Below are 72,089 nucleotides of genomic sequence, written 5' to 3' on the forward strand. Positions count from 1 at the left end.
AGAAGGGAGAATGGAGGTCAAGAAGAAAGCCTGAGCCTGGAATGAGGTCAAGTCCATGAAGGGGACGGGGCGGGAAGAGGAGGAAGGAGGCAGAGAAGGCTTTGCTCGCTGCTGTCAGTTGGACATTCCACTCAACTGCCCCTGGCAGGGATTCCAGTCCACTGAGCATGCCCAGTAGGTGTGAGTGACTCACCAAGTAGAACCATCACCATGATCACCACACAGGCTTTACCAACACCAGGCCTGTAAAGTGACCACTGAGAACCGTTCCCGAATTTGTGACCCATGGACCCAAGCTTAGGGAGAGGAGCTCCTTTGGTCTACAAACATGGTTTGAGTTCCAGCTTCTAATTTCTTCCTTCTCAGACACTGGTCTCCACCAAAGGCTCACCATTCGGGGAGATGCTGCCATCTTGTTGGTCAGCAGGAGATCAGAAGCAAGAAAATGTCATGGTGGTAGAACACAGCATCCTCCTCCACAGCAGCCCATCACTGGAAGCTTCCAGATCAGTTTGCCAGTCAAGTCAAGGAGGGACTTGCATTTAGGGAACCCGATGTGAACCTTATATGAGAAACCTGCCGATCTGCTTCTTGGACCTTTTAGCCTCACTGTTTCTGATACTTAGGTGCTATCTCTTAGCCTGAAATAGCGGCAATATGTCTCAGGGCCCGGAGGAAACTGTAGGTAAGTTAGGGGTGTTGTGTCTGTGTGACCATGTGCATAAGTGGGGCTGGGGGTGGAATGTGTCATGGTGGGAGGTTATATACATTAGAGATTTTCTGAAAGACTATGCTGAAGTAAGATTGCTTCTCTCTACTCTCCCTTAATTCCAAAATAATAAAACTGCATTCATTGTAAACCACCAATGATAGGCCCGGAGCCTGAGCGATGACTGTGGCTTATCTTCTTTGAAAATGCATGGTCTACCTGAGGAGAAAGTGGCTACAATACAAAGAAAGACAATTGCTTTTTGTCGCTGTAAGAAACATCCAAACATGTACCTAAATTTTATAAAAGTTCACTTGAGACAAACTGATGCCATATGCTGGGAGCAAGCTCTCAAATGCTCAGCGGAATAAGTTTTACAGCGGCTTTTCTGCTTTTGAGATTAAGGAGGAAACATAAGATTACTTGGAGGTGGGAGGAAGCAAGGCGGGGTTGGATTGCAGGATAAAGATTGTGTGCTCTCTTGAGGGTGGTTATGCCTATTAAAAAAAATCTTTATTGTTGAAAGTATTACAAATGTCCCCCTCTCACCCCATTGAACCCTTCTAAGCTCACCCCCAGCCTCCACCCTAGGCCTTCACCACCCTATTGCCTGTGTCCACGGGGTATGCATATGTGCACACAGGTTCTGCAGTTGATCATCTTCCACCCACCCCCACCTTCCCTCTGAGATTCGACAGTCTGTTCCATGCTGAGGGTGGTTATGTCATATTTCAAAGGTGTGTTAACCTGGATGCACAGAAACAATGAACAGGGCTTGCTTAAAGCAAAGACCTTTTACTAAAGAAAAAAAAAACCTTTTACTAAAATGTTATAGGCTTGAGATGTGACCTGCCCGTTTAAAATTGTATGATCAGGTGACCCTGCGAGGTTACTTTCCCTGAACACCGCCTCCCCACCCCCCGCCTTTTTATTTTGCTCCACCCCATTGGATTTTAAATACTGGAAGAATCCTGTGGAAGTATTTTCCCCAATTTTCAAGTATGGCTGCCTTTCTGCGTTGCCAAAAGAGACTGTGCTGAGGGGCTCTGTCGTCGGAGTTGGAGGCTTGTGGGGACTCACCACCTCCAAAAGCATCTCTTCTACCAACTTGTGCTGTGGCCTAAAATAGTTTGTTTTCTTTGACTCATGTTTGTTTTGTTTTGTTTTAGTTTTCCAGAGAGCTTTCTTCAAATACAAATATTGCTGGAGAGTGCAAGTCAAAAACTTTTAGATTATTATCAGAAAAGAGTGAGGTTCCATGAGCATGGGACCATAAGCAGACCTAATAGGGCCCAGAGGGGAGAGGGTGTGGAAAGGGAGAGAGAAGATGGGCTGAGGGAAGAGAACTGCATCACGGCATTGCCTTCTCATGCTCACATCAGCTGTAAGGGATTCAGCTTATGCACTCCAAGAGCTGAGCCTTGCGAGAGGGGATACAGGTGATGCCTATAGGACTGGAGGGATACATAGGAACTTAGCGTCTTTGATCTTTCCCTCCACATTTAATTTAGGTTTTAGAGGGGAAATACTTAGCATCAGCTAGTTTCAAGTTTGTCAAGTACAAGAAATATGGATAATAAGACATAGTTTCTGCCAACCAAGAGCTGACAGTTAAGGAGAAGAGGAGGAGAGCGAGAGAGGGGGTGGGGAGAGAAAGACAGAGGAAGAGAGAGAAGAGAGAAAGTGAGAAAGTGGAATCTTTTGGGGACTATTGATTGTAATTAGCAGGAGGGCATGTTAGCACACACTTAATTCTTTCTCCATGCATTGTAGAGACTTTTGGATATATTAATCTCACTATCGGCATGCTGAGCAAGGATGATAATATCAGCAAGGTAAGGAGAAGAGAGAAAAATCTCTTTCCCATTGACTTTTTGTAGCCTGGTTTTTGCAACATTTCATATATGCCCTTCTTTGCCTAGACCTCCCCTTTTCTCTCGGGCTTCTTATGTGGTAATCAATTTTTCAGAAAATACACTTACAATGACAGTTATTACAATGTCTAACCAATTCTATTTGGCATTTAAGGAATCAGAGTATCCAGTTCTAGAAGTTTGCCAAAGAATGCCCCTTTGTATCCTTTTGCAGGAAGATGTGGAAAGAGGGGGATGTTGTACTCACAGCCGTGTGGATTACAGCTGTAGGATTTGAGGCGCCTCTGAAAATCCCAAAACACCTCCCCTAATCATCTGTAACGCTAATTCACAATTAGAGGTTCTTTCCTCTGAAGGCTATTCTGGCTTCATTAACCTTTTATAAAATAACCGTAGCTGCTCTTTGTTGAACACGTATTGTTTGCTTTCCAAACAATAGTGCATCATATTATATTCCCTCTTCACAGCTTTATAAGGTCTTTATTGTGATTTTCATTTGACAACTGAGAAAAGGGAAGCACAGAGAAGTTACATGAGTTGCCTGAGAACAGAAGGACGACATCCAAACACAAGCCTGTCTGACTCCAAAGTAATGCCCCTAGTGATTATTCAATGCAGCCTCCCTGGGAAGGGCAATGCCCAGTTCTTCACCTCTTAATCCAGTGGTTCTGAGCCCTGACAATGTGTTAGAGTCTGTATGCAAAGAGGGGTCCTTCACGTGTAAATGTGGGGGCAGTACCTCCAGGTACATGCTTGAGGCTGTGGAAGATTTCAGAACACCAGGCTTCCATCTTCCAGAGGCCCTGGGGCCAGCCAGGGGGTGTGGAAGAGCCTTCACACGCTGCATCTGGTCAAGCCATACAATTCCCAGAGTCTGTAGCTCTATTTAAAAAGAAAATCACAACTTTCTCCCCACAGAGACATGCGTGAAGCAAGGGCCTAGCAAAGACATGAATGAAGCAAGGGCCTAGCAAAGACATGAGTGAAGCAAGGGCCTAGCAAAGACATGAGTGAAGCAAGGGCCTAGAAATCTCCCTTAGGAACAAGTTTTGTAGCCTAGTGGCCTCTTTGGGAATCACATTTGTTCCTTAATACTAGTCACTCCCTGGTAATAAGAGCAACAACGAGGTTGATGGGCATTTCCATTCCCCTGAGTGCCCTACAGGGAAGATTTCCAAGAGACTTTGGTTGTCAGGCAGCCGACCCCTGCCTTCAGTTAGATTTTGCCATAGAAATGTAGTCATGTTAATTAAAACAGTTTTTAGAATGAACTTGGGTCTACCTAGAAGCCTTTGATTCCTGAAGATGGGTATCATGTTCAGGAAGCCCCAATGAAGATACATAACATCTCTGGTGCAGTAGTGATGCATTGCATAGTGTAATTTGCATTTCATGAGATTCCTTTAGTTCTGCAACTCAAATTTCTGTGTATCCCTTGTACGTTCACAGGAAGACATTTATAGTCATCTCACTTCCGTCATTCAGAATACTGACATCTTGGATAATGCCATTGTCCAAAAGTTGATTTATTATGCTTCTAAGGACATGAGAGACAACAACGTAAGTTTGATTGTTGATGATGAGTCCGTGTCGCCGCCAGCAACAGGTCTCTTAAGTGGCCTCGCTGCACCCATGTAGACATCCATAAGCTTTTCGTACATCACTGCCAGGACTGCAAATCCCTTTTATTTGTTCTTCATGGTAACCTGTCTACAGTAACAGTGTCTGTTATTTGCCCTTTCACAGATGAGGAAAGTGAGGCAAAGCTAAGAAAGACTTTAGAGGTAATATTACCCAACCCACTTTTATATGAGGTAGTTGATGTTTAGAGAGGTGTTTTTTCCAAAGTGACAAACTATGTATTGATAGAACAAATGACTAGAATCCAGTGTCTTTGGGCTCCCGTATAAATTTTTATTTCTTTGTGTGCCTACTTATCTACGTACATAAGCATTGAATCTGAAAATTATTTGCAGAAATTATGTTGAGTCATAGAATAATGGTATTTTCTTCCAGAAAGGATTTTTACTTGTTTACCTGCCAAGGGAAATAACAATCTATGATTAATTTCAGAGCTTGAGATTTTTTTAAGGCAACTTCTCAGTAGTAGGGGTGATAAAATTTACCTAGGTCATATAGAGATGATAAATGGCAATGAAAGGAGACTTGGCTTGATCAGTAAACACACAATACGGTGTACAGATGATGTACTGTAGAATTATGCACCTGAAATCGGTATAATTTTGTTAACCAGTGTCACCCCAATAAATTCAATAAAAAGGGAAAAAATGGCCTAGTTCACCATTGTCAAAAGCAGAAGTCCCTCCAAATATCTCCAATATCAAAGATATTATTAGATCAGGACAGTACTAAAACACAAAGCTCTGGACTCTTAGTCCCAGTGTCCTCTCCTCGTGGCCTTTCCATCACAGTAATTCAACCACAATAATTCATATCACTTGGACATACAACGTAAGTCCTATGTTTATGGTGCTTGATCCACCAGCAAGAAAATATGTATTGACCTCAAGTTTACAAGATTCCTGTTAAAACCTAGTTTGAAAGTGAACTAAAATCACCTCCTCTTTCCCAGCTACTGGCACCTACCCTGTGGCTTTCACCCTGGGTTTATAAACAACCTCTTCTCCCTCTATCCCAAAGCCAGGGGCACTTACAAATATTATGTATTCTATTTCCCCTCTGCAGATTCACTCTGCTCTTCCTCTACTCATTGTTGTTGCTTTCCTTTTCTTCCTCAGGTCCCCAGAGAAATCAGAATGCTAGCTGGCGAGGTTTTGGTGTCTCTTGCTGCCCATGATTTCAACTCTGTAATGTATGAAATACAAAGTAACTTCCGGATTCTGGAGCTGCCAAATGAATTCGTTGTGCTTGCTCTGGCCGAACTGGCAACCAGCTATGGTAAGGAGGGAATAGTCTCCTCATTTTTCTGGGAAAAAGCCCCCCTGACTAACTGTTGAAAACCCCAGTGGGAGCAAACAGCAGAAGGGAGCACATCTCTACCTTGTGCTGAGCCAAACATTATTGACAGAGGGATTTGGGCAGCTGTGTACGTTACAGGCAGCGATGGGCCTGCTGACTGCCATTGGTCGGTCCATGCTGCTCTGAATGTGGCTGGATTATCACCCACCCTCACCTTCATCCAGGGTTGTGTTTGCAGAAGCACATTTTCCACATGACGTATTCTGCAAACCAATGAACACTTATAGGCAGTATGGGTTTCTACACCACTTTATTTAAGAGATATTTATTGAGCACCTATTATCTGTGCTAGGCCCTGGGGATAGAGGCCAGTTCGGATGGAAGGGATGAACATTAATGAAATCATTATCCAAATAAGTAATTGCTACTAAACATAGGTGGCCAGATAGCTAGTACCTTATGCTAAGCCAACCATTCCTTAATCCTCTAACTACGACCTGGATGGTGGTGGGGCGGGATGGAGAACATCCTCCTACAGCCTCCTCCACCTGCCTGTGGCAGCCTGGAAATGCTTGTTGTGGATGGTGTTGATATGAGGAGGGAGGAGTGGAGGGACTCCCCAGTGTGAGAAGATAATGCCTTTCTCCTCTTGCCCCACGGCAGCGTCCCAGAGCATTCCCTTCATGATGATGACCCTGCTCACCATGCAAACCATGCTCAGGCTGGCTGAGGAGGAAAGCATGAAGGGAGCGTTCTGCACCGGTGAGTACCCTGTGCTTTCCGCTTTAAGACTGGTCTGGTCCTCTCCAACATCTACCATTTATCGAGTGTCTACCATAGGGAGGCCCTCGACAGAGAGTTCTCTCTCTCAATCCTCATGACAGTTCTGCAAAATAATTGCTTATTAGACCATTTTACAGACAAGAATCTGAGAGCCATGGAAGTTAGGCAATTATCCCAAGGTGGTGACCCAGTTGATGAGATGCAGAGGTGGCATTCAAGCCCATGTCTATGTAACCACCCAATCTATACTCTTTCCACTGGGCTGTATGGTCTCCATTTCTACTAGTCTCTTTAATTGGATCACAATTTCTCTACAAGGATGAGGGCTTACCTTCTCTTAACAGTTGGCTGAATTTTAGCATGTCTTTGTAATGCAATCCTATCTAATAAAGAGGGAATATGCTAATTGACCCTCACACCATCGCAAAGATGGCAGTGCCCATAGCCAATAAGGAAGGAATATTCTAATTGACTGCCATGCCCTCAAAGATGGCGACGCCCACAGCCACAAGATGGCAGCACCCAGTCCCCTCAGCCCTGCTGGGTGGCAGGCTCATGGCAAGGCCAGGCAGCCCCAGCTGCTCCACACACCTGCCTCTGGAGTACCCCCCAGCCACCCAGGGCTGGCCCGAGGCGCAGGCAAGCTTTGGATGACAGCTGCCCAGCAGACGTCCAAGGCACAGGCAAGCCTCAGATGGCAGCTGCCCAGCTGCCCAGGGCTGCCCGAGGCTCAGGTAACCAGGGCTGGCCGAGGCTTGCGCTGCCGGCAGTGGCAGCAGCAGAGGTGTGATGGGGTGTCGCCTTCCCCTGATCGCCAGGTCGCCTCCTACCCCTGAGGGCTCCTGGACTGTGAGAGGGGGCAGGCCGGCTGAGGGACCCCCCTCTAGTGCATGAATTTTCATGCACTGGGCCTCTAGTATCATAATAATGATAAATAAATAATCTAATCAAATACAAGCAATCACAAAATCAAGGAAAATAGGTAGACAAATTATGGTCATAAATCCCCCCCACCCCACTTTCAAGTTGAAATACACCTACAGTAATCAAGGGTCTACAGAGAACAATATGCCCCAGAATTCCTAGGGGAAAGCACTTACAGCACAGTGAGAGGTTTTCTGGATGGCTCTAGAGGCCTAGACTCTTAACTCTCATCTGCCACAGAGCCATCAGGAGCCTCTGCCCTTCACTCAATCTCAGTTTCACCCCAAAAAACATCAAATAAAGTGAGTGCTAAGATTCCTTCCACCCTTAACATCCCTAATATTATTATGTTGTATTATTTAAAAGCCAATACTGTCAGGAATGTCTTCTTTACCTATCAGGCAAGACTATTTTACTCTATTTTGCCTTTTTCCTCTTGTTCTGTCTTCAATGAAGATAATTTTTGTCATTATTTTTATTTATTTTAATATTTATTTATTAAATTAATTGGGGTGACATTGGTCAACATGAACATATAGGTCTCAGGTGTGGGAGAAGGTAATATTTATATCTGACATATACTGAAAATTGACTATGTGCCTGGGCACTGCCTTGGGTATTTCATTTAACCTTCACAGTAATCCCATTAAGTAGATAATATTTTCCTCCATTTTGAAGATGAGAAAATTACAGTTTTAAGAGGGTAGACAGCTTGCCTGAGGTCGCACAGTTAGTATGTGGCAGAGCCATGATTTGAATTATAACAGCCTGACTCAAGGACTTGAACAACTGTACTAGATTAGCACACTTCTCAATACTTTTTGTTATTCCTACCTATTATGACAGCTAATACTGTGTTCTGCAAATAAACTTTGGCACCTCTACTTGCAAAATTAGCAACCAAGAAAGTAAGAGAAACTAAAATCAGAAATCATAATGACAATGAATAAGGGAATTCTCTGTCTTTGTGTTATCGAGTCATTTAGTGCTCTTTGGTCCTAGAGCAACTTCTGCCTGACTGCCACTAAAGAAAAGGTATAAAGTTCAACAGCCATCCATCCACCCATCTATTCACTCAGTCAATCAGCAAATAAGTAGACCCTGTATCCATTGTGTCTAATACCATCCACAGACAGAACATCAGGCATTCTTTCATGTTACTTATAGGCCAGTGTGAGACACACACACACACAAGCACAAACACCTGCATGCACAAAAGATTATGATAAAGGGTAGTAGGAGATTATAAGAAAGAGTTCAGAGGGAATGAATGAGCCAGTAAGTGGCCAGCTGTAAAGCTAAGATACTTGGCATCTTTACTATAGTTTTCTTTGCCTAGGAAACACCCTTGAGAGAGTAAACTATGAATTTTCTTTATCATCAATGAAAGGGGTAGAATGAGGGCTGAAGGAAAAAATAATATTATTTCATGCACTTGATACAAATTCATATGGGTTAGTGGCCCAAATGGACATTTTTGTAGGCCCAAGGTCTTTTTAAAATTTTATTCAGGTAAAACAGACACATAGGAAGGCATACAAATCAGAAGTCGATGAGCTGTATGTAACAAAATGACCTTATCCATTTGACCACCACTCAAGTCAAGAAGTAGGACATTACTAACACCCAGATGTCCTCTTTGTCTTTTTTCCCAATCATCTCCCTCTCCATTCTTTCATAATCTTGACTTCTAATATCATAAATTATTTTTGACCATTTGTGAGATTCATACATGTCATTTTGTGTAGCTGTAGTCTATTTTTATCTCTATATACAATTACATATCTATACTACAATTTAATTTTCCATTTTATCTGTTGGCAGATATTTGGACTGTTTTCTGTTTGAGGCTCTGACCACCCCCTCCAAAAAAAAGAAAACACATAAAAAAAACACCCTCATATGAACATTCTTGTACAAGTTTCTAGTGCCCATATGTATGCATATCTAATTATTACATACCTAGGAGTAGAATTTCTGGGTCACCAAGATCACATAGTCAACCTTGGTAGATAGTGTCAAATAGTTTTTCAAAGTATTTGTATCAGTTCATACTCCCAACAGCAGTATGTGAAAATACCAGTGGTACCTTAGTCTTGTCAACACTGGATATTGTCTTAGATTTTAGCCATTCTGTGTGGTATATAATAGTATCTCATTATGGTTTTAACTCACATTTCACCAGTGTGGCTGGACACTTTTTATATGTTTATTTGGTATAGTCATAAGATTTTATAGAAACTATTACACCATATTTTCTAATCACCAGTACTCTCTTCTCCAATTATTTTGTGGTCCTTCCCACTGTTATATTTTTCTCAGTCTGTGGTTATTTTTAAAATGCAGCCCTTGAGAAGTTCAGCAAAGCCATTTACAAATACGTCAACCACTGGAGAGATTTCCCCTATCCTAGACTGGACGCCAACCGACTATCTGACAAGATCTTCATGCTGTTCCGGTTTATCATGGAGAAGTGGGTGCCCATGACCTCGCCCATGCAAGTGAGTGGAGCCCCAGATTGGCTCTCCTCCATGCTGATTGAACTTCCTCTTTTCACATGATTGCTCATCTCAATTTTTTTTTAAGCTATGGGTTGTGTGCCCCAAATGTGTTTGTTATTCACTTGATTTTCTTATCTTGATTAATCGCCCCATTATCAGCTTATAAAACCTTTTGTTTTTCCTATTTCAAATCCATATTTATTCATTCTGACTTTCAACTAATATATATTTAGTCTGAAGGACACACCAGACACTGTTCTGCATGCTGGAGATACAGAGATATTAAACAGACCAGACTCCCCAAAGACAAGATAAAATGAAAAGAATATACAGAATGTTAGCTATTTCATGTCTTAGATACCATAACCCATATTTGGGCTGAGTCCCTGGTTAGGAAAACCAATAGTCCCCAGAAATTTCCTGTGTATGTGGATATCACATTGAAATAACATCTAAAGAATTAGCCTGGCTGCTTCAAAATGCTGTAATTCTTTATAGAGAATAGATCACACAGTGCATATATATAATCCCATTCTTATCTTGCTTAATTGCTATAATTTTTTTAAAGTGGGCTAAATTATATGCTAGTTAATCTCCTATTGCTCTATTATAAAAGATTTAACATGTAGCTACCTTCTGGAGTTTAGTTCCTTTTCTGTACTTTGAGCTATGAAAGCATTTATTTTTTAACATGCTGGGTTAGTTAAATCATTAGCAAACATGGAATTGTTAAAAATATCCTACAGAAGTTTTTTCTTTAAGACCCCTGGAAAACAAAATTCAATACAAATTTGATGACTACTTTCCTAACTTCCTGTAAGAAGAGTTAGGCAAGTGACAAGAAGGTTCATAAAGTAATAAGGAAGCATAGAGAGAGAAGCGCTTAACTCCGATGATGAGCACTGGAAAGGCTATGGCATTAGGATTGAACTTTTAACCCCTGAAGTTATTTAACACAGGGAAGGTACATGCCCTAAAGAGGGAATAAAACCTACTGAAGCATAGGTCGGGGATGGGATTACATGCATACGTGAGAGAATCTGGTGGGAGAAGGCAAAAAAGGGAAATGGGGTAGAGAAGCAGGAAAAAATAAAGCTGGAAAGGTCTTAGCCACATAATGAAGAGCCTTGAATATGGATGGGGTATAGGGATGGAATAGGACAAGACTATCGGGAGGCTGTGGAAACATTCCAGGCCATGAATGCTAATGGGTCGGTACATGTAGTATCGGTAGTACAGATCTAAGGAGTCACATGCTGAAAAATAGGGTCTAGAGGACTTGGCATCAATTAGGTGTTTACAATGAGGGAAATGGAGGCATCTGGGATGGTTCTTACATTTCCAACTTGAATGATCTTGGGCCATTCATCAAGATGAGAAAAACAAGAAAAATAACAAACACATTTGGGGCAGTAAGAAAAATGTGTTTAATTTTAGACATTTTGACTTGAATGCCTATGGGACATCCAAGTGGAGATATTAATAGGTTTGGGGATATTCAGGGTTGGTGTTAAGATGAAAAGCAAAAACTAGATACACAGATTTAGATATCAGCTTTATATACGTGACAATTGAATAAATGGTTGTGGATAGAAGAGTACATATTGCATTATCAGAGGGAACACTTTAGAACCTAGAATGAATATCTATCCACTGTGCTGTACACCTGAAACTGATACAAAATAGTGTTGAATTCAAACTATAATTTAAAAATAAATTTTTTAAAAATAGTATCTAGAGTGGCAAAGTGCAAAAAATAGAGTTTGGGGTTGGGGAGATAGATTTTTAAGAGAAAGCAAAGGAAGAAGAACTCACAATGAAGAACTGAGAATGTGCTGCTGAAGACGTGGGAGAACCAAGTGGAATGAGATCTTACAATCTGAGAAAGAAGGATTGAAGCAAAGAGAAATCTAGAGTCCATTGGCATAGTGCCCAAGCAAAAAAAAAAAAAACAACTCTTGAAAGGGATTCATTTCACAGAAATCTGCTGGAAGAAGCAGCTTAGCTGACACAGTCTTGAGTGAAAATAATGGTGGTTGTTATTAGACATTAAGTTTTGAAGTGGTTTTCATTCAGAAAAAAAATAGCTAATAGAAAACAGTTCATCATATAATGGTATGTAGAAAAGGCAGAATGTAACACTATATATTTAAAAAATGTCAATTTTTTAAAAATTTGAATCCATAGGAAAAAGATTTTTTAAAGGTCAAATAAAGACCATATTAAAAATACACCAAGCTGTGATTATCTATGAGTATTGTGGGTACAATGTTTTCTTCATCATAACCTAGGGAATTTCTGAACTTTTATAATCAATACATATTACATTTATATTTTATATTTGTTCATTTTTTATGTCAATGGAAACCAGATTATAGTGGATGAGGGATAAATGGGAGGAGGGAAGAGGAAATCGAAAATATAAACTCCTTCAAAATGCTTTGCTCTAAGTGTAAGAAAAGAAAAAGAACTGGATGAGAATGATAGTTGGTCAAAGTAATGTGGAATCAAAGAACTTTTTAATATGAGGGAAATTTTAAACTTATTAACATAGTGAAAGAAAGTGACTATTAGAGAGAGGTTAAAGAAATAAGAGGGGTCAGGTATTGAAATGAGAATCAATATAGATACAGGTATAGATATAAATACAAATACAAATATAACTGCCTCATACAATGCTCTTAACCTAAATATATTTTGAAGTTTTTAAGAAATAAGTCTTGGTTGAAAGCAGTGAGGAAGTTTCGGGGCAGGAGATCTAAGTCTCCTGGTGTTCTGAGACATGTACAAAAAGCATAATGAAGAACTATCAGTGCTATTTCTTTGCTGCCTCTGCAGACTTTGTCCATCGTTAAGGCCCATGGCCCCTCAGTGAGCCTGCTGCTCCATCGGGAAGACCTCTGTGAATATGCCCTGGGCCAGGTACCCTGGCTCCTGAACCAGTACAGTGACAAAGATATTGATTTCCATGTCACCCAGGTAAGAACCACACCCTGAAAAGCTGATTCAGACAGTCCACTGGCAACCATCCTAGAGCATACAAGGCTCAGGAGGCCCCAGGGAACTTGAATACCTGTTCTGGCAGCTGAACTTAAATACCTCTTGAGAAATATGATAGCAAGAAGTTGGCATAGCTGGATGTGGAAACTCCAGAAAGGGATTATGATTTTTTTCTTTCAAGCTGATGAAGCAGTGAACAAGGTAAAAGGGCCAGAATCACCAAAAAAAACACACACACACACAAAAAACACACACATGCACACAAAAAACCTGGTAACAGCAGGAAAGTTATGGGTTCGTTCTCATAAAACATGATTTGCCTTGCATATCCTGTGTTTGTTGCTTCATGGGCAGCCTCCAACCAACCTTTGATTCTAGAGCCTGAAGCAAATACTGACTGCCGCCGCCCTTTATGAGGTTGCCCTTCCGAAGGACTTGAAGAGAAGCATCTTCGTCAATCTACTCCACCAGGTAAGAAGAGCATGCTCAGAGGGAAGGTAGGGGAGGATGGGGGTAAGGGGGAGAGATCAACCAAAGGACTTGTATGCGTGCATATAAGCCTAACCAATGGACACAGACACCAGGGGGGTGAGGGCATGAGGGGGGGTAGGGGGAGTAATGGGGGAATAAGGACACATATGTAACACTGTAATCAATAAATAAATTTAAAAAAAAAAGAAGAGCATGCTGTCCAGAAGGATTGTTTTGTTTGCACCAGTTTTCTGTTTTTAACATCTACCACCTGCTTCTCCCCCCTTGTTCAGGTGTGCAGAGTTCCAGAGCCTCCAGAGAAGGAAAATGAAATGGAAGCTTCAAGCTGTTTCCTCATTCTAGGTAGGACCAAGCATCCAGAGGGTTTTTAATAAAAATGTCTCCAAGTGATGATGATGGCGAATATGAAGGGTATGCCAACTATCGCATTAGTTACTTTCACACATACAACACACAAAATGTTTCTTCAACTCACAGTATTCTGGGCCTTTCCCTATCTTACCTGTTCCCCAAAAAAGCATAATATACAGAGTGACAAATCCTCCCAAGAGATAAAACGGTCAGTTCTAAAACCAGAAAAGTCCCAGGTATATTTTGGATCTTAATCCCTTATTGAATATATCATTGGCAATTGTTGTTTTTCTTCCCCATTTCACACATGGCCTTTTCATTTTATTGATGGTTTCCTATGCTGAGCTGAAGCTTTTTAGCTTAATGTAGTCCTGTTTGTTTGTTGTTTTGTTGCCTCTGTCTTTGGTGTCAAATCTAAAAATTCATTGCCAAGCTCTGGCCAGGTAGTTCAGTTGGTTGGAGCATCATCCCATGCACTGAAGGGTCATGGGTTTGATTCCTTTCAGGGTACATACCCAGGTTTCAGGTTCGATCCCCAATCAGGGCATGTGTGGGAGCAACTGACTGAATGATGATTCTCCCTCTCCCTCTCTCTCTCCCTTTCCCTCTCCCTTTCCCGCTTTATCTAAATAAATGATGATGACCATAATAATAGAGTTTACTGCTTAAAAATTAATAAAATAAAATAAATAAAAACTTATTGCCAAGACCCATGTCTAGGAGCTTGCTCCCTATGTTTTCTTCAAGGAGTTTCATGGTTTCAGATATTACCTTCAAATCTTCATTCCATTTCTATTTTATTTTGTATGGTGAAGGTAGAGATCCAGTTCCATTTTTTTGCATGTGGCTGTCCCGTTTTCCCAGCACCATTTAGTGACAAGACTATCCTTTTCCGACTGAATACTCTTGGCTACTTTGTCAAAAATTAATTGACCATATATGCATGGGTTTATTTATAGGCAAACCAGGGTGAGTTGGTAACCTCTTGATATTTGAGATTATTTCAAACTGTGTCAGACCCAAAGTCATGCTTGTTTCCCGCTGGTCATCTCTTAATATCTATTCCTGTCTCTCTCCCTCCTTCACTCTCCTTTTCTTCTTTTTTTTTAAAAAAATTTTTTAATTGATTTTAGAGAGGAAGGGAAAGGGAGAGGGAGACAGAAACATCCATGAGGAGAGAGAATCATGGGTCGGCTGCCTCCTGCATGCCCCCTACGGGGGATCCAGCCCAAAACCTTGGCATGTTCCCTGGCCAGGAATTGAACCCTGACCTCCTGGTTTGTAGGCCGATGCACAGCCACTGAGCCACACAGGCCGGGCTCTCCTTTTCTTCTTGCTCTCACATCACGATCTCAGCCATCTCCTGGTTAGAGGAGGCACCAAGGTCTCAGGGTCAGGATACAAAACTGTGTTCCTTCCAACATAGTCCCTGAGGACAAAAGACAAGAATAACCTATACCTCCCATACCTCCACCCTTCCCAAAACATGTCAAGTCTACTACTTCATTGACACCTTTTTATTATGTTCGAGTTTTCTTCTGATTTTCTCTTTCTATACTTCTCTCTGCTCTATGCACCAACCTAATTAACTTTCCCTTTATCTCTGACAATTTCGAACCCAAACTATTTTACCCTAACCAGTTCTTTCCTCACTGTTCCCTGCTTCCTGCCCTACCCATGTTTCTCTTCATCTCCAAAGCTGGTGAGCATCACTCCAACCTCTGCCTCTGTGTTCACAAGGTGTTCTTGTAGTCTCCGTGTCTCCTCTCCTTTTCTTATAAAGGCATCAGCCATATTCAATTAGGGCCCACCCTAATGACTTCTGCCAATTAAGCTTAGCTTGATTTCATCTGCAAAGAACCTATTTTTCAAAATAAAATCACATTCACAGATCTGAACAGGAGTGGGCCCAGGTCAAGACAGTTCTCTTAGTAATCAAGCTGCTTCATTATTTCTGTGATACCATAGAAGCAAGAACATCATAAAATCTAACTACCAACCTAACAGTGACTTTGACAATCCTCACATAATTCCCCTATTCCCAATCATAAATATTTTACTTGTGCCTGGATGGCGTGGCTCAGTGGTTGAGCATTTACCTATGAGCCAGGAAATCATGGTTCGATTCCCTGTCAGGGCACATGTCTGGGTTGTGGGATCAACCCTCAGTATGGGGTGTGCAGGAGGCAGCCAGTCAATGATTCTCTCTCATCACTGATGTGTCTGTCTCTCTCTCCCTCTCCCTTCTTCTCTGAAATCAATAAAAAATATTTTTTTTAAAAAGAAAGAAAATGAGTTCTTGTGATGCCAGTATTTCTTAAACCTGCAGCCCATTCCAATCCTGCAGACCTGATGGAATTTTTTGATGAACAAATAAGAAGTAATAATGAAGTCACTCGAAGGGGGATCTTGACTTTGTTACGATTGGTTGTCAACGCTGAAGGTAAGTAATAGGGATGAAGCCAGAGTAGTTTATTTTGTACCAGGAAGAAAATTGAACCCGATGCATGCTCTAATCCTATCCTATGTCTTTGGGATATTTATAGAACATTATATTCAAGTGAAACTCTGTCTTCCTCAATGTCTACAATCTATTATTTTTAAACAGGCATTTTCAGTTACCTCTCGTCTTTTATTATATTTATCTAATGAGTTGAGAAGGCTTAGTAGAATACTTGAGAATTTAATTTAGAAGACCTGGTAAGCTGGTTAAGTCACCCAATAAACAAGCGTGGGTAAGAAGAATGCATAATATTCTAGAGATTAGTCCATTTAGAAAAGAGCAGAATTTAATAAATTATCATATTTTTAATTCCAAGAAGCACATATTTTCATGATATTGGAACATCTATACTAATAAAAAGGTAATATGCTAATTAGACTGGACATCCTTCCGGACAAAGCCACGGTGGCAGGAGCTGAAGCAGAGATGGTTAGGGTCAATCAGGCCAGCAAGGGGAGGGCAGTTAGGGGCGATTAGGCTGGCAGGGGAGGGCAGTTAGAGTCAATCAGGCTGGCAGGGGAGAGTAGTTAGGGGCTTAGGGGGCAATCAGGCCAGCAGGCAGAGGTGGTTAGAGGTGATCAGGCTGGCAGGGGAGTGGTTAGGGGTGATCAGGCAGGCAGGCAGGCAGGCGAGTGGTTAGGAGCCAGCAGTCCCGGATTGTGAGAGGAATGTCCAATGGCCAATTTAGGCCCGATCCCACAGGGTGCACGAATTTTGTGCACCAGGCCTCTAGTATCTTATAATTGACAACATTTTAAATGATAACCAGCCACTATAGTTTTTTTTTATGCAATATAAAATAATGGTGCCTCATAAAGTTAATGATATCTTGGATTTATAAAATACAATAATTATTTCTGCACTACATCATAGTAGTTTTTAAAATTCGGTTATCATTGGTATTTATTGAAAAATCAAACAAGAAAAATGAAATAGTTTCACAAAATTTAAAGCTGATCCATTGGGTGTGATGGATTGAATTCACTTTGGACTCTAACTTAATTTTAAATAAGATGAAACCAAATATAATAGGGAGCAAAGAAAGCAATCAACATCTTTAAAGAGTTGGAAGAGAAAAGATAGGAGGGAAGTGAATAACATAACATGTTAAGGACAAGAGACTTTACAAATACGTTCCATAGTGGGTTTTCATCAATCCTAGAACATACTATACACCTACTAAATCATGCCCTCAATTTCACCTCTGTCTTTCAGAGCCCAACTTGAGGGGTCAGATCACTTCAATCGAAAGAACAGTCAAAGTTGTCATGGGTGACCTCAGTATAAAAGTAAGAGAATTAATGGGGACTTTTATTCAGTTGGTGGTAGTTTTAGGAGTAAACAAAACTGTGTTGCCTATTTAAGGTTTTACTTATGAGATTGCTTTATAAAGAACTTTGATCAATTCTATTTTTCAACGAACTCTGTTTTTCCTCCAAAATATAAACCAAATCAAGATACAGTTCTAAAAATAGTTAGTTACAATGTATCTTCCTCCAAAAAGTAATAACCCCTGAGCATTGTTCTGTGCATAGACATCCTGTTTTCCAAGCAGGGAGTACCTAGAGCGAGTCTTGCACTAAATAGATTGCTCAATATTTCCAGATTATTTGATCAAAGTCGTTCATGTTAGGAAAGACGTAGAACTTATGCTGACACGAATGTTTAAAAATTAGCAATTGTAATTTTTGTATGAAAATCATATTTCATTTGGATTAGAGCCCTACATAGAAACCAATGAAGAAAATTCCCCTAAGAAGCTTTGATTGTGACTGTGTTCAAAATAAAAGTTATGCAAAAATGGAGTGGTTAGATGAAAAAACCTGACCTAGTAATTGGCCAGGCCAATTAAAGAATTGCTAGATTTTAGAGTAAAAGAGCACAGAAACTTTAAGGAAGGCCAGCTCCTCAGGCAAAAACAGAAAGACGGTGAACCTCTTTTGTCTTCACTTGGGGAGACTAGTGGGTGACGGTTTTGCTAATTGCCACCATGTAGCTCTGCCTCCCTGTTCCAAATCATTCTTTTCTTCCTACCCTCCATTAAAAGACCCATTCACTAAGGAATTAGATCTGAGCTCTCCATCCTCCAGGTAAGCGATCCAATAAACTAAGGGAGCCAAATTACTGAAAACTTGTAACACGGGTTCATAATCCCCTATTCCCTTCCCTGGGGCCAGACATATTTCAGGATTCAGAATATTCAGATTTTAGAAAAACATTACCGTGACAATAGCCCATTCAGTCAAACCCATTAATATTTCTGCAGGGAAATGTGTAGACAGCCACACTACATAAAGTAAGTAAAGCCGAAACCGGTTTGGCTCAGTGGGTAGAGTGTTGGCCTGCGGACTGAAAGGTCCTAGGTTCGATTCCGGTCAAGGGCATGTACCTTGGTTGCGGGCACATCCCCAGTAGGGGTTGTGCAAGAGACAGCTGATCGATGTTTCTCTTTCATCGATGTTTCCAACTCTCTATCCCACTCTCTTCCTCCCTGTAAAAAATCAAAAAGAAAGAAAGAAAGAAAGAAAGAAAGAAAGAAAGAAAGAAAGAAAGAAAGAAAGAAAGAAAGAAAGAAAGAAAAGACTACAAATAGCTTTAAAACAGTTCAGTTTGGGGTTTGCTGCTACTGAGTTGGCACCCAATTAAAAAAAACAAAATCTCACTTTTCCGAGTTTATTGGATTTTCAATTGGTGGATGAGGGATTGTGGAACTTGACTTCAATGTGCTATCTTTCATTGAGGATTTTAAAAGTGAGGCAGTGTTTTAGCCCAAAGTTACCTATATTCTATAATATATCAAAAGATATGCCTTGAGAGCTAGGAAGAACAGATTTTGGTTAAATTATAGTAGCATTGTTCATTTTATACCCCCTTTAAAAAAAAGATTTCCACTAAATGATCCATGAAGTTTAAAGAATAAGAGAAGTTAAATTTCCATTCTGCCCAACATAGTAAATTGTTGCAAATGCATTTGTCTGACTCTAGGTAAGAAATTCCACCCTCCTCCTCATCCAAAGCATGTGTGAGAAAAGCTACATTGAAGCCCAGGAAGGCTGGCCACTCATCGACTACGTCTTCTCCCAGTTTGTGACATGCAACAGGAATCTGGTAGGGAGAGGGTGCAGTTTTGAGCGCTGCCTTGTAACAAGTTCTGTTGACTCGACTGGGTTTTAGAAGAAATGCCTGGGGTGTGACTCAATGCCTGATTTAGAAGCTAAGTTTCACTCTCATCGCTTATAGTGATACTTTATTCAGCCTCTAAGGTTATCAGTTCCCTTTCACTGATATCACTTCTGGCCTATCTGAAACCAAGTAATGAAATCACAGTGTTCCCTAAGGAGGGGCAACCTGGCCTCCGAGGCCTGGGGGTGGTGTGGAGAGAGGCAGAGCAAGGAGTTGTTTAGAGAACGTAAGACATGAAGATTCTTGCTGCCCTGGAGTTGCCTTCTTCCGCATGAGCAGCGGGGAAAGCACATGTGTAAGGTCCCAGAGATCTTAGCAAGTTCGTCACAACTGAAACTGGAGTCCACTCGGAAGCACTGTCTTTGAAATTTTTTGTTCCAGGGAAAATGGCAAAGGCCTGAGAGAGAGAGAGGCGGGTCGGGGGGTTGGGGGCGGATATCTGCAACTCAGGGGTCCTCACAATTTTTGCTTTTCTGCTTCAGTCAGGGGTGTTTTTCCCAACCCATTCCTCCAAGAAGCATTTTAAAACAGGGATCAGATGCTGAAGACCGAGCCGGCCAGGCTCCATGAGCCCCTTAGGTTGAGTGGCTGCGTCCTGTCCTCCACCTCAGAGTCTGAGCACTCCACAGGTGCAGTCGGAGGAGCCCACGGCAGGGATTCTGAACAGGTCGCCTGTTTCATGTTTCTTGAAGGAGAAACCAGCGAAACCTAACTCCCATGAGGACGAAGCGGGAGAGAAATCTGTCCGAGCAACAAGCCTCGAGGTCTTAAAAAGGCTGGACCCGCTGGTCATTGGGATGCCTCAGGTAAGGGGTCTTTGTCGCCACCAACAGTTACTTCGATTGCCCTTCTAAAGCTCTGCCCGCTTCAAAGTAAAGACACAGGTGTCATCAGCTTTCTGATGCTCTGACGAGAGCAAGGTGATTGTGATGCCCAGTGCCCAGCACATAGTAGTTCCTCAAAGACAGATATCCAATTCATTAATTAAATAATGTCTTCTATCTGGATAGCAATTGGCCATTTATCAGCACCTTTATATATCATTTCTCTTCTTCCCCTAACATTCCTAGATAAGCTGTTAAGTAGTGAACGGTGGTGGTTCAATGCAATGACTGCCAAACATCCCCATTCCTCTGGGGAGGTAGTCAAAGCACACATTCTCCGGCCTCCCTTGAAGCCTAATAGAATCTGAACCTCGGGGCAGGCGCCTTGGAATCTGTATTTTCCGTAAGCTAAATAATCACAAAAGTCAGGATCTAGTGGCCAGAAATACCTGGTGCATCCAGGAGTCCATCAAAGACCCGTTCAATCGGGTCAGGGGCTATTCCCAGATGGGAGCACTTGAGTGGGGAGCCCAGGGATGCAGTGCCTACAACACTTCCTCACATTGAAGAATCCACCGACCTCCCCCAATTCCAGCTACAACCCCATGGAGAGACGCCGACCAACACTCACTGCAACTAGCAGCTGAAGGTGGATGTGCTGTGCAGAGATCTTGTTCAATGATTTCATTTCGATTTGGCCTGTAGAGCAAAATAACAGGTGGGGGGAAATTTTTCTAAATCAGTGAGGACCAAGGAGAAGTTATGGAAAAGCATTAGCCATCCTGCATCTTGGCCTGTTTCCCGCAGGTGCTATGGCCACGAATCCTGACTTTTGTGATACCTGCCGAATACACGGGGACTCTGGACTGCCTGTTCAACATCATCCGGAGCCTGATTATGGCAGAGGAGAGAAAGAAGAAGAATGCCTCGGAGTCAACAGCCCTTGTCATTTCTACAGGAGTTGGTTTGTACATTCAAAAACAAAGCAAGCCCTGCCTGGTGTGGCTCAGTTGGTTGGTTGAGCATCGTCCCATGCACCAAAAGGTTGCTGGCTCCATTCCCAGTCAGGGCACATGCCTGGGTTGCAGGCTGGATCCCCAATAGTGAGTGTGCAGGGGGCAGACAATCAATGTTTCTCTCTCACATTAATATTTCTCTCTCTTTCTCTCAAAATCTTCCTCTCTGTCTCTATAAAAATCTTCCTCTCTCTCTAAAAATCATTAAAAACATATTTTCTAAAAGGTAAAACATTTCTCTTATCTGAAACTCATTTCCAGAAGGCCTTAGGGCTTTGATAATATACCCAACCCAAATCTGAAATTTGCTAGCCTCTACAGCAATAATGAACCTTGCTTTCTCTTTCTAGTGAAACTTCCTTCACCGCAACAGCTCCTGGCCAGACTTCTGGTGAGTGAGTTATGAAAAACCAATGTGGGATAAGTGGAAGCCAATATCTGCGACTCGGGTCCAAGCAAATGCTGATAAACATTACATAGATTCCAAACCAAAGGAAACACTAAAGGCATAATAAATGTTCTGCTGTACTAATGACACTCGTGAAACTTTATAATTGGCTAGATTATCTTCTCACTCCGAAATGCTTGTTAAACTTTTTGATTTTAAAATAATCATAGAGTGAATCTGATCCATAAGTGCCATTGGAACGACTTCCACATCTATTAGACTGCATTCTCTTGTTTGCCCCACATGTATCATTTACTCAATCATTCGTTCCACATGCCCTTATTTAATTAATATATCTACAGTGTTGGCACCTTTCATTGATTTCTGCTCTGGAATAGGTGAGAACAGACTGGTATGATTTATTAAAAGATTAGCTAATGTAGGAATCAAGGGAATCCAGGACAATTGTAAAAAAAATTAAAATAAAAAATACCCCTGAGTTGACCAGCATTTTCTCTTCTATCTCACAGGTAATATCTATGCTCGCCAGTCTAGGGAAATTAAGTGGGGTTGGTGCAATAGGACTTCTGAAGCTAATGCCTGAAATAATTCACCCCAAATTGGTAAACCTGTGGAAAGCACGCCTACCTGAGCTCCTGCAGCCTCTGGAAGGTATAGGGAGGGGGACCCGAGGAGGCAAAAACACAGAGAAATTAGGCACCACTTCTCTGTCTAAAGCCATTGTTGTTCACTTTAGGCAGTAAAAGCAATGAACTTGATATACAAGGTGGACACCTATTTTTTTTTTCTTGATTGCTCATGTTCTATTTCTCTACAAAACACTTATGCTAGAAAGAGACCAAGTGGGCAACATCCTTTGCAGGAACTTTTACTTCCACCCTGGTCTTCCTCTGGTCTTAGAGAAACTCTCTTTTGGCACTGTTCTAAAAAGTTATTATTCCTCCATGTTAAAATATTGAAATCTGCTCATTGCAGTAGTTACTGTTGAAATTGGCAAAAAGTTGCCAAAGCCGGTTTGGCTCAGTGGATAGAGCGTCGGTCTGCGGACTGAAAGGTTCCAGGTTTGATTCCGGTCAAGGGCATGTACATTGGTTGCAGGCACATCCCCGGTGGGGGGTATGCAGAAGGCAGCTGGTCGATGTTTCTAGCTCTCTATCCCTCTCCCTTCCTCTCTGTAAAAAATCAATAAAATATATATATATATATAAAAAGAAATCGGCAAAAAGCCTAGATTTCGTCATGGATTGAAGACCCTCTGCCCACCTGACTAGCACTTGAAAGTTAGCAGTATGTTAAATTTCATCTGAAATAATCCTCCTGTGTAAAGACAAAGCTTGATATGGAACTACAGCATCCATCGGGAACCTTGCAAGGGAGAAACTTAGTCTTCATTTCTGGGGCAGTTATTGAATCTTTTCTTTTTTAGGAAAGAATGCTAGCATCGCGCTATGGGAAGCCATGCTGCTTCAGGTAAGGGTGACAGCTAGGTTAATTGTTGATGATGGGGTGAAAAAATCAGCTGAAGTTACCCATCTTAACCAAAAAGAACTGGATTCCACAAGGCAGTAATCAGCATTTTCTTTTCTTAGGAAAAGGACTATAATCTTAGAAGTAATCACTTAAGAATTATGGTCTTTAAATCACCATAATCTGAGCAACAATCTTTAGTCTCCAATTTGATTAAGAGTTTAAGACAGTTTTGAATATTGTACTTAGTAATATTTTTCTCTGGGTCTTTCTTAAATCTTCTCCAATTTTCAGGGTGTTCATTCTCTCTCTCTCTCTCTCTCTCTCTCTCTCTCTCTCTCTCTCTCTCCTTGCAATTGCATTCTGATCAATGTTTCTCATCATGGATGTTTCTATCTCTCTCTCCTTCTCCCTTCCTCTCTCTGAAATCAATAAAAATATATTTTTTAAAAGAAACTGAGACTAGCATAATTTCCACTTCTAAATACAATTCCATTTTCTTCTCTATCTGCTTCTCACTGTCTTTTTCCTGATTTCTAACAACCAAAGAGCCACATTATGCCCCCTTTTCAGAAAAAATCCTCTTCTTTCACGCCCCAAATGATGCCAAATTCCTAGATTGCAAATTTCAGCCAAGAGTTGTGCATTGGCTTTCCAGGGAGGGTTTTGGTTTCAGGACCCTGCAGAAGGTCAAGGCCACAATGAGCAGGGAGCTTTGAATCTAGCAGGATATCAATTTATAAAGCACCTACACAGAATTACATACAGTTTCCTTTATTTTTTATTTTTGGAATATTCTTTCAATTACAGTTTACTTTCAGTATTCTTTTGTGTTGTTTCAGGTGTTCAGCACAGTGGTTAGACAATCATGTACTTTACAGAGTGTCCCTCCTGATATTTCAAGTACCCACCTGATACCATACATAGTTATTACAATTCTAGAGGCCCAGTGCATGAAATTTGTGCACGAGGGGGGAGGGGGGGCAGTCCCTCAGCCAGGCCTGCAATGACGCCAGCATCCCGCACCCCAGCCAGCCTCTGGCCAGAGGCCCACCTGCCTGCCCGCCCTCCCTCCCTCTGCGGGCTGGGGCATGCGGGATGCTGGGGCTCATGGCCAGGGCAACGCCACCAGTGTCCAGCGCCCCGGCCACTATGGGTGCCGCCATCTTTGTGACAGAGTGATGGCTAATTTGCATATTACCCTTTTATTAGATAGAATTATTGACCAAATTCCCTATGCTGGACTTTACATGCCATGGCTATTTGGTAACTGACATATGGCTTCTTTTAAAATGTCAGTTTTCAGTGACTTCTCCTCAGCACCTCCACCTCCCATCACCACCCCTTCCAGAATCAGAATCAGGGGGAGGGGGAGGGGAGTTTTTGAGAATTGATACCTTTTAAAGACTCCCACAGTGATTCTTACCCAATATGAGATGTGAGAGCCACTGTCTATTCTCCTGGTCCTTAATTCTAGCATCCACCTCCCTTATTCCTGTTTCTTTTATCCCCCCCATCCCATCAAAATTCCTACCTTATGTTCTCTTGCTACCATTTTACAGTAACTGTTCTTACCAGGAAGGAAGATTTTCTCTCTAGAGAGAAGCCTTGAGGCAGTTTCTTTCCCTCTTGCAGTCTTGAGTATGCTTCTAGCCTTCTTCCAAAACTGTTTGCATGTGCCTTCCTCCCTCAAACTCCCAAGGCTGTTTCATTTTTCCGTCAAAGGACCCACTCACTGAATGAGTTCATATTAAGAAAATGCATACAGAGTTTTTCATTGGCTTTGACATTGTGTCCTTCTCTAGGCTTAAAGTAGAGAATAATGGTTTGTAGAAAATGCAATGGATGCTGTCCTCCAAAAAGACAAAAACACCTTTGTATGCATTGTTCAATGAAGAAGAACATGTGTTCAGATGGCTGGTCGTGGCCTTGGCTCAGAACAATTGGTGAAGCTAGGAATGTTTAGTTACTAGAGTTGAAGTTAGCAAAAAGTGCCTGTATATGTAATTGGTTCTTAAAGACATTCATTTCTTTGCTCCAAAAATGTCCTCTTTTTTTAGTATATAATAAAGCAAACTAACATTGTGGAGTTTTTATAAATCTATTCACACCTTGAAAAACATTAACTTCAATTAAGTTTCAGAATAGATTACTTTCTTTTAAGTCTTTAAGCAATTTTTACTTACAAAAAAAAAAAAAAAAGAAAGGAAAAGGCACTTACCTGTAGTGAATACCACATTCTGTGTGATTTATTCCTAATGGAAATTCAGAACATAAAAGAATATGGCTTTTAAAATAAAACAAGATACAAAATCCCAAAGTAACTCATTTTTATATGGGAAATGGAATAATCCCATTTAATATATATTTATACTTTTAAAAAATAAGGTACTAAGTATCAAGAAAGCACACTAAACAGTCACATCTATATCTGACTTCCACTTCCTTCCACAGTTGCTCAAAGAGTCTTTATGGGAGATCAGTGACATAGCCTGGACCATTCAGCTGAGTCGGGATTTCAACCAGCAAATGGGCAGTTATAGTAACACCTCCATTGAGAAGGTTGGTGTCCAGTTAAGGGGCCTTAGCTCTACCTTATAATGTGAAATGGCTGCTCAAGTTCCAATTCATCTATACTGCAACCACAAAGAGGGAGGAGCCCGGCCTATGTGTTTCAGTGGTTGAGCGACCTAAGAACCAGGAGGTCATGGTATGATTCCCAGTCAGGGCACATGCCCGGGTGGCAGGCTTGATCCTCAGTAGGGGGCATGCAGGAGGCAGCCAACCAAGGATTCTCTCTCACCATTGATGTTTCCATCTTTCCCTCTCCCTTCCTCTCTGAAATCAATGTTAAAAAAAAAAAGAGGGATGTGGAATATAATGAACAACATAAACTAATGAACTAAAATAGATCCAGAGACATAGAAGCATTGAACAGACTATCCAACCTCAGAGGGAAGGCAAGCGGTGGGGTGGGGGGGAAACGGGTGAGGAGGGGGATGTGTATGAGAGATCAACCAAAGGACTTGTATACATGTATATAAGCCTAACCCATGGACACAGTCAGTACGGGGTTGGGGGGGGGGGGGGAAGGGGGGGAGTGAGGGCATGTGTTAAGGGGTAGGAACGAGCAGGGAGAGGTCAATGAGGGGGAAAGGATTCATATGTAATACTTTAAAAAATAAAGAATTTTAAAAAGTAAAATAAATAGAGAAGTACAGAGGGGGAAAATAAAATAAAATAAGGGAGGACTTGTTAGAGAAATGCTACCTTCTCTTCACCTTGCATTTGACCACATGTTACAGGGCCACAGCTGTCTGAGAGGAACACTGAGGAGCATAGTGTCTTCAAGATAGACATGCTCCTGACTGAAATCCAGAGGTTCTGTTCTAGAGAAGGGAGATGAATGACTACTGGAAGTTCGATAGCCGTCTTGCCCTAGCACTTAGCACACAGCTTGGTTCTTAGTTTCCACTGGGCCAGATGTGTGAGGCTGGCTGTCAGAAAAGAATCTACTACAGTTTAAAAAACTTGGAGCTAAAAGAATGCTCAAAGGCCTATTCTTTTCATTCCTCTGTCTCCAACTGGCCTCTACTTAACCCTCCTCGTTGTATGAAGCCACTTTCTGCTACTTGCTACTTATGCAGCTTTAGGTAAATTACTAAACCTGCCTGGAGTCCCAGTACACTGACTGATGAAACAGAGTTGATACCCACCTCTGAGGGTTGTGGGGTTATGAGGGCTCCATGGGATCAAGTATATTAAGTCATCCGAGTCTTGCTTAACATTCTGTGGCTTGTCCTTTGTTTTACAGAAATTCCTTTGGAAAGCCTTGGGAACCACCTTAGCATCCTGCCAAGATACAAACTTCGTAAGCTCACAGATTAAGGAATTTCTGACTGCTCCCAACCAACTTGGGGATCAGCGACAGGTGGAGCCTTTTCTCTCTGTTTCCTCTTATGACAATGATAAGTAATTCCAGCTGACAGTCTTACTTATGATAATGTCTTACTTATCCAGAATTGTCCAGGAATACAGTCAAAGTAGCCCAACAGAATTTTTCAGAAAAAAAGTGGCACAACCGTGTTTAAATATCAGTGTTTCATTATTTAACCAACTTTGTAAGAATATTGAAAAATGAATTTTAATCCTTCTTACTTAACAAGAGTATCTTCGATATATTTTGACATTGGCTTTATAACTTGAGTATGATCATAAACATCAAAACCATTGAGTTTACAAGCTGAAAGTAATGTTATATACCAATGGTTTTCAACTTAGAGAAAATAGAAGTATAACCTGGAGAGCTTCTGCAAAGCACTTTGACCTATTGCCTACAGAGGATGTGTATTAAAAAAAAAAACACAAAAAAACTCCCCAGGTTAATAAGACCACCTAAATATAAAATAATTATTGGGTTGTGTTATATAGTCTCCTCGCAGAAATTCCATGGTGTTTAGGTTTCTTTCTCCCATATTAAATGTCCAGATACCACCAGGTCAGGGCACATACCAAGGGTGTGGGTTAAGTCCCCAGTTGGGATGAGTATGAGAGGCAACTGATTGATGTTTCTCTCTCTTCTCTCTCTCTCTCTCTCTCTCTCTCTCTCTCTCTCTCTCTCCCTCTCTAAAGTCAATGAACATATCCTTGGGTGAGGATTTTAAAAATAATAAACAAATTACAAACTCCCCCCAACCTGCAGCCCTTTTTCTGTTTCTCTTTTCTCTGTAGCATTTATTGCCATCAAAATACTATATATTTACATTAACCGAACTTGTGTTTATCTAATAACACTTCACCTGGTTGTAAAATCCACAAGGACAAGGAGTTTGGTGTGTATCCTTTTACTTTTACATGCCCAGGACCTAGAAAAGTGCCTGACACATAATCGATGCTCAATAAATATTTATTGAGTAAGTGAATGGTTAAACTCCAAATATCATATCTTTTCTGATTTTAGGGAATAACATCTATTTTAGGATACTGTGCCGAGAACCACTTGGATATTGTCTTAAAAGTTCTGAAAACATTCCAAGATCGGGAGAAGCGTTTCATGAATCGATGTAAGGTAAAAGGAACACACACAGCCTTCTCCAAAGCCTTTGGTCATATGATACTTACTCCTATCCCCAAGTCTTTAGCCCGGGTCAGGACTGCGGGACAGCAGGCCCTATAGAATGACCAGCTAGATAACAACACTACTCTATTTTCTGTCACGAATGCTGACCCACAAGGCCCCAAGGAGCTTTGTGTGTGCCTAGGTTTGTCCCTGCCAGCTGTTCAGGCCTCATAGACAGTTTCCATTGTGAATGCCCTGCTTCCCCTGACAGAGATAAATTTAATAAGTAAAAATTAACACAAACTTCTCACAGGTAGCTCTATTAAAGCCTGATATAGCCACAACACAATCCAGGGTGTTTAAATTTGGACAAACAAGAGTACCCATTTTAGATAGATTTGAATCATCCCAGGCTCGTTTCTTAGGCCCTATAGTCATCCGTAGGATCAGGAAAAGACATGAGAGAAAGGAAACTCCTTCAGTGAGATTTTTCATATTTCTCCTTGTCTTCAGGGTCTTTTTTGTGGGAAAAAGAGCCTGAGCAAGACTGATGTCATGGTGGTCTATGGGGCCGTGGCCCTCCATGCTCCCAAGGGTCAGCTCCTCACCAGGCTTGATCAAGACATCGTGTCCCAAGTCCTGTTTCTCTATGGCCAGTGCTGTCAGGTAACGACCCTGACAGGCTGCCTCGATTTCCAGGCTGGGGTTCCCTGGGAATCTTCATGCTCAAAGGAACAGGCCAAACCAAGGTAGGATCTGGTATGTTTGGAAGATGAGAACATGTGGGAACAGAAAAGTTTATCATGAAACAGGGCCAGGTAAATTACCTCTTTCCTATGATCTTGGGACATTCATGTCATACCACTCCCATGATGCCTCCCAGATCAATTATACCCATAGTGGTCTCACCTATTTTTGAACTTCAAACAATTCCTCCCATTCTACTTCAGGGCATCTGGCTTACTAGTTCCGTCTAATAGCCTCTGAAGTGTTACTAATAATCGTTGTTTAAACTTTTATATGGGAATATTTGTAGACCACATAAAATGGTGCTTCACAAATAAGTGCCATTTGTGTATGTTTAAGTGAATAAAATATGTCACTCATCAACTACCCAATCCACCTCATGTTGTACTGTTTTCCCCTCCACATTCATCCCAGCCACCCAGCCATCCCTGGCGCTCCTCAAACATGCCAAGAGTGTTCTACTTCTAATGCAGAGCCACCGAACTGAGTTAGAATTCGTCCCATTATGTCTGCCCCCGTAGCACTTTTTGTATCTTTCATAAAGTGCGTTCTGCATATTGTCAATTCAGTCCTTTTGCTGACTAGTCCCAAGCTGCCACCTAACAGTCACCTAGGGATCAAGTTTAAAGCGGCTTCCCAGACCCATTTTCCAGGCAGGTTGGTTCAGTCAGTCTGGGTAGAGTTTGGCATCTGTATTTTTTAAAGTTGTATGAATGATTCTTATCCACAGCCAGATTTAGGGAGCTTTCATTGACTCTGTATCCATCTGCTTCTCCCATTAGATTGTTAGTACCTTGATGTTAGGGATTGTACCTTATGCTCCTTTATCTCCTCTCCTGTGCCCTCGACAAACCATCTGGCTGAGAAATCTGTGCCCTTGACATTTATGCATGCGTGAATGTGATAAGCATGGAACCATGGGGAGCTCATGATACATAGATTTAGTAAGCAGATGCCAGCGGAAGGGCATACAGGGTCGAGATTCTCACACCTCAGTTGCATGAGAACAGAGAACCTGTTGTAAATAAAGATCCCTAGTGGACCAGGGTCTTCTGGGATGGATCACTGAACCTGTATGTGTAACATGATCCTCAAAAGATGGTTCTGATGGACCCAAAATTTGATACACAATGACAAGAACAGAAAACAACTAAAAAAACCCCAAAACATTTTATGTTACATTCGTTTTTAGTCCAGCAGTGAGGAAAATTTTGATAAAACTGAAAGAGAAAAAGAGTTAAAGATGTTTTAGATAATGATGACTAGACATTTTCAAGGTACAATCAATTTTGCTATAACACACCATACGCACTGAATAGTACAAGAAAAACCTCAGGGATGATGAGGAAAATGGGCTGAGGGGCACAACATTCAAAAAACTCCATCAATGACATATTTTTAAAAAAACAGGAACTATTTTTTAATATATTTTTAAATAAAATTTTTCCTTGAAAAACACCTAAAGTCAAGTGTGACAGTTACTAGTATAAAATATTATGACATGGTGGCAAAGAAAGGTTATCTGAAATCTGATGGACAGTTGCAATGCCAGATTTGGATGGGGAGTGCTCATAACACAATAAACCGAGGAAGCAAACACAAAGCCCAACACCGCTACAACTACTCCCTCACATACCAATCGCATTGGAACCAATGTGCATTTTCAACGCAAGCATTAGAGCAGGACTGACTGTATCCGGCTCCAAGGTGAGCTGCCCCATTGCCTATACCTGTCCTTTCAGGAGTTTTCACTGCTCTTTCTGCCAAGTGCCTGCCCCCTTTTTCCTACCCAAGTCTAGGAGAGCCTCCTCCAGTTGAGAAGCCTGAAACCTCTGTAGCATAGTCCCAGCTCACCCACCGAGGGACAGCTCCCGCCAGTGTACCAGGCCTCGCTTTGGAAAACGGGGGAGGAAGGGGGCGCTTTGGCAAGACCGGGGGTCCGGCTTCACTGTGTCCTTCAGGTTGAGGGGTGGGGCTTCTTGTTGGGGCGCCGGAACTCTCTCACTGCTGCTCCAGTATCTGCTTTTGCCTTTGAATTTTCAGGTTCTGGGCATGTCTGTGATGAACAAGGTATGTGATATATTTGAACTTACATATTTGAACGCAAATCATGCTCCCTGGAAGTGCAGTAAGCATAGGTGTCCTCTGGATTTGTTTCCAGAGGAAAGGATCCCGATATCTAACTAATTAACCCAGTTCTGAAGCCAGGATCCCAGAGCCTAATCTAGGACAGAGCAAGTTGCTGTATTTGGTTACAAAAGGTTTGGAAGTTAGGCTGCAAACTACAGCCGGGTCATTAGAACTGTGGGTTGTGACCCACCAGTAGATCATGAAATTCATTTAATAAATCACAACCAGCAACATTTTTGTACTTAAATAGATGAGAAACACATTGCATATAGTAATAACCATCCTAAAACTTTTATTTCAGATTGATGATGATAGATAGATAGATAGATAGATAGATAGATAGATAGATTTGTGTATGTAAATATTGGGTGGAATTGTAAACTGTTTCCTACTGTGATTTATGGTCAAAGAAGTTTGAAAGCCACTACTCTAGAGGAACTTCAATCTATGGGTCAGGTGGAGGTCGGGGCGGGGGGGGGGGGGGGAAGGGGGTTGGAGTGGAAATTGACCTGTTTTTCAATTTCCCTGCCTGTCCTAAGGTAGACATGGCAAAAGGAGCCGAGAATCTCGCTCCTTCTGGGCACACATTTCAACCCCAGGTCACACGTTTATAGAACCAGGAGAGCTGCCTGACAAGAACAGAAAACAACCCAAAAAAACAAAACAAAAACATTTTATGTTACATTCATTTTCTCTACCTGAGGTATCTGTTGGCTCCTGCTTATACCTTGAATTGTTTTGCTTTAGGACATGGATCTGCAAATGAGTTTCACAAGAAGTATCACTGAGATTGGCATTGCTGTCCAAGATGCTGAGGTCCAGGGGTTCAAGTTTTCCTACAAGGAGTTGCTGCTCGGTTACATGCTGGTGAGCGAGCAGAGAGGACTTAGGCAAGGCCCTGAGAAGTCCGTTGTGGGGCTGCCTTTCTAAAAGTGGGTAAAACTGGCCAGTCCCGAGGAGCGGATCTCAGCTGTATTTCTGCCCGAGGGCACCCACGGGTCCAGTGAGGTTGCAGCTTTGTCCTTGCTGAAGGGAAACCCCCTTGATTCTTTCTGAGAACTCTCACCTCCTTGTCTGTGGCAGGATTTCATCAGGGACGAGCCCCTGGATTCCTTAGCTACCCCTGTTCGGTGGAAAGCCTTAATCGCCATCAGATACCTCAGGTAGAGAAATTTTTGCTGTTCTCATTGAAAAAAATAGTTCCTCCCCCATGTCCTCCTTCTGACTAATAGATCAGTGCAGACTCCAGGGCACCCTCCCCAAAAGGAACACAGTTCCTCAGTGAGTTATTTCAAACAGGGGCCTTTTCTCTTTCCAGAGTTGCAAAACTGACAGATTGGTCACTTGATGCCTGACAGAAAGAAGGGTTGCTTAGAGGAGTCGGATGTATTGATATATGAAGACTGAAATTTTGTGCAAAATGACATTTTTCTTAATCTTCCCATTAAAAAATTGTAAAAGCCCTAATCAGTTCTAGTTGGTTAGTAACAATAAGCCTGAAGAAGAAAATAATGTTAAGCAAGTTTTTAAAATAACATTCCCCCCCCCCCCACGCACACACACACCTGCAGTATAGGAAATTCAAGCTCACTGTTAAAACTTGGAAACTATAGAAAGTTTTTAAAAACAATAAAATTACCCCTATTTTTATTTTATTTTATTTATTTATTTATTTATTTATTTATTTATTTATTGCCTAATGGCCCTGGCTAAGACTTCTAGCACTATGTTAAATAGAAGCAGCATCCTCCTCTTTTCCTGATCTTAGAGGGGAAGTTTTCAGTCTTTCACCCTTGAGTATGATGTTACCTGCAGGCTTTTATATGTGGCTTTTATTATGTTGAGGTAACAAAAATCATTTTTAATGTCTTCCTATTATTTAGCTGTGCCTTATATTACTTAACCAACCTCCTCTTGCTATTTTTTATTGTGGCCTGTTTTTAAGAACTATAAATAATATTTTGGTGAACACCTTTATGCAAAAAGTGTACTCTGAACTTCTAATTATAAAAGTTGACAGTTTGATTTAATACATATTATTAAGTATCATCCTTGTATCAGGCACTGAGCTGGGTTCAAAAGGGACAGTGATAAACAACATGTGGCCTTGCCCTGGGAGAGTGTTAGCCTCCGGGGCAAAGCAGGTGCCAAGCACACCTACGGAATGTCTCCAACGTGTGGGGAGAGACAAGATAAGGGACCCGGGATCAGTCTGTTTACAAAGAGGAGGAAAATTCGAAGACAACTCAAATACATAAACCTTGAACATGAGTAAAAACTAACTAGGTTCTAGGATAGTGTTGTGAAGTGGAAATATAATGCAAGTCCCATGTATCATTTAAATTTTTCTAGTAGCCACTTTTAAGAGTACAAAGAAACAAGTCCAATTAATTTTAATCATGTTCTTATTTAATCCAACATATTCAGTAAGTATATGACCATTTTAACATGTATTCACGTGGCTCTCACTCCAGTAAACTGAAACCTCAGCTCTCACTGAATGACAATCTGAACATTCTGGAAGAGAACATTCGGAGGCTGCTGCCCCTTCCGCCTCTGGAGAGTCTCAGAAATGAGGGCGAGACAGACAAGGACAAGGAGCACATCAGTGTACGTGGGGGTGAGGCCCGGGTGGAAGGAAGAGCCCAGTGGGGCCTTGCCCTCTCGCCTCGGCCTCACCCTCCCACTCAACCTGGGATTTCAGTTTCTCTACGAACGGTCCATGGATGCTCTGGGAAAGCTGCTGCGGACCATGATGTGGGACAACGTGAGAGCCGAAGACTGCCAGGAAATGTTTAATGTGAGTGGGGCCACTGCTCAGGCTGATCCCTGGGTCCCCTAATCTGTGCGCCAGTGCACCTCTCAAACTGGGCCTCCTCCTCCTTGCAGGGAGATGTCCAGCCCGACCCACTCAGCCCCCGTGGAGGGCCCATTCTGTGGTTCTGTTACTCTGTCCATTCAGCAACAGTGTGCGGGGTGGTCAGCGCCTGGCCTGTTGCAGCAGAGGCTGGTGGGCGGGGGAGAGCAAGAAAGAGAGAGGATGCGAATGCATGGATATGAAGGACACTATGGAAAGGATGCTTATCCTTTGACCAACAGCTTCTCCGAATGTGGCTTGTTTCACAAAAAGAATGGGAAAGAGAAAGAGCCTTCCAGATCACTGCCAAAGTGCTGACCAACGACGTGGAGGTGAGTCATTGTCTGTGTGCTGCTTGCTTACTTTCCACCACCCTGAGAGGGAAAGTCCAACATCCCCTTTCATTCTAAGGACCAGCAGGGAGAGATCAAGGGGCTTACCCTCCAGAGTTGGGAATGTCCGGAGGTATTCTCCAGCCACCCCATCCCCTTGGGGGCCCCTTTGTCCTGCAGGCACCGGAGAACTTTAAAATCAGCTCGCTGCTCGGCCTTCTGGCCCCGCATTCCTGTGACACCCTGCCCTCCATCCGCCAGGCCGCAGCCAGCTCAACCATTGCTCTGTTCTGTATACAAGGTGAGCGAAAGACAAATGGAGAGAAAAAGGCTTGTTTTCTTCCCAGTTTTCCTCCTTGTACATCTATGTTTCTCTCTTCCCTCTTCTCTCTTTCTCCCTCTCTCTCTCCTTCCCTCCCTCCTTCCCTCACTTCAGCCATTTCCGAGTTCTAATACCTTAACTGTGTCACGGAAATTGCCTCTTGGGTCTTTCTTCCTCTGTGGTTCTATCATTCTTTTTTAGAAATAAAGATAATGACGCCAAAGCATCTTAAGGAGCCATGAAAGTGGGTGGAATGTTTGAGAGAATCCATCACCTGGTCTCCCAGGAGGAAGTTATGCTTTCATTCTGTTTCTCTAGGAGAGAACTCTGGGGAAGGTTTCCCAGTTGGCATCTCAGGCCCTGCGTCCGCTCTCTGAGTGCATGTGAATAACTGGCAGTGTCAGTCAGCGTAAGGAATTTAAAACCCCAGTGTCGGGCGGAGCCCAGCAATCAGGGCTCCTGTCCAAGCTACATCAGTGGGTGTTTTGTGGAGCACAGCCCCGCAGTGGGTGTGCTCAGCTGTGTATAAGCCAGGGAGGCCAGGCCTATGGTCTCAGTTCAGTGCCATCCACGTTTGCTTCACTCTTCACTCTCACAGGTACTCAGGAACTATTCCCCCAATGCCTTCCCAGGTGTCAAGCACTGTTCTAATGCTGGAGATGCAGAGATATTACAAGTCAAAAGCTGGGATTAGGTGGGAGGGGATGGGTGAGGGCATAGTCAGTCAAAAAGAATACAACCCCTCAGCAGAAACAGAATAGGTATGAAAGTCCCTTGGACCGTGGGAGGATAATTCATTGAGTATACATGCTCTTATCAAGCCAGGAAAAAATAATAAACTAAGGAAGTGAGGAACCATTTCAGTAAGCGAGGAAATGTGCAAGGGAAGAGAGGAATTTGAATTCTGTAATTGTTCTACATATTCTTCCTCCAGCTCCCTTTATTTCCCTGAAACTTGCCAAGTTCAGGTCTTCAGACACTCTTTGTTAAGAAGAAATCCTATAATCTGTTACTCACTTTAACTCTCTTTCTTGATTGATCAAATGAGGATGGCAGAGACAAAGAACATGAGTATTAATTAAACACCTACTAGACACAAGTAACGAGTGTGATACTAAATTAAATACCCACTTGATACTCATGGATGCTGCTCAGTCAGTTTTGAGATGAGGGATCCAGGGTTAAAAATGTACCAGTAGCTTGGACCGCTGATCTGGAGCTGGGCTTTGAGCGCAGGTCTGCGTGACTCCAAAGTCTGTGTGAGTTTTGCTGGGATGGGTGGCCTTCCACAGAATCATTCAGGTTGTGTGTTTCCACAACTACCATTCATTCAAAACAGCAAACAAGCTACTTCTATAAAGTGAGATCAACAAGCGCCTACTCAGTGCTGACGTTCCCATTGCACTAGTTAGCTTCCCATTCCCCCCACAGCAGCTCACCACAGAATGGAAGTCCGACAGAGTCAGCATCATTGTAGGGTAGTAACAGCCTGCGCTTCAGTGTCAGCGTGTCAGACAGACCGGGGCACAAGTTCTGACTTTCCTATTTTTACTCACCATCATGTGGCCAAATGGCTTCATATCTCTGCCTCAGCTTTCTCATCTGTAAGATGGGGACAATAGCAAGAGAGTCTACCTCAGATGACCTTTCTGAGTAACAAATGAGATCATTGTATGAGAGTATTTAACATGGTGCCTGGCAGGTAGAAACTACTCAATATGTATCTGTTCTTATGCTCACTGTCTCATCAGTCAGTGTGTTTGTTGAAAGTGTCCAGCAGCTGAATTCATGTCTCATCACAAGCTAGCCAGCCTCCTCCACATCTTTCAAGTCTGACCTCCTACCTGTGTCTCCTGTGGTTGATTTTAGGTGCTCACCTGGAAGTGGAAAGACTGCAGGGATTGCAGGAAAGCCTGCAGTCTGATGATGTGCAGGTCCAGCTCAAGATTTCTTCTAAAATAGCAAAGGTAATAGACATGGAGGACTGGCAAGGGCTGTAAAGACGATTCGATATTGACTTTCAAATGAATAAGCTGTGTACACCTCACTACCAAAGAGGGCAGCAGCATAGCCATTCAAGTAGAATGAAAGGCCTTTGTCCTGTCGTTTATGAACTCTGGGTTGACATGTGCACAGTTGAGGCCTGCTACTGCTCATTTCATGCTCAGGGGAACCTTGTCAATCAAGTGGCCTGCTCCAGGCTGAGGGAGGCAGTGGATGGAGTAGAAGGAACAAGGGCTATGGAGTTGATCAGGTACACACTGCACTGCTCAAAGCTCAGAATCGTCAACTTCAAATTAGTGACCTAACCTACCTCTCAGAGATGTTGTGAGGACTGGTTGATCAATTCATTCATTTATTCAGTCATTCATTTATTCATCTAATATGCCCTGTACACCTACCATATGCCAGACTTTGTCCTAAGCTCTAAGAATAGTAAAAGACAAAATGCCTGCCTTCATTGAGCTTGCATCCCAGTAGATGGAGCCCGGCAAATAAATATCCGGTCAGGTAGTGATCATTGAGAAAAATAAAGTCCAGTAAAGAAAGGGTAATCCCTTAGAGAAGGTCACTCTGAAAGAGGGAAGCATACAGACATTGGGAAAAGAACATTCCAGGCAGAGGGAAAATAGTAAGTGCAAACACCCTGGCATGGAGAAAGACGTAGATAATGAGATCCGAGAGATAGTCCAGGGTTGATTCAGGAACCTTGCAGGCCCTGTTAAGGACCTTGGCTTTTACTGCAATTGAAATGTCAAGCCAACAGAGGCTGTTGAGCAGAAGAGTCGGGCCCACTACCTACCATTGTGCCAGTTGTGAAAAACGCAGAGTCAGCAGCATTGCAACCCCCCCCCCCCCCGTGTGAGGCAGCATCACTCCTAAAGTAGACATTGTAGAGTTGTATGTATTATGGCAATTAGCCCCAGATGTCAGTGAAGGGCCCAACAAAGTCCATCAGAATAGAGGACAGAACACCACATGCAGTTAGTTACTCCTTGTTCTGGGATATTGGAGACCAATGGGCGTGGCAAACAGTGAGAATAGGACTGGGGCCTTAGACACCAGAGAAAGTTTGCTTAGAGGCAAAAGGTCATGACTATGTCCTATTTTAGTATTTTCCCTGGTGTCTAAGGCCCCAGTCCTATTCTCACTGTTTGCCACGCCCATTGGTCTCCAATATCCCAGAACAAGGAGTAACTGCATGTGGTGAGTTTGAGACGTGAAGCGAGGTGGTGGCTAGCGTGAGTTTCTCCGGCGTATTCTCAGGTTGTGAGTAAGTTCATCCCGAGTGGAGAGATTCTCACGTTCCTGGAGGAGACCCTGGACGGTCTGGAGAGCCTCAGCGCCCCCTGCTCGACAGCCTGCGGCCTGTGGATGGTCGCCACCCTGAAGGAGCAGGGAGCTGCCTTGGAAGATCAGGTACACGGACTGCCGGCTGACAGCCGAGCAGAATCCTAACCCTTCTGAGGAAGATGCCTTTTCCCACCGTCTCCACTCTGCCTTTTGAAATGGCTGTATATCCTTTGAGACCCAGACCAGATGTCCCTGCAAAGCGACGCCAGTGACTTCTGGATGCCCCCGTCAGTCCTGTGTACCTCTTGCATACCATCGGCCGTACACTGTCTCGCACACAAGCCTTTGAGTACATGCCCAACAGCCTTTATCAGACCACCCGTTTCTTTTGAGAGAGTTCTACATCTTATTCACCTTGGGTAAATCTCTCACAGCGCTTAACTTAGCGCAGCACCTGGCCAAAGGCAGCCTTTAGCTAAACTGGTTTAAGAAAAAAAGACCCAGTGCATCAGCAATGCTCCTGAATGAGAGAAAGGCCATGTGTAGAATCGATGATCACTTTTAACATCTTTTATGCTTCGCCAGCCACCAATATGCTGACCACACACGCCCTGAGCCTTTCACGTCCTCGAGGGAAAATGACGACGTAATGCCGGCTTTGGCTTTTTCTTTTTAGCTGTTGGAGATCTTGGGCATAATTTACTATCACATGCCACTCCTCAGGCAGAAGGAGGACAGTTTCCAGTTCATTCTGGAAGCCATCTCCCAGATAGCCGGCTTTCACACGGAGGCAGTTGTCGCCAACCTTTTACAGAAGCCTCTGCCCTTTGACAGGTACATTCTGGCTGGACTGGTCCCTCCTCCCAGCAAAGGCCACCCTGCAGGGCATCGGGGAAGGGCTCACTGTTCGAAAGGTAGCGAACAAAGGTTGAAAACAGCAAAGGTTGAAAATATCTCGTTAATTTAAAAATTAATGTTTTCCCTACTGTGTGTGTGTGTGTGTGTATATATATACATATATATATATATATATATATATATATATATATATATATATATGTATATATATACATCTGTGTGTGTGTGTGTGTATATACACTCATTGAACAATGATGAGGTTTTTTTTCTTAAATACACCATAGGAATAAGTGAATATTAGAAGGTGAATATTTCTCCTCTTTTTGGTTGCCCAGAATTCACCTGTTTGAGAGGCTTCTGTCTTGGTGGACATTAACAAACCTCAGTAACCCAAGGCCAGAATGCGGGATTGTTAAATAACAGCCTTATTGCCCCAGGCATGCTGACATGTCCCTCTGCCTCGAAATGCTGGCTAGACATAACGTGGTTTTAGAGTGAGTTCGTTGGACACACTCCTACTCCACGGAGCCGTGCCTTCTCCGCTTGCTGCCCTGCCGCCCTAGGGACACGAAGACGCTGTGGAAGGCCCTGGCTGAGCACCCCGCCTCCAGCAGCAAGCTCCTGCGAGCCTTGACGGTCAAACTGGACAGCGGGTTAGAGGACGACCTGGCGGGCATGGACGCCATCTCAGTGAGTGGGACCGCCCGCCCGCCACGTGCCTGACCCACCTGGAACTCGATGATGTAGCGTTTGTCACACTTCTCCTCCCCTGCCCTGCTTTTAAATCAACTCCGGTTTATAACAGACCAGTGCGGCAGTAATTTTGTCTGTGGCCACCATTTTCAGAAGCAAGCTTCTCAGCAGCCCACAGAGAAGCTGTGTCTCCGGATTTCCGAATTTGTCTCCAGGAGACCTGAAGAGCCCCTCTTTTTTGAAAGACCCCGCTGCTGGAGCACCTGTCGTTTCACCTGCCACGCGGAGCCGCCCAGCATGGCAGCCCAGAGGGAGAAACAGTCTGAGCTGAGAAATTTTCAGACCAAGCCTTCCTTTTCTTTAAAAAAAAATATATATATATACATTTTTTATTGATTTCAGAGAGGAAGGGAGAGGGAAAGAGAGAGAGAAACATCAATGATGAGAGAGAATCATTGATCGGCTGCCTCCTGCACGCCCCCTACTGGGGATCGAGCTGCAACCTGGACATGTGCCCTTGACCTGAATTGAACCTGGGACTCTTCAGTCCGCAGGCTGACGCTCTATCCACTGAGTTAAACCAGGGAGGGCCCAAGCCTTCCTTTTCTGTGTGTTTTTACCATGAGCGTGGTCAGCCTGGGAGGCAGTCGTTGGGGGAGAAAACAAACTTGCCGATCAGCCCAGTGAGAGAGTGTCCTTGGGAGAAAGGAGCCTGTCTGACCAGGGGTCCTTTCTCCCCTCAGGTGGCCTGTGCTATCCAGGAAGTGGTATCCGTAGGCACCCCTGTGACCAGCTTGTACCCACAGCTGTTCACTCTCCTCCTGAAGCTGGTCAGCTGCACCCTGGGCCAGAAGATGCCCACTTCTCCCATGAGCTCCCACAGGCGGCGGGTGATGCAGCAAGGGGAGCGGCAGCAGGTCGCGGACCCCTGCCGGTAAGTGGCCGGGCAGGGAGGGCCTTCTAGAGCTGTCCTGATCGCAGGTTGCAGAACAAAGACTGCACAGCCTCAACTACCCATGAAGAAACAGGGCTCTACCATCCCTAAGCCGTGGAGCAAGTCTTCCCCGAGCCCATACCCAGTGGAATTGCCCAGAGCGGTCACAGAACAAATGAGCAGCTGTCTTCTTCCCAGATGGCCCACTCTGTTTCCTTTAGTTGAGATATTTCTTTTTAAAAAAAAATATACTAGTGTATCTATTTTTTTATTGATTTCAGAGAGGGAGAGGGAGAGAGAATCATTGATTGGCTGCCTTCTGCACACCCCCTACTGGGGATCGAGTCCGCAACTGGGCATGTGCCCTGACCTAGAATTGAACCATGACCTCCTGGTTCATAGGTCAACAACCACTGGGCAACAGTGGTCACACACTAGCCATTGCGAGATGCAACCTGACTTCTGCACTGCTGTTTCAGAATCAGTGAACTATGGTCTTTTTTCAGTTTCCATCCTTTAGGGCTTCATTTTCTCATGAGAGGTTGGCGAGATTGTGTGGCATTATTTACCAGCTCAAATCATCTGGATGTTCCCTTTGATCCCAAAACTAACGTGTGAGGTCAGGCTGCCCTGACCAGTGTTTCCCTGGCACAATATCCATTAATGCAGGAGTGAGGGAGCATTGTGGGAAAGAGGAAGAGTGAACCTGGGACATCTCAGTGTGCTGTACGGGGTTGACTTACTCTTGTGATGCCAACTGCCCCACCACCCCACACAGGCTCTCAACCACAACTCTGAAGTGCGTGCAAGTCCAAGCCATGAGAGAAGGCCTGGCCAAGGAGTCCGACGAAGGGGACAACTTATGGACGCTGCTCCACGGTCCCAGCACCCACCACTTGGGAGTGTGTGCACTGGCCAGGTAACCTGCCGATGTCCGAGAACTGGATACAAAGGAGAAAACTCAGAATGGGCAGCTTCACTGAGAGCAGTTGACCCACCCAGGGCTTGTATACAGTCAAGGAGAAGAAACAAGGAAGAAGGAGCAAAGGGGGTTGGGAAGAGGTGGTAGGATCACCCCAGAACTCACCACCCCCTCAAAAAAAAAACAGCGATACACTGAACAATTCTAGGCATGTTGCGTTTACATTGGGCTCTTGACCATCTCTTTCCTTGAACATTCCTTCTTAGAGGACTTATTTTCCGGGTAGAGAAATAGACTAAAATTTCCTCCATTGTTTAGCAATAAACAAGCCTCTGCTACAACTGGAAGCTTGTGTTTTCTAGGAGCATGGCCGTGTGGCACCAGGGAGTCACGGTGGACATCATGGAGCAGCTCCTCCCCTCGCTCACCTCCTCTTCCGAGAACTACCGCATAACCGGCACAGCGTTCTTCTCTGAGGCAAGGCCAGCAGCCCTCACCGCAGGCATGCGGGGCCCCTGCGGTATTTCTCTCAGGGACCTGCAAGGGGACCTTTGGTAGTGGAGGGATCCAGCCACTTCCAGAGACATGGCACCCGAGCAGCCAGTGAGAAAAACATAGCGCCCACCCTCACCCTCTTCCTTCCCTCTGGTCTTCAAAGGCCAACCTCCCAGGACAGAGGAGGGTGGAGAGGGACAAAACAAAAAGGCATATTACTGTCTCCCAGACTCTGGGATAAAGGTAGTCCCGGCTGGTCCAGACTTGTCATTGTCAGTAACCCCCCCCCTCCCCGTTTTCCCGTTTAGTTTAATTAGAAGCATCTTCTTAACTGGGTATTCTGTTCTCATCACCACGTCACCTTGACCTGTGGCTGCTCACATCTAGAGCTTAGCTTCTGCCAGACTTGCTTGTTCACCGAGGGCCCTTCCTCCTCTGCTCCACGAGCAGCTGGGCCTCCTCTTCAACTGTAGTTCTGGTGCCTTTGCCACTCTCCTGAAGGGAAGCCACTCCCTTCACTAAAGGGGAGGAGTGTGTTGATTTCAGCTCATGAAGGAGCCCATCCTTTGGAGGCACTGGAATCTCCGTGACGTGCTGATCTTGATGGATCAGAGTGCCTGGGACTCCAATGCCACTTTGAGGCAAATGGCCATCCGAGGGCTCGGTAATACAGCTGCTGGAGCCCCTCAAAAGGTATCAGGAGGGTTGGAGGGGGGTGACACTTTAAGTAGAGTTTGAAATGCTTATTTACAAACCCACTTCTGGTTGCAAGAAATTAAGGGCAAATCCCAATAAATTGCTGAAGTTGTAGTTCTTGAGTTGCAAGTACCTGCGACCCTAACAAACGTTCAGTCCCCTTGTCTGGGGTTTCCTACCCTATTCCAGACACACATACAACAGTTTTTGAGATTGAGCAACTCTGTTTCAAAATAGGTGCGGAAGCATAAGCAGCTAATGTTAGAATCTGTCATCAGAGGTCTGTACCACCTGGCCCGCACCGAAGTTGTCTGTGAGAGCTTGAAGGCTCTAAGGAAGATCCTGGAGCTGCTCACAGACCGAGACGTGAGCTTCTACTTCAAAGAAATAGTGCTGCAAACAAGAACCTTCTTTGAAGACGTAAGTGAGCCTGTTCAGGAATCTTCCCTCCCCAGAAGAAGTGAGTGAACACAAAGAGGTTCAGGTAGTGCTTGTAGCAGACAATGTTGGTGTCCCATCCATATTCCTTGGCCTGCCCAGAGGTCATTTGCCCCAGAGGTCACCTGCACAGAGGCCACCTGAACGATTCCTCTGCAAGCTGTTAGCTTCCTGTGTCCCTCTGTGTGAGGGGACTCACTGGCCCGGGAATCATAATTGGTCTGAGCAGGGTGGGCTGGACATTAGGAAAGGACCCTCAAATGATAAGAAACAGGAGTTTGTAGAAAAACTCCCCAGCTTCCTCACCCCTCAGGATTGAGCTCCACCTCCTCACAAGGGTAACACACTCATTAATATTCCCTATTGTAACTTTTGTCTCTTCCCTATCTCATTCCCACTCCCCATCATGCTTCCTGGGCTCACCTCCTAAATCAATTATGCCTAAATCCTCATCTCAAAGTGTGCTTGAGGGGGAATGCAAGTTATGACAATTCTCAGTACCGGACTAGGGCCCCGTAAGATGTTGTCGCCTCCAACACTATCTTTTCCACATCCAAAAGTCAGAGACTCAAAACGCTTATGTGGTTCATTTCATCCAGGAGTCGGTAGGAACCAGCTCTTTGGGCCAAATCCACCCAGAGCATCTTTTTGTGAATTGGGTTTCACTGGAACACAGCCACACTGGCTGTGTGGAGCACGCTCACTGGTTGCATAATGTCTGTGGCGGCTTTCCCACTTCATTTGCAGAGTTGATTAGTTGTTACAGAAACCAGATGCCCCACAAAGTCCAAATGATTTACTGTCTGACCTTTTAGGGCAAAGTTTGTCAACCCCCTGATCTTATAACCCGAATCTCAGAAAAACACCAGGCAGCCATCCTGGGCAGGGGAAGGTCATTTTCCTTTATAACTTCTGGGAAATTTGATTTTATGATTTGTTTTTGGTGTATTCACTGTCATCAGTGTAAAAATCTATTCCACATCTAACTTAAATTGATATTTTTGTGATCTAAACCTGTTTTTTCCATGGTGTGTTGTCAGAGGAGATGGAAGACTGCTAGTTGCCTCCTTCTGAAACATTAAGGCTTTATTCAATTACCTATGTACGTCCAGTCTCCAGACTGGAAAGTCTTTGTTTCCTTCATTATTCATCTTAACCTAATTTTCCAGCTTCTGCAGTATTTTACGAGCCAGTGACTGTGTTGTACTTCTCAATGAGGCCAGAGAAATATCAAATGTTATCTAAAGAAAAAGTACCTCAGTTTTCCTCTTTTCCTAGTCATTCACTCCTTTTTTTTAATCTTGCCCTTTCTTTGTGACTCTTTGGCAATTTATTAACTGTACAGACCTCCAGGTTTTAGCCTGAAATATATGCCCACAGTCAGTAATTCTCCAGTTTCGTATTTGTCAGTGTCCCTTGTTTACTTACCTGCTAGCCTCAACCTGACCTTTGAAAGGAGCTTTCTGCTCATTTCCTACTATTTTCTCCAATGTGTCAGGATTACTCTTAATTCCCATCTGGTTCTCAAAAATGTTTACTTGGCTCCCACTCAGGTCAGTGTCTTCTGTAAAATAACAAATGTGTCCTCTTTTTCCATTACACAGACAGTTGATGACGATATTTAACAAAAAGGGCTGAACTCCCCCCTGCGGAGCCCCATCTGTTTGTTAGGTTTCCCGGGGTGGTTGTTAACCCAGCGATCATACTTCTCTTGGATCTGAGCCTCCAATAGTGGCACATTCACCTGCGACATTAGCGGTTGAGGTCATCTTTTTCCATCTTATTGCAGAAGAAAAACAATCGAAAATCTTAACCTTTCTCATTTCTAATACGGATCAATTCCATCGCATTTGCATAAAAGTTTGATAAAACTTGGGTCATAGCAATGACATGCAATTTATTCTCCAGTAATGCTCTCTTTCTGCAAACATATTTAGCTATACTTTATGATACTTTGCCCCTATAGTTTCTACAGATTAAACATACAATTTTGTGATCTCCAAATCCGTCCCGCCCACACACATTTTTTTTTCAATATTTAAGTATTTTCCAGGACTTTGCAGAACATGGAGACACTCTGATGAAATGGTAAGAAAATAAGGCTGCGGTCCCAGCCCCAGGCCCAGCTTGCTGCTATTTCCCACACTGTCACCCTGAGCAATCACCTTACTCTCTGTGACTCATCTTCTCCATTCAGAACAAGGACATTAAACTCTAACGTCTCTCTCAGCACCCAATTAGCTGATCCTTCCTTAACCTATCATGAGGTCATCAATTTTGGAAAACTCAGAAGACTTATTTAAGTAAATATCTCTCTACTTTTTGAGCACTCTGTTATTAATTAGTTTTCTTTCTTATTTTAAAAAATACCTTTTGAAAATATATCCTGACCACATTCCTAGGACATTTAAAGAACATTTTATTACACAAGGTCACATCTCATGCATTCATTTAACTCTGCCGGCCCTTTCACACAGACCAGCATTAAGTTTTCTGAACGATCTTTATTGACTTCCTTTTTCATGGCATTTTGTTTGTGTGTCCACTTATGCATTTAATTTGCCTTCAGAATTAACTCCTCTACCTTCTCTTTCTTTTTCGTATTCATGGGAATGCTTTTTGTTGGCCCTTGTTTATTGCTAATCTAAATATTATTCTACTACTCAGGACGACTTTTTCTTTCATTCCTCTGCCCCCACATGGGTATTTTAATCTAATTTTCTAGACCTGGGGTTAGGAGAAAAGCACTCCGGAAAATTCCTCCAGGTTTGTTAGAACTCTGAACCATATTGGCAAAGTACCTGAGGTACTAGAAGGCATCTTTCTCCATCACTATACCCTTTGATAGTTAAAAAAGCATCGCCTACCATTCAGGACAATAAGCAAAGAAGTTCCAGAATTTCACATATGCAAGAATAGAGCTAAGCACTTCTTTGTTTGTCCCCTCTCTCTCTGAGACCCAAAGCCCAAATTTCTAAGCTGCCTGTAATTCCATTAGAAAGTATTTACACCCGGCCGGCGGGGCTCAGTGATTGAGTGTGGACCTATGAACCAGGAGGTCACCAGTTTGATTCCTGGTTGGGGCATATGCCCAGGTTTCGGGTTCGATCCCCAGTGTGGGGCATGCAGGAGGCAGCCAATCAATGACTGTCCCTCATCATTACTGTTTCTATCTCTCTCCCTCTCCCTTCCTCTCTGAAGTCAATAAATATATATATATTTTTTTTAAAAAGTATTTGGGAACTTGGAGAAGGGTCCTGGGCCTTGGGCAGTTTAGATTAGAGGCGCCATAACCCTAGGCTCCTGATGCAATCAGGCTGATCTGTGTAAATACAAAATAAACAGGAATTCTCCCTGGCCTTCTGCTCCCTGCTTCTCATTCCTGTGGTCACATTTCCTCATCAGTCACTCAGAGGCAGCAACCAAGTCTCCGGTTCTGTGGTGTCCCTGAAACCCTTGACCCAGAGTCATTTAAACTTTGGTCATGTGGGTTAGTGAGCTGCTGGGAAGGGAGCATCTGGGGGCTGTGACCGGTCGGTGCCCATGCATGGGTTCCAGCCTTCCTTTGTGAAATGGGGCCAGGCAGGGTGAGGGTGAGGAGGGGGTGCTGGCCGGAAATGGCCGGAAAGGGGGCTCACCGATGACATGCATCTGTCGCCACAGGAGCAGGACGATGTGAGACTGACTGCCATTGTCTTATTTGAGAATCTGGCATCCCTAACAGGAAGAAGGTGGAAGATTTTTTTTGCGGAAGAAATTAAAAAGAGCATGATTTCATTCCTTCTCCACCTCTGGGACCCCAATCCCAAGGTTGGAGCTGTAAGTGGCCCCCGCACAGACCCCTGCACCTTCTCCTCTCCTGCGGCCGAAAGTGCCCGGACTCCCAGTGGCTGGGCTGGAGTCAGAACTGAAGTCCTCACTTGCAACTGCACCCGAAAACCACTTCTCCAACCCTGGCTTCTCCCGTGCCACCTCTTCCCAAGCTTGCTCTTCCATCCTTGAAACTGGGAAGGTGCCAACCCCGACTAGAAGCCCTTCACGTCACTGACTTCTACTGCTCCTTGCCCAACACTAGTGGACATTTCTTCCTTCCGGAAGGGGGTCCAGCACTATGGACTATGATGCAGAGAACTCTGTCTTTCAGGCTTGCCGTGATGTCCTGGTGGTCTCCATTCCTTTTCTGGGCCTCCAGGAACTCTATGGGGTATTAGACCGTCTCCTTGACAGTCAGGATCCACCAAGGGCCAGGGATTTCTATAGGCAATTCTGTGTGAAACTGGTGAGTGTGCGGTCAATGTTGCCTGGAAAAATCACAGGCAAGAGTCCCAGCAAATCCCAGAAAGACAAACAAACAGGGCAAGGGATCTCTGGCCAGACGCAGCACTGTCTTGGAAAGACAGCAGTGATTCTTGGTATTCTGCCATATTTCCCAAGTCCTGGCTGGAATCTGTTCTAGATTCCTGCAACACGCCTGTGGATTAGTCCCATAAGCCTAGTGCCTTTCCGGTTAAATTTAGGTTGGAATAGCCATAAGACATCTTCCAATAGAATAAGTAATGGCTATGTGAGTTTCGCTGGCCTTTATATTTTTCCTTCTTATGACCTCTCAGATGCTGATTTTGAGAAAAAGATCTCTTTCTGGTTGCCCACTTTGCAATACATATCTCTTCTAGGCTAAGAAAAATCAGGAAATCCTGTGGATCCTCCACACACACTCATTCACCTTCTTCAACAGCAACTGGGAGATGATCAGGAGTACAGCCATCAAACTCACAGGTGAGGGCACCTCCACATTCCCCCTCAGGTATGTCTTCTCTTTGCACCGAGTTGCGCTTTGACTGCAAGTTTACTCCAACTTGAAAACTGGTAAAATGAGTATGACAAGAAAGAATGAGAGGAGGAAGAAAGAAAAGGAAAGGAAGGAAGGAAAAGAGGGGCAGGGGGTCCTAACTGGTTTGGCTCAGTGGATAGAGCATCGGCCTGTGGACTGAAGGGTCCCAGGTTCAATTCCGGTCAAGGGCCTGTACCTTGGTTGCGGGCACATCCCCAGTAGGAGTTGTGCAGGAGGCAGCTGATCGATGTTTCTCTCTCATCAATGTTTCTAACTCTGTATCCCTCCCCCTTCCACTCTGTAAAAAATTAATAAAATATTAAAAAAAAAAGAGGAGTAGGGGGAGGGAGGGAGGGAGGGAGGGAGGGAGGGAGGGAGGAAGGAAGGAAGGAAGGAAGGAAGGAAGGAAGGAAGGAAGGAAGGAAGGAAGGAAGGAAGGAAGGAAGGAAGGAAAAAAATGTTATGTTTTGCAACTTCTCCCTTCAAAGGAACCTGTTCTCTTTGGGGAATGAAAACCTACATCTCCTGACTTTCCAACACTCACTCTGCATACTGGGCCCTTCGTGCTTCTTTTGGTTCCAAGTCATTGCTCCTTCTCTTTCCCAAGAATTTGCTTCAAGCCTGCTGCCCCTGCCTAAATGTTTTCCTTTGCATCACTTCCTAACATAAACCATAACACACCTAAGCTCAGTCAAGCTGAGAGCTTTAGCAGCAGCTGGGTATGAGTGCAAAGTGTGTTGGTGTGGGGCCAGCAGACCTTGGCTCTGCTGTGTGACTCTGGACAATTCACTTAACTTCTCTGTGTTGCCTCTTTGTCTGGTCTATAAAATAAAAGAGGATGTAGGTAAATCTCTGAGAATGCTTGTATTATGTAATTCTAAGTCTTATCATGAAGTCTGGTCCAACTGATCAAGCCCACAGTGAACAGACCCACTAGCTTGGCCACTTTGAAGAGTAAAGGATTCTTTATTGGATCATGTATATGATCCCACAACTACACTGTAAACTTTTTGAGAACCGGGATCATGTTTTACACACATTTGAAACCCTGACAACCACTGGCACAGCCCCGGGGAGGACACAGTATGAGCTTTCTCAAATGCACATTGAGTGTGTGACCACCTCCAGACATGGCACTCCAGACCCAATAGTCATTATCCTCGCATCATCCTAGGGTTGTGTGGAGTGCTGTATAGTTTGCTCATTCACTAGCCAGACCATTTAACCTCTGACCAGGTGCAGAGTCTGACCTGACCCTTCACATAGCTTCTTCCTCTATAATGAAATCAGCATCTTTTTCTCCTGTTGATTTTAGATGCCATTGTTCTCAATCTGACCAACCAATATGTGGAGTTATTAGACAAAGAACAACTGATCACACGTGAGTACCAGCCCCAGTTTCTGCCCAGGGTATTGTATTCTCAGAGAGAGAGAAACAAATGCTGCTCCAAGTTTCATGCCAGCCCAGAAACTGAAAACCCTAGTGCCCCATGTGCCCCATTGTTGTCTCGGAAGCTCCCTGGATGCTGGAATGTCTCTGGGGTATAAGCAAAGCCCAGTTCCACCCTTTCCAGGCATCCTAGCCAACACTTTTCCAGTTGTCTATTGATCATAAGGTCAGGATCTTCTCTTACCTCATTTCAGTGTCAAAACACATTCTCAGCTCGTGGCTCTAAATCCTACCTTTCAGGGTAAACTGAGAGCTTGGGAGCTGGAGCCCACCTAGGGCTGACCCTCCATGGGGGGCCACAGTGCCGCACATCCTGGGCCTTGACTTTCCTTCCTCACCAGACTCTGCTATTCTCTCCATTTCAGGGCTCCAAGCACTTCGGCAAGACCCCTGTATCAGTGTCCAGAGAGCAGCCGAGGCTACCTTGCAGACCCTCCTGAGAAGGTGTAAAGAGATGAACATCCTTCCATAAACCATCAGGAAATAAACTGCTGTTCCCATAACTGACTGCTGTCTCCCTCCTGGTAACTCACAAGCCTGCAGCATCCTAAGGAAAGGCCAGGTGCCTGGGTGGGGTCTGAAAGCGGTGTAGTCCTCGCCGGCCGGAGTCTCCCTGGTGGCTTCCATGAGGGAAAAGCCACTCCCACAAATTCACGAAAGCCACACAGCTTTGGCACAGGTTAGCCCTCTCCCTTGGAAAACTCAAATCCCAGCAGATACCAAAACACGACAGAACTGGAAACCATTCTGCCGCCCTCAAGAAGTGGGCCACTGCTATTTCTGCACATAACCCTTTTCCCTTCTGTCTTAGCCAGCTGTGAATTCCTACCCACACTCTTCTCTTTCTAATAACCAATTTGACAGTAAACTCTAACCTGTCTGTTCTTTCTCGGGTAATAATTTATGTGTCAGGACTATGACGGGTACATCTCTACAAAAGACCCTTTCTGACATGATGTTAAATCTCATGGTCTCCTCTCCATTTTTATCCCAGAGCATTCCTCCCCTTAAATTGTGTGTGTGTATGCATGTGTGTGTGTGTGTGTGTGTGTGTGTGTGTGTGTGTGTGTGTGTGTTTTAACCTTCTGAGAGCATCTGAATCATAACTCTTTACTCTTTTCCACAGTGCATACCTGAGAGGTTACATACATGAAGTGGTGTACATACAAAGAAGTTTCTAACACAGAGCCTGGTACTCATTTAACACCACCACCATCCTGATTATTTATCAGCAACATTATCCAGTTAAAGTATCCCTTCACACACTCCTGTTCCTTCCATTCTAATCTCTTCATCCGCAGATTCTTTGAGGAGGCATCTTTTGTTCCTGTAAAACTTTCTAAGGGCCGAAGGAATCTTCTAGGTCAGAGATTTTAGGCCAGAGTTCAGTTATTCAATCAGTTAGCTAATATTTATTGAGTGCCTACAATGTGTAAGGCATTTTTGTCGCCACTGGGGCTACAACTATGAAGAAATATTTAAAAATTCTACTCTCATGGAGCTTATTCTATGAAATCTGTGTCTCAATTCTACAGGCAGGAGCCAGCTTCCAAGGCAACGTGATCCTTGCTTCCTGGGGTCCAAGTGGTCTCCTCACACAATGAGTAGAAAAATAAAAATGGCCTGTGCAATCAATGCAATATTTCAGAAATGACAAAGTGTGACTTCCGAGGCAAGGCCATCAATGGCGTTGCACTCTCCGGAGTCACTCGCTTTGGGGGAAGCCAGCTGCCATGTCGTGAGGACCCCCTAGCAGCCCAGAAAGAGTTCCAGAGCAAAGGATGGACGCCTCCTGCCAACACCCAGGGCTAGCTTCCTAGACATTTTAATGCTCCATCTTGGGAATAAATCCATGAGCCCCAGTGAAAGTCTTCAGATGATTGAAGCCTCAGCTGACACATGGCGGGAATGTGAAATAAAATACAGAATGCCCAGTTAAATCTGAATTTCAGGTAAACAATATTTTTTTTAGTAAAAGTATGTCCAGATTATTGCATGGGACCTACTTAAAGAATTATTTATGGTTTATCTAAAATTTAAATTTAACTGAGCATCTTGTATTTTATTTGCTAAATCTGACAACCCTACTGCAATCTAATGAGAGCCCCAAGCCAAAATCACTAAGCTAGCCTCCTCCTGAATTCCTGAACCACGAAACTGTACGAGATAATAAATCTCTGTTGCTTGAGCCACTGGGTTTTGAGGTAATTTGCTATGCACCAGTGGGCAACTGTCACACGGAGGGCTCATGATCCCACCAAAGTTGTATGCAAATTTCTGAGTATAATTGCATAGGTGCATTTTCTGGGTAATGGCTTTCGTTAAATGCTTAATGGAGCCAGAAGTTGTTCCCAAACCTCACATGTGAAATGGAGCAAGAAAAGAAGGCAAGGAACACGGATTGTGTTGACCTCTTTGGGCAGTTTAAGTCAAGTGGCTTTGTGAAGCAGCTCTGCCCAGAGCTTTCTGCAGGGACGGATGCTCTGTGCTGCACTGACCAGTGTGGTGGCCACAAGCCACATGTGGCAACTGAGCACTTGAGATGCGGTTTGTCTACCTGAGGAATTGAATTTTCATTTTTAAGTTTAATTAAATGTAAGTGGTCCTATGTAGATAAGTAGGTACAATATTGCACTGGACAGTTTCAGAACATGGGACAAAGAGTTGTTATAGAATTTGGGCCCAGCCACCTGAGAACCACGGGACATTCTGAACAGATGTATAAATTCACTGACATGAGACGCTGACCAATCCTCTTTATAAATCCCCATGATTCCTCTCCACCCCTCTTAGCACCCAGTAGAGTCTTCCTCATCATCAATTTCTGGGAATTCGGTAGAATGGCCACATGAAATACACATCACCACTGAGCCTTTATCTGTCTAAACCTGAATCTTCGAAAAATTCACCCTGACAAGAATTTCCAAGACTTTTTTTTTTTTTAATCACATCCCAGCGCCACCTCTTAGAGCCAGGAAATCATGTGACCTCTCTGTACTCCCATTGCAACATCTGTAAAATTAGGGTAATAATTATCTACATCAAGGAGCTATTGTGAGGATTAAATGCATTAATGGACAGGTAGAGAGCATTTAGAAACATGGCCTGGAGTCATTGTTAATCAAATGTTAACTATGCAATATAAATATTAATAACATTAACCAATGTATCATTAGAATCACAGGCATTAACATAAACTCTGTGACTGGCATATAAAGCCAGCTGATTATCCAACCCCCAGAGGGCCATGTTCCTGACCTTGGGAGGCTGACGATGAAGCAGCCCCTCCCTCCACTCAGTCCAGCCCAGCAGCGGGCACTCCTTTCTCTGGCTGCCTTAGTCTCTGCCATACCCCATCGAGGCCTTATAACTCGCTCTCATAGCCGACAGAGTGAGCCACAGTCAGGCTGTGTGACAGGAGACATTTAGATCTATTTGCTCTCCCCAACAATTATGTCTATTAATCGCAACGATTACTATCACTGCCACCAGCCCTGCCTGCCGCCTGCCTTCCCCTTGTGTCCTCCCTCGGCCTCTGCACTTCCTCTCCAGGGACCAAACACAGGCATATTCCCCAAGTGGGAGACTTCTGGAGGGTCTCGGGGAAATGGAATTACAGAGCAAGCACGTGCTCAAGTACTGTTGAAGAAATTACCCAAGCTGTTCCGCCTCGCTCCTGCGGCCTGCCTCGCTATTGTTAGCACGTGTGATCATTTTTCAACTCGTGTTTACTTGAGGCTGGAGAGACTGCGATGATCACAGGCCACTTAATGGGCCAGTGCTGCTGTGCAGGGCGCTGAATCACGTTGTTTTGCAACTCAGTGCTCTGCCCTTTAACCCAACAGTGAGAGCCAGTGTCTTGCTGGTAAGTCAGGGCCGTTGAGCTTGGCTGACCCTGCTAAGAGGGCAGTTTCACCAGAAAAGAGGAGAGCAAAGATCACAGATGGGAAGAAAGAGCAGGCTACCAGAAACAGAAGCCAAGGAATTGCTTAATTGGAACTGTCCCTGCATGACCATAGTTTTAAAGGATAAAATACTAGACCAGCTACTTCTTCTGAAGCCCTCAAGATACTCAGTTTATAGCAATGATTTTCTAATAGTGTTTTATTATGACTTGACTTAGTCCTCAATCCCGCCATTATCCTTCATATTACCTAAGTACAGAGTGGACAGCTCATAGTCGGTCAGGTATGGGGCCCCCTGGCAGCTAAGCAGGAGCTTTGATCCAGGTCACTGACAGAAAGCACCTTTCTGGCCAGCAGTTTTATGCAGCTGCAGCTGAGAGTAAGCACTTCCTTCAGTTTCTCTCTTTTACTCATTTATTGCAGGTTTCCTTAAACTGGGACGGTACAAAACATGGAGGAGTCAAGAGCAACATGAGGAAAAGATAGTGGGTTTTATTACCAAAGTGTGAGTGTGTGTGTGTGTGTGTGTGTGTGTGTGTGTAAAATCACCGAGTCATGGCCTGAGAAATGGTATTAGCTTCTTATCTCTACTTTGTCAAACTATTTATCCAACAAAACATCCCTACTATTTGTGCTCCTTTTGGACAAACTTTCCTGGATTTTATTTATTGAATCATGCGGTTATCCTGAAAGCAAGATAAATTTGGAAACACAATTTTATGAACATCCGTGACTCATAGCTTCTTTTTTCATTTGAGAGTCACCAAAAAAAAAAAAAAAAAACAACAACAAGATAAGAAATCCATCCTTTTGCATTACCTACCACTTCCTCCCAATATTCTCAGCGGTAAATCCTGAGGATTAAGTTGGCCAATGCTCTAACACCTTCTTAACTGCACAGTGGTCAAAAAGAGGCTCTGTCTTGGAGATAGAGAGCCTGGAGAACTGCTCATCAGCCTGCAGGACAGGTCAACCAGGACTTTTTACTTTCAGAGAGAGGAGCGGGGAGCTGGAATTTACCTGTACCTTGACTCCAGTGGAACATCAGAAAATCATTAATTACCCCACATCCAACCCTCAAAGCTTTGCTCAGAGTTGGGATCGTGAGACTGTGCCAGGCCTGTGGGCAGAGGTGGACAGGCCTGTGGGCAGGACTTGTGGGATGGCCATTTTCCAGCCTGTAACATTCTATAGAAGACAGAATGAAGCCCCATATGACTATCGTAGAAAAGGTTTGTTAAGAGATAAAGATGGCTAAGTAGCAGGGCACAAATATGGAATGACACATCAAGTTACGCTGTATTTAGAAGACAGTGGGAAGCCAAAAGAAGTTCTTGACCAAGGTAGTGGAATTATCAAATCAGTGCGTTAGCATGTGACTACAGAGTAGATAAACTGGTACATCAGAGAGTAGGTGATGGGCTTTTGGACTAAGAAAATATAAGAAGAAATGACAGGGCCAAAATTACTAGTAAGGAGATAGAAACAGTAATCAAAAACCTCCCAACAAACAAAAGTCCAGGACCAGATGGCTTCACTGGTGAATACTAGCAAATATTTAAAGACTGTCTCATTAACAGCACATTAACTCTGCCCTGTCCAGGAAGACAGAGCTCAAATATGACATCCACAGGGAAGGAAAGAGGCCAACACTATCGTGAAGCCGGGCGAGCATCCCCTGATAGGCACCAGAGCCATCTTCAGGTTAGGTCTCCTGCTACCCAGCTGAGCGACTATGGAAATGGGCATTTGGTTGAGTATAAACAGGCAGCATACTGAGCAAGAGGGAGCACAGAAGCATGTTAAGTCCCGACCCTCACCAGTCTAGAGGAGGTTTGGGTCCAGATCTCCACAAAGGTGCCTTCCTCTCACATTTAATGAATCTATGCACCATGTCCATAGTAAACAGCCAATAACTGCACTAAGATTTTCTTTTATTGATTTTTTTAGAGAGAGAGGAGGGAGAGAGAAACATCAGTGTGAGAGTGAAATATCCATTAACTGCCTCTTGCATGCCCCCTACTGGGGATCGAGCCCACAACCCTGGACATGTGCCCTGATCTGGAATTGAACAGGCAAAATTTTAGTTCACAGGATGATGCCCAACCAACTGAGCCACAATGGCCAGGGCCAATCATTGCCCTTTTAAGAGACTCAGAATCCTTTGAAAATCTTATCATTACAGCAAAGTATTGAATCCTATAGGGCTGCAATCATGCAGTTAATGGGCCTGTCCACAGTTTTCCATCACACTGATTCAGGAGTTCCTCTTGGTGCTCAGTTAGGGCTCTTGATTAAATACTGTCCTCTTGCACATTTGGTTTGCACGTGGTCTAACACTGCACCAATATGGAGTCTTTCATATTAATCACTTTCTTTTGAGGAAGTCTGATAAAACTTTCCCTTGATGAGAAAATTCCACTTCACTATTATTTTTTTAATATATTATTATTGATTTCAGAGAGGAAGGAAGAAGGGGAGAGAGACAGAAACATCAATGATGAGATAATCATTAACGGGCTGCTTCTTGCATGCCCCCCACTGGGAATTATGCCCGGAGCCCTGACTAGGAATCAAACCGTGACCTCCTGGTTCATAGGTCAACGCTCAACCACGCCTGCCGGGCTCCACTTCACTATTACAGAAAATGCCTTTGACCTTTCTGTTCCCAGCCCACTTGGCCAGCTGATTGCTACATAATGGACACTCATTCGGTATCACCCAAGCTTTACTCTTCCAGCCATTCTCCTCTGTCTTGAACTTCAATGGTCTGTTATGCCGCTAAGCCTCCTCCCCTAGATTCAGAACAAGCCTCCTCTCCCAGGGATGCATGGAAATAACAGTGACAACAGTGCAGCCCTTTATATTTGTCCACGTACAGGAAATTGACCACAGCCTGTCCATCACATGGAACATTTTATTGTTTTTCTTCTCCTGCTCACCCTCTCACCTTCAGCCCATTCCTTGTGAAACCACAGTCTCTCCATCTGGTCTTGTTGACCCTTGGCTGAAAAAGCCAATTTTCCTACATGATTGATGTTTTGACTGTAGATCTGGAGCTTTGCCTGACAAGAACAAATAAAAGACAAATTGTAGGTGCTTCGGTTGTCGCGGCAGGGACTCCTATCATGCCATCATCTCTCTTGTCCCCAAATGCGCGAAATGCCTGAAAGACTGAGGTAATTGAAAGTGGTGCATATACCTCTGGTTGCTCAGATATTAACGGAAATTGCCTCCTACTGTGGTTGCTTTCTGGGTCAGTGTTCTGAAAGAGAAACAGGTCATTCTATTCCTGGCACAAGTATTGAATACACTGTAACTAGTCCATCAAGGAGAAAATTCTCAGTGGACTGGTAGATAATGGACTGTGGCTGCTCAGTTCTGCTAATCCTATTCTAAGAATGACCCAATCTCTCTCTCTCTCTCTCTCTCTCTCTCTCTCTCTCTCTCTCTCTCTCTCTCTCCTCTTCTTCTCATTTCTTCATTTGTCTTCTTGCCTCTCCTCCCCTCCCTCTCCTACTTCAGAGAGAGAGGTAGATACAGCTGAACACACACTTCATCTTGTACCCAAAGTATGTCATCTCTTAGTTTATGTTCTTACTAGAGGCCCAGTGCACGAATTCATACATGGGTGCAATCTGGCTGGCCCACTCCAATCAGGGTGATTGAGCCAGGCCAGCCAGGGGGGAGGGGATGCAGGAGGTTGGCCAGCTGGACCCACCCCTGATCAGGGTGATGGGGAGCCAATTGGGGGTAGGGCCAGCCAGGGGTAAAGGCCTCGAGTGGAAGGCCGAACAGCTCCACCCCCTGGTTGAACTCCCAGTCAAACTCCCAGTCGAATTCCCAGTCAAGGGGACAATTTGCATATTAGCCTTTTATTATATAAAACTAGAGGCCCAGTGCATGAAATTCATGCACTGGTGGGGGGGGGGGTGTGTTCCTCAGCCCAGCCTGTACCCTCTCCAATCTGGGAACCCTCAGGGGATGCCCTCCCTGCCGGCCCAATCACCCCCAACTGCCCTCCCCTGCTGGCCTGGTTGCCCCCAACTGCCTTCCCCTGCAGACCTGGTCCCTCCCCAACTGCCCTCCCCTGAAGGCCTGGTCACCCCTAACTGTCCTCCCTCCCCTGCAGGCCCGGTCGCCCCCAACTGCCCTCCCCTGCAGGCCTGGTCGCCCCCAACTGCCCTCCCCTGCTGGCCTGGTTGCCCCTAATTGCCCTCCCCTGCTGGCCTGATTGCCCACAACTGCCCTCCCCTGCCGGCCATCTTGTGGCGACCATCTTGTGACCACATGGGGGCAGCCATCTTGTCCAAGGGTGTGACGGTCAATTTGCATATTACCCCTTTATTATTAATAGGATGATAACCACCTCAACTAGCTATTATACTTCTCTTAACATATGATCCAAATGCTTATGTAATTTCATGCCTTTTTTCCCCCTGAACATTCCTATATTTGGCCTTTTCTCTAGTTCGAGACATTCACAATCTATAATAATAATAATATTGGTGGGTTAGTGTGTGTCTGTGAGTTTGTGGGTGTAAGAAATTTTGGTGGGTATGGAGCAAATCATAAATTGTGGGATTCAAAAATATTTATTAATACTTATCTTAATCAAAAGGAAAAGTGATTGATGATTTATGTGCAGACACATAATAAGCTGTTTCAGGGGATGCTGGGTAAGCTAGATGCTCAGCCTCCATAGCTCTGAGTGGCCACTTACCAGCAGGATGGGTTCACAATTCCCATATGAAGCTGAGATTAGCCATGACCTACCCAGTGGAGAGGGGGGCCTCAATCAAGCTAGCTGCCTAGTCTAGCTAGTCACTGGGCAGAGTTTGTCATTTGTCAGACATTCCTGCTTGCCATTCTGTACCCCCAACATACCCCACCTGAACACCAAGAACCTTCCCTCCGTTTCAAGGGGACTACAAGGGTCTTAGGCTGGTAGGGGTGGGAGGGAGGTTCTGCACAGAGCTGATGGGATGGGGCTCACTGAATCTCAGGGCATTGACAAGCAGCACACCTGTCGGTCCATGATTAGGAAATTGGTGCTGTGTCACAGGAAGGCACTGGCCAATGCAATTAGGAGGTCATCCGAAGCAGCTTCTCTGCCCAGGTGACTTGCAGGGCCACTTCTACTGAGTGATGATCTGTAGAATATGGCTGGGCTCCCATGTACCTCTCTGAAGCTGGTGATGGTTAATGCGCCAGCCAATCACCTGCCCCCCACCTCACCATCCCTTCCCCCTCCCCCACCCAAGGTCCAGGTGATTTTAATCTCAGCACTTTCTACCTTCTCCTCCAAGGCTCTATCCTATCCTTACCCATATGGCCCTCACCTGGCCTGGGGCAGAGGGAAGGGCAGGCAGGAAAATTCTCACACTCCCTCTATTTTCTTTCTTTTTTTTAATTTATTTTTTAAAGTATTACATGATTCTTCCCCCTATTTTCTTTGGGATCAGTTTTCAGGCATAAATAGTCCTTTTAGCTTCCCTCAAAGCCTTCTCTTTAGCTAGTTAGAACTTTATTTTGGAAATCTCAAACATTTTTAAAGATATAACATTGTAAGTCACTTTCTCTTTGCAGACCCACTGCCTCGAACTTAATCCTATATAATAAAGAGGGAATATGCTAATTGACCCTCACACCATTGCAAAGCTGGTGGCACCCACAACCAATAAGGAGGGAATATGCTAATTGACTGTCCCACTCTTAAAGATGGTGGCAGCCACAGCCAATAAGGAGGGAATATGCTAATTGACTACCCGCCCTCAAATATGGCGGCACCCACAGCCACAAGATGGTGGTGCCCAGTCCCCTCAGCCCTGCCAGGATGGCAGGTATGCAGCAAGGCTGGGCCTGCCCCCAGGTGGGCCCAGCCGCTACACATGCCTGTCTCCAGAGTCCCCCAGTCCCCTCAGCCCCCCAGCCACCCAGGACCAGCCCGAGGTGCAGGCAAGGCTCAGATGGCATCTGCCCAACTGCCTAGGGCTGCCCGAGACTCAGGTAACCAGGACCGGCCAAGGCTTGCACTGCCAGAAGTGGCAGCAGCAGTGGTGTGATGGGGGCATCGCCTTCCCCTGATTGCCAGGTCGCCTCCTGTCCCTGAGAGCTCCCAGTCTGTGAGAGGGAGCAGGCCAGGCTGAAGGATCCCCCCTCCAGTGCATGAATTTCCCCCCTGAGAACTAGAGGCCCGATGCACGAAATTTGTGTAAGAGTAGGCCTTCCTTCCCCCAACTGCTGGCACTGGCTTCCCTCCAGCCACCGGCAGGCACCCAGGGCCTGGGCTTCCCTCATAGCCCCAGCTTCATCTGGAAGGTCGTCCAGAAGGACATTTGGAAGGACGTCCAGCCTAATTAGCATATTTTGCTTTTATTATTATAGATTGTGAATGTCTCTAACTAGAGGAAAGGACAAATATAGGAATGTTCAGGGGGAAAAAAAGGCATGAAATTACATATTTCAAGACAGCATTTCACTACAACTTCATTCACTGCTCCCCTCCTTCTCCAACAACTGCTCATTAATCCCTTACTGCTCCTTCACTGACTGTGTGAAACATCTTTCTCAAACTTGAGCTGTCAGATCTTCTAGTTCCCTTTTTACAGGCCTCTTTCTCCTGTAGCATTTGACAGTGACAACTATGTCCTCTGTCTCAGTTAAGAAACGGGTGGGGGAGCATAAGTAGTAGACACCTAACTCCAAGTTAGCTTAAGAAAAGATGAGAAATTACTGGAAAAATACTAATCTCTCTTCTACCAAATGAAGTACTTGTTCAACTCTTTGTTTTGAGATCTGTACCTGGGTCTGGCATTTTCAAATCTATCCCCCTATCCAGGGCAGAAATTAACTTTACAATAACCCCTAACAAATGTAGTTGGCCTCAATTAAACATTTCTGAATATTATTGTTTTCAATCAATGTAAACCTACCTCCCTGTAACTTGAACATATTATATCTGAGTTGTCACTCAAGGAAAATTTGGTATACAAAGCTGGACCTGGGTGAGACCTGGGTACAGCCATTGTGGAATACTGTATGGAGGTTCCTCAAAAAGTTATAAGTAAAACTACCATATGATCCAGCAATCCCCCACTTGTGGGCGTATATCCAAAGGAATTGAAATCGGGATCTTGAAGAGATACCTGCACCCTCATGTTCATTGCAGCATTGTTCACAATAGTCAAGATATAGAAACAACCCAAGTGTTTGGCCATGGATAAATGGATAAAGAAAATGTGGTATAGATATTCACTGGAATGCTATGCAGCCTTTAAAAAGAAAAAGAGGAAGCCCTGGCCAATGTGGCTCAGTTGGTGGAACATCATCCTGAGCACTGGGAGGTTGCCAGTTTGATTCCCAGTCAAAGGCACTTGCCCAGGCTAGGGGCCCAATCTTCTCGTGGGGGTGTGCAGGAGGCAGTTGATCTATGTTGTGCTCTCACATTCATGCTTCACTCTCTCCCTCTCCCTTCCTCTCTCTCTCTGAAAATCAATAAACTATTCTTTTAAATCAAAAGGAGAAGAAGTAAAAGAAGAAAAAGGAAGAGGAGGAGGAGGGGTGGGGGGCGAGAAGAAGAACAACAACAACAACCACCACCACCACCACCAGCCGCCCAGCGGTGTTGCTCAGTGGTTGAGCATTGAACTATGAACCAAGCGGTCACAGTTCAATTCCTGGTCAGGGTATGTGCCCAGGTTGTTGGCTCGGTCCCTACTGAGGGGCGTGCAGGAGGCAGACAATCAATGATTCTCTCTCATCTTTGATGTTTCTATCTCTCTCTCCTATCCCTTCCTCTCTAAAATCAATAAATTCTTTTAAAGAAGAAAAAGCAAACCCTTCTTTGTGACAATATGGGTGGACTGGGAGGGCATTATGCTAAATGAAATAAACCAGAAAAAAACACCTATATTATCTTACTTACATGTGGAATTTAAAATAATCAAGCCGATAGAAGCAGAAGTTAGAATGGTGGTTGCCAGGAGCTCAGAGGGACAAATGGGGAAATGATGGTCAAGTTTAGCAAGTGTCAGTTATGTAAGATGATTAAGTTCTAAAGATCCACTCTACAGCATAGCTGTAGCCATGTGTAAGCTATTGCCGCTGGCTAACAATACTGTAATGGATGCTTAAATTTTTCTAAAAGGAAGATCTTATATTGTCTTCCTACAATAATAATAATGGGAGTAGGAGGAGACTTTGGGAACTGATGGATATATTTATGGCCTCGATGGGAGTATGCTTCTCCCCAAACTCATCAAGTTGCGGTATTCATTACACATGCACGGCTTTTTATTTTTTTATATGCTTTTATTGATTTTTTTTTCTTTTTTGGAGAGAGGGATAGAGAGATAGAAACATCGATGAGAGAGAATCACCAATAATCTGCCTCCTGCACACACACACACACACACACACACACACACACACACACACACCGAGGACCGAGCCTGAAACCCAGGAATGTGCCCTGACCAGGAATCGAATTGATGACCTCTTGGTCCTGGGTCAACGCTCAAACGCTGAGCCACAGTAGCTGGGCATGCACGGCTTTTTATATGTCAATCATACTTCAAAATGTAGCTTAAAAATAAAAATATATTTTAAAAGAACACATTAACCATTCTTTATGGGAATATTCTTTAAAGTTAAACATAATACAGATCAAAATTTTCCAAAGGATGGTATCTTCAATGAGTATTTTAATCATTGTCATTTTAACTAAAGTTTTGTTGCAATGTATTTATCAGTATCAGAAAAATACAGAAATATTATTTGCATATAAAAAAGCATACTTTAAATTCCATTTAAGCCCACTCATTTCATCTCCCACAGCTGTTTTCTTTTTGTTTTGTTTTGATAAAGAGTGAATAAGGAATAAATTGAATGCCAATGCTTCAAATTGATCTACCTCTACAAGCCCCCTGAAAAATCTCGGTGTGTACCCACATCAGAGAAAACCATTCTCTTTAACATACAGGCATGAACTTGATGCCTCCTACCAAGGAAAAGGGGTGAGAGGGGCAAATTGCAGGTCTTGTATTTGACTCATACTAAAAAAAGCCCCCCCCCCCAACGAAGAAGACTGAATTGTGTGTGTTCTCAGACAAAAAGGCAGAAAGTGCCCATGCATAAAGCATGTTGGGCTTGGGGGTGACAATTCATGTTTCAATGTCCTGAAAGGACCCCGACATGAGCCAATAGGGTGAAGCACAGGTGTGCTTCTTGGGATGGAATGATCGCACCTGCCTTTTCCCATTCAAGGTCCCCTTTGTATTCGGTTTCACCGGGGGAGGCCCGCCTCTCTAATCTTCCTGTTTCCTAATCAATTTGCAGAGTGTGTTGGGGCCCCTGGGCGGGCCCATCAGATTTGGAAGAATCATAGGCTTGAAGGGAGCAACCCTCTAATTTTCCCAATGAAAGTCAAGGTCCAGGGAAGTTAGCCACTTTTCCAAGAACATACAGTTCACTCATGCAGAGGCGCATGGCTATTCTCCATCCTCACTGATGTTTTAGGAAGAAGAGAACGAGGATCTGAGTTGGGTTTGGCTTAGGTAGGTGGCGGGGAGCCGAGGGGAGCAGGGGGCCCTGGAGGGGTGAAAGAGAATGCGCCTCCACCGGAGAGACGCTGTCTGAAGTGCTCAGTGACCTGATGTCTCAGTGCAGCCACAGCGGTGGCTGATCCCGAGCAAGCCAACAGCAGCCAGGCCTCTACGGGGGTCCCCCCTCGCAGGGCCCTATGCTGGTGACGGAGATGCTCTGTCCTCCACACCTCAGGACCCCGGCCTGGCACTCGGTCATCGTCCGCTCGGCGCCGTCCACGTCCACACAGACCGTGCTCCCTTCCTCCTGGCACTCCGAGGCGTCTCTGCATTCACACGCACCGCTCTGGGCTGGAAAAGAAGCGAGACGGGCTCACGGGCACGTCGTGGCGATGGCGAGTCGGGGCGTTCCCTCCATGTGGTGGTCAGCGTCCCATGGGAGCGCCTGCTTCCAGCGATGGAACCCACCACCCCCTGGGACAGCATGGGACCAGGAAAGGCAGGCTGTTTGCTCCGCTCAGAATAGGCAGGTGTGGAAACTGGTGCCAAGCTTGCTGTTACTCTCCGGAGCACGTGGGGCAGTTCCCCCAAGTCAAGAGCTGCCCGGCTCTGTCCTAGTCCAGGGGGCCATCCAGGGGAGTCAGAAGCTCAGTAGGTTCTGACTTCAACCTCCCCAACCAAATGAGGAGACCTCAGCAAAGAACTGGGAGGCAAGGGTCAAACAGAGACAAAGAACCAGAGAATTCAACTGGCGCTGAGAGAGCGAGCATGCAGCACCAAAGGCCGCAGACCCCCCACACAAAGCAGAAACAAGCTGTGCAGGCGGCTCTGAGTGCTCCAAGTGCCGAGGCTGGCCTACACTCCAAGTGTCGAGTCAGGCATCTCCAGAGGTACCAGATTCGTGAAGCGTCCGTATTCTTGGAAAGGAGAGGAGAGGAGAGGAGAGGAGAAGAGAGGAAAAGAGAGGAGAGGAGAGGAGAGGAGAGGAGAGGAGAGGAGAGGAGAGGAGAGGAGAGGAGAGGAGAGGAGAGGAGAGGAGAGGAGAGGAGAGGAGAGGAGAGGAGAGGAGAGGAGAGAAAAGAAGCAAGGGGAGGGGAGGGGAGGGGAGGGGAGGGGAGGGGAGGGGAGGGGAGGGGAGGAGAGGAGAGGAGAGGAGAGGAGAGGAGAGGAGAGGAGAGGAGAGGAGAGGAGAGAAGAGAAGAGAAAAGAAAAGAAAAGAAAAGAAAAGAAAAGAAAAGAAAAGAAAAGAAAAGAAAAGAAAAGAAAAGAAAAGAAAAGAAAAGAAAAGAAAAGAAAAGAAAAGAAAAGAAAAGAAAAAAAGAGAAATGCCCTCACCATCGCATTTCTCCCACAGTGGACACGCACCGCACGCCTTCTTGGCGGGGGCCGGCAGAGCGCAGCTCTCCGAGCCCATCAGGGTGAACCTTTTACCCTGACAGTGGAGGGCATGCACCTTGCAAACGGTCAGAGGCAGTATCCTTTGGTTTTTCTCGTCCCGAGCACATACACCCAAGGAGGACCTGAAACGGATTTTTTTAAGTCATATCATTTAGCAGCTCTTCATTCTTAAAAGCGGAGGGTGAGAAGTGGCAGGTGAGGTTCTGAGCTCAGGGTCTCGGGTGTCATCGCCCACAGCAAAGAGATGGAAGGGAAACTCGCACCCCCCTCCTCACCAGGGCCCAGTCCCCCCGATCTTCTCAATGAACATATTTTGTTCTCTATTTGCTCACAACTTCTAGAAGCTTAGATAGCTAGTGTGGATCTAGTTTCACCTAGATCACATCAGAGACAGCAGATGAGAGGAGAAGGCAGCACTGCTGGGACAGCTGGGGGTCTGACCACAGGGAGGGACAGAGAGCACGCCAACATCCAGCCCAGAGGCTCTGGCGGGACTGGACCACCGGCTGCAGGACACTCGCGCTCTCCCAGCCCCGAAGCCCTGAGAATTCCATTCACAGCCGATGACTGAAGCCTCTGGGGAGATGAAACTGTTTCATTGCTAATTGTTAGTGTCTATGTTTACAAAATACTTTAGAAATATTTCCATAAGTAATTGTTCTTTTTTCCTTAAGCATTGGTGTCGAAATGATGAGACCCAACTTGGGAGAAATGTCGCTTGGGAGAAATATAAACAAGCACATCTCACCCGGCCAGTGTGGCTCAGTGGTTGAGCATTGACCTATGAACCAGGAGATCACAGTTCGATTCCCAGTCAGGGCACATGCCCAGATTGCGGGCTCAATCCCCAGTGTGGGGCGTGCAGGAGGCAGTCAATCCAGGATTTTCTCTCATCATTGATGTTTCTACCTCACTCTCCCGCTCCCTTTCTTTCTGAAATCAATAAAAATGTAAAGAAATAAAAAATAAAATAATAAACAAGCACATATCTGAATGTTGATGGGTAAGGAAGGCTTTGCTGTAGTGAAACCTGGGATAGCAAAGCATTTTTGTACAGCAGACCAAGTCTATCTTCACATGTATTTACATTTAGTTCTAATATTTTCTTCTCTGACCAAGTAGTAAGTTTACTTGGAGTTGTTTGCACCGGGAAAACAAATCCTGGTGTATCTCTTTATCTGCTTCTTCAGACTTTAAATAGAACTACTCAGAACAGCTTCAGAGGCAGAGACTCTACGAGGCCATCTTGTGTCGGGATCTGATTTGCAATCTCACACACACCACGTCTATAAGCAGCAGGCTGCTGATAAAGGAAAGAATCGGGGAATTTGGAAAGACAATGAAAGTGAATCAAAGGATGATTGATAGGGAATAACAGCCCCGTCAGAATATCCGGGGCCCAAACACCGTTGCCATCCACACTATTTCACTGCGTTCTCCTTCCCGGGAGAAGTTCCTTCCTGCAAGGTGCCACCACGACCACACTACCCGCTGCAGGAATTCATGGAGTTGGATGTGCACTTGGATGATGGTAATAACTGAAAGCCAAGTGGCCAGTAGATGCGGGTTCTGAGTAAGTCCAGGGCTTGGCTATCTCCCACGTGCCTCTTCAGAGTCACTCTTTCTCTTCTCCGCCCTGCCTGGAGGACTGACGGGTAAGACACATCCACAGACGTCCTTGTCCTCTAGCTTTGGGGGCTTTTCATCAATGAGGAGCGATGGCAGGACACTGGAAGGGGAACAGAGTGCAGATCCCCTGACGCCCTCCTGGGGGATTTCTGAGGTCCTTCCTCAGATGCCATCTCCACACCTCCCTCTGCCTCTAGGCTCTCCTAAATGCTCCTCTCTTGATCCTCCAGGCTTGGGCACGGAGATATCCCCGAGCTGTGACCCACCAGGACCCTGCCCTGTGGCTTGCAATGTCCTTTCCTCTCCCACACTTCAGTTCATTTGGAAAGACGATGACAGTGAATCAAAGTAAACCTTCTCTGTCCTCACTTAATCCTGCCATCTGAGCCTGACTAGGACCATGGCACAGACATCTAGCAACTCCTTCAGGTCTCCTCCTACAATGGGCTGGTTTCCAGCTGGGTGGCATCTTTTGTTTTGTTTTGTTTTGTTTTGTTAATCCTCACCCAAGGGTATTTTTCCATTCATTTTTAGGGAGAATGAAAGAGAGAGGGAAAGACAGAGAGAAACATTGATGTGAGAGAAACACATCGATTAGTTGCCTTCTGCAAGGGCCCCGGGCCAGAGAGGAGCCTACAACTGAGGTACTTGCCCTTGACCGGAATCGAACCTGGGACCCTTTGGTCCACAGGCCAACTCTCTACCCACCTAACCAGCTAGGGCCAGTTAGGTGGCATCTTATAAAGCCATCTAGAGACAGACATTTCCAGAATCAGAAAAGCAGCTGCTTTTTTCCCTGCCGGCATTGCTTGGAGAGTTTATGTCTCAGGAGGATTTCAGTCCTAATCCTCTCAAATTCGAAACGCTCAGGTGACAGTTTGTCGTGTTGCACCGTTTTATAGAGAACAAGTAGTCCTTCAGCCTCGCTAGCCAGGTGAGAGCACTGCTGATGCCCCGGTTGTCAGCCCAGGTGACAACTCGCCAGGCAAGTAACAGGCAGCAGATGGACAGATGAAAAGGCACAGAGCCTTAGCCCTCGGTCAGCAGCACCTTCCACCTCACAGAGACCAGCACCTAAGAGATCATTTTCTCTATCTTGCGTAAAATAAAACAGAGACGTGAGCAAAGACAGGGCTTACCGACATTCGTAGGGCAATTTACAAACACATCTTGAATTCTTCACTTTCTCCCAGGGCTGACACTGAGGCACTGCCTGTGTCACAGGGGATTCTAAAAAGCAAGAGATATGAGAGACGCGGTCGTTGGGAGAAGAGCTCCTTCATGATGAACAACGTATTATTTTCAGGGTGAAACTGGCTCTATAATGTTCTCAATACATTGGCACAGTAAAAATATAAAGCTGGAAAGCATTTTACAAGGGATAGAACATTCCTCGGAGCACCCTACGAATAGCGTCATTGGTCCCAGCAGCTATCGTTTCTTGAGCATTTACTATCAGCTATGCACTTCTTATACATTGCGATATTTAACCCTCCCTAACAAATGCCCATTGAAGACATGAGGATAGTAAAGGTCAGAGAAGTTATGAAGTTGGTTCCAGTTCACAGATTTAACAGGTTGGCCAGGCCAGGATTCAAGTCCATGCTTGTCTGAATCCAAGGCCAGTAGAGCAGGCTGCTTTTTATCAAGAAGTTGGTGTTCAAGGCTCACATTGGCAGCACAAATACTAAAATAGGAACAATACAAGGAAGATCGGCATAGGCCCTGCTCAAGGGTGGTGTGCAAATTCGTCACAGACACAGCCCACAGAGTGGTCTGGGGACATTTTAGGTTGTTACACTAAAGGACGCTACAGACATCTAGCGGGTAGAGATCAGGGATTCTGGTAATTACTTCACAATGTATAGGACAGGTTCCCACAACAAAGAATTACCAGGCCCATAATTCCAATCGTGTTGGGGTTGAGAAACTCTCATCTAAATGTATCAAAACTAAAGTTCAGTGCTAAAGTCATGTAAATTATTTCTGCATTTTGATTAGAACATCATTTGGTAATCATTCTTAAGGATGAAATTTTAGATTTTAAATATTTTCTAAAAGTTATTATAATGTCCTTGTGAAAATTACTTATAGAATTACCTAGACCAAAACTTTTGCATTTAAAAAGAGCATAACTTTGTTTTCTTTGTAGCTCAATTAACCAAATAAACATGCTCTCAGGACTCACGTAGAGTATGTACCTTTACTATTTTAAAACCAGATTATCTCCACATCAAGACTAAACCCTGACTGGGTAGGGAGTAAGGGTTTAGTGTTTAATAGGTACAGAGTTTCCGTTTGGAGGATGAAAAAGTTCTGGAGATGGTTGGTGGTGATGGTTTCAACAATAAAGGGAATGAACTCAATGCCACTGAACTGTACATATTTTAAAATGGTTAAAATAGTAAATTTTATGGTATGTATAGTTTACCACAATAATAAAAACTAAGTATGGATTCAGCAGGTATTTTAAAATATTAACTTTGGCCCAGCCGGTGTGGCTCAGTGGATGAGCACTGACCTATGGCCAGGTTTGATTCCTGGTCAGGGCACATGCCCAGATAGTGATCTTGATCCCCAGTGTGGGGTGTGCAGGAGGCAGCCAATCAGTGATTCTTTCTTATCATTGATGTTTCTATCTTTCTCTCTCTCCCTTTATTTTATTCTGAAATGAATAAAAATTAAAATAAACATTAACTTTGGAGGTTGACAATCCTGGAATGTTTTACTTATTATGGGCTTATTTTAAGGGTAGTTATTATTGTTATTAACATCTTCCCCAAAACATGCAGGTCTGAAAAACATCCTTCATTCAAACTTCAATAGAATTTGCTACTGAGTGGGACAAATTTCATACCAAATTGTGCTATAACAGGGCTGAAGCAGACATTTGAGAAAGACAAGTATATAACCTCCTTTGGAATGAAGGAGCAATCTCATCAACCCTACATTGTTCTATTTAACTTTAGAATCACCGGTCTATTGCACAGGTCCAATACCCAAATAAATTCGTATTTCTGCTTCAGTGCATATAAGGAAAAAAACAGCCCTACCCAGTTTGGCTCAGTGGATAGAGCGTCGGCCTGCAGACAAAGGGTGCTGGATTCAATTCCTATCAAGGGCACGTACTTCAGTTGCAGGCTCAATCCCCAGTAGAGGGCATGCAGGAGGCAGCCAATCAATGATTCCCTTACATCTTAGATCTTTCTCTCTTTCTCTCTCCCTCTCCCTTCCTCTCTCTGAAATCAATAAAAATATGTTTTTTTAAAAAAAACTTGTCTCTGATAAGGGCCTTTGGCAGCCAAAGAGCAGGTGGTAGCTGAGGAGTGGGCATCCATTAGACAGGCTGCCCTGCTGTCCTGTCATCTCTGATCTACTTAGCACCACAGCCCCTGGCTGCATCAGTCACAGGGGGCTCCATGCAGGGGGCTCTTTGTCGTTGTGACCACGTAAGCCACCTAATAGTGTCACTCATGGAATCTAGTACTTCATTCTCACTGGCAAAGACAAATTTCAGCACTGAGATCAAAATCATACACTAGGGAAATAAGAATACCATATAAAATGGAATGCAAAATAGTGTTTCTTCTTTTCTGTATTTAATTATTCCAAACACATTTTTTATTAATTTAAAAAATGCAAACAAGAAATAAGAGGTTATTTTAAAAACAAATCCATCTCATCTTAAATATCTCTAAAAAAGAAATAGTTTGGCTTTCTAAATCTCTTCCTCTGTTAACTTCTTTAAAAAACCATTTTAATTTGCCTAATGTTCAAAATACTAGACTTTTGGTTTTACACTATTAAGAACAACTTTGCAAACCACAACACGTTTTCTTCAATGATCTCTGCTTTGTAAAATGCTTTTAACTTTTCTATTTCAATAATACTAATAAATTCTCGGAAAGCCTATAAATAAAACACACAAAATGTTATATAACTTATTATCTCAACTTTGGATTTCATAAAAGTACATTTAAAAATCAGGAGGAAACCAGAAATAAGCTTTTAAAAATATTTTTCCTTGGCACTCTAAGTGATACAAAGCTTGATATAAAGGATTTCAGTTCAAATTTAAGAATCACCAGGGCTATTCTTGCCTTCCTTTGCACTCCATGAGTCTATCTGTGCCATGTAAAAAAGTCTGCTATTTGCTCTATGAACTGACTGCCTTCTCATGACAGGCAGAGGCGAAGGCAATGATTCGACAATTATGGTGATTCAAGGCCACAAAGGACTGCCACAACGACTGTCACACGCTTGGGTGCAGGTGTCCTTGAACCGACCTGGGACTGCTCACCTCTATGGACACAATGGACATCCTTTATCTCAGGACTCCACTTAAGGCTGGATCCACAGATAAATGTTGAAGGACCTTCTAGTGACATGCCACGCGAACAGGAAAAGGTCACCTTATCGCCAATTGCGTAGGAAGGTTTCTGGGGATGACTCTGTATGCCATCCATCAGTGTTGGTAGAACACAGACAATTCCTAAAGATTAAAAAAAGAAGAAGAGCATAATACAAGGGTCATTGATTTCCTAAACCATCTTTGTATAAACATGACCTCCTTGAATGCTACTGTTGTACTTGCTCTGCTTTTTCACCTTGGAAGACAAGAAAGAAGTTGTGAGCTCACTCTTAGGGTGCCCACAAAGACATGTCCCACCAGGCCCCACATGTAATTGACCAATGAAAGACTTAAAATACATGAGCCTTATAAATAGAGACCTAAAGTCCAGCCTGCTGTCCAAACCCAATTTTTCACAGCCGCCACATATCTCTCCAGTCTGGTAGAACTTCCCCAGGAACTGTGTTTATTTGTGTGTCATTAGCATCTATCCAGTTGCATATTTTACTAGCTGAAATTTTTAAAAAACTGCCTTTAACCTTGCAACCATAAAAGTGTTAAATGTTATTTGGTTTCCAATCTCTATTTTTTCTTGCTTGATTATGTTTATTAGTTCAAACTTCCTACTTAAAAAAAGCAGCAAAGAGAAAAATGAGAAGCATACATTTTTATGGAAAGCAAGTCAGATTTCACAATTTTTAAAAAATTTTTGGCAAGCTCTCTAATGGACCTTGGACAATAGTCTACAAACTACTGCTCTATTTCTGCACCATTTTCATCAGAAAATCCATTTATTCATTCATTCAAAACAGCATCTATTGGGTGCCTCTATTTTGCCAAGAATGTTGTGTGTTGCTGGGGATACAAGTTGAGTCAGGTTTTGAAGGCCTAAGATTGCAGAGAGAAAGGAAGACTAATTGGTTACAACATTTGATAATGCTTTCTCCTTGAGGTATTTGTAAACTTGGTGGGGGAAAAATGTTGAAAGGCTGCTAGTAAACTGAGGAGAAAGCTGCAGCTCAGAGGCTGGGAGACAGACATGAAGGCAATGATTCAACAACTGGAGTTTTTGGCGGTCTTACAAGGCTAGGAGAGCAGAAACTAGAGTCCAGTCCTGCTGAAAAGAAGGGACCTAAGTAGAAATTCCATGTCAAAATTTCCACTGGGATCCATTGATTAATGGCCACGCACTAGGAACAAAGGTAAACTGGGCATGAACCAGCCTCACTGCTTGCCAGACACAGAACTGAATCTTCTCTCCAGGAAGATAACATCGTCCAGAGCCTCAAGTCGTTTCTCTAATTTTCACACATAAAGTCTGGCATTCAATCAAAACTCATTTAACATTTAAAATGATAAGAATTCCCAACTGGCTCTCCCTCCTGGGAGCACACCCACTTTTCCCCTTTCCCTTTGCCTTCCCCTCCTGAGCTCCAGGGGTCCTTCCTTTTCCTGTATAACTTGTCTCCTGATTCCATGCCCAGCTGGCTCACTTTCCTACCTCTGTAAATTTCTAAGTAAACTTTCTCTTATAAATAAATAAATAAGATTTGACCAAATTTTAAAAGACTATAGAAGCAAACCCACAGCAGATCCAGATAAGGGGATTAACGAACCTGGACCTTGAAATAACTATGATTATCATGTTGGGAGTGGGGGAATAAATTACAATATGGATAATTTCAACAGAGAATTAGAAAGTATAAAAAAGTAGATAAATGGAATATCTAGAATTGGAAAATAAAACTAAGAACTCAATAGACCTCTTAAAAGCACCTAATATATAACTGTACAAAGAATTAACTAACTCTAAGATAGGTCAATAGAAAATATTTAGAATGAAACAGGGAGAGGGAAAATGATATAAAACAAAGAAAATAACATACATAATATAGATAGTCTAAAAATGTATCATTTGTGTCTCAAGAGGAGAGATGAGCAAGACTGGGACAGAGGCAATATTTTAGGACACATGGTCAAGAATTGTCTAAAATTGTCAGAGAACATTATAGCACAGGTTCAAGAACTGCTTTGAGTATCATCCAGCATGAGACAAAGAAAATCACACCAAAGCACATGGGAGCAGAGTTGCTTCAGAAAAACAAAGACACACAAAAAATCTTAAAAGCAGACACACAGAAAAGATATGATTTCAAAGGAGAAACAGTAAGTTTAAGAACTGACATCACTAGAAAACAGTGAAGTTAGAGGCAATGTAATGAAATCT

At 44.0% G+C, this 72,089-nt stretch overlaps 2 protein-coding genes across 2 annotated transcripts in view; one reads left to right on the top strand and one right to left on the bottom strand.

The window, feature by feature from the left end:
- Positions 1-657: 657 nt before the first annotated feature.
- Positions 658-49,506, top strand: MROH2B (maestro heat like repeat family member 2B; the record flags this gene model as incomplete). The annotated part of the gene is made up of 42 exons (XM_079798169.1): positions 658-685; positions 2,483-2,544; positions 4,033-4,143; positions 5,343-5,502; positions 6,187-6,285; positions 9,577-9,731; positions 12,570-12,710; positions 13,110-13,202; positions 13,496-13,565; positions 15,904-16,017; positions 17,293-17,366; positions 19,063-19,185; positions 19,953-20,066; positions 20,892-21,048; positions 21,451-21,491; positions 22,019-22,160; positions 22,936-22,979; positions 25,431-25,538; positions 26,791-26,907; positions 27,937-28,044; positions 28,549-28,701; positions 30,826-30,852; positions 31,660-31,779; positions 31,996-32,075; positions 33,387-33,522; positions 33,617-33,712; positions 34,012-34,101; positions 34,282-34,402; positions 36,293-36,390; positions 37,691-37,843; positions 38,394-38,551; positions 39,139-39,265; positions 40,012-40,202; positions 40,981-41,121; positions 41,487-41,601; positions 42,166-42,312; positions 42,553-42,735; positions 46,417-46,572; positions 46,898-47,032; positions 47,427-47,529; positions 48,900-48,965; positions 49,400-49,506. The coding sequence occupies 42 exons, from the start codon at positions 658-660 to the stop codon at positions 49,504-49,506; spliced, it is 4,764 nt and encodes a 1,587-aa protein (XP_079654295.1).
- An 11,744-nt stretch (positions 49,507-61,250) lies between these two features.
- Positions 61,251-72,089, bottom strand: part of C7 (complement C7) — a gene marked incomplete at its 5' end in the record, with an annotated part of 44,754 nt that continues 33,915 nt past the window's right edge. Inside the window, 4 exons of the mRNA XM_079798182.1 lie at positions 61,251-62,835; positions 63,820-64,004; positions 66,651-66,741; positions 69,812-70,003. Coding sequence (XP_079654308.1) covers positions 62,654-62,835; positions 63,820-64,004; positions 66,651-66,741; positions 69,812-70,003 — 650 coding nt within the window. The 3' untranslated portion in view covers positions 61,251-62,653. The remainder of the gene's footprint in view (positions 62,836-63,819; positions 64,005-66,650; positions 66,742-69,811; positions 70,004-72,089) is intronic.

This window comes from Cnephaeus nilssonii, assembly GCF_951640355.1.
Source record: "Cnephaeus nilssonii genome assembly, chromosome: 2".
In the NCBI taxonomy this organism is placed as follows: Eukaryota; Metazoa; Chordata; class Mammalia; order Chiroptera; family Vespertilionidae; genus Cnephaeus; species Cnephaeus nilssonii.